Source organism: Lampetra fluviatilis, chromosome 20 (assembly GCF_964198595.1).
Source record: "Lampetra fluviatilis chromosome 20, kcLamFluv1.1, whole genome shotgun sequence".
NCBI classification, from domain to species: Eukaryota; Metazoa; Chordata; class Hyperoartia; order Petromyzontiformes; family Petromyzontidae; genus Lampetra; species Lampetra fluviatilis.
The window spans coordinates 3,778,321-3,839,268 of record NC_136294.1 but is presented as its reverse complement, the minus strand read 5'-3'; the positions used below and the strand labels follow the sequence as shown (position 1 = coordinate 3,839,268).

The 60,948-nt window shown below is 45.0% G+C and overlaps 1 protein-coding gene across 1 annotated transcript; it reads left to right on the top strand.

Moving 5' to 3' along the window:
- Window positions 1–205: 205 nt before the first annotated feature.
- Window positions 206–32,801, top strand: LOC144937858 (BMP/retinoic acid-inducible neural-specific protein 3-like). Its single transcript, XM_078865381.1, has 7 exons — window positions 206–523; window positions 4,882–5,075; window positions 6,270–6,442; window positions 9,604–9,709; window positions 18,573–18,809; window positions 22,692–22,914; window positions 28,951–32,801. The coding sequence occupies exons 1-7, from the start codon at window positions 279–281 to the stop codon at window positions 30,368–30,370; spliced, it is 2,598 nt and encodes an 865-aa protein (XP_078721507.1). The 5' UTR covers window positions 206–278; the 3' UTR covers window positions 30,371–32,801.
- The last annotated feature ends 28,147 nt before the right edge of the window (window positions 32,802–60,948 follow it).

Sequence of the window (60,948 nt, the reverse complement as noted above, 5' to 3'; positions counted from 1 at the left end):
CCCCAACCCCCGTCGCCCCCCCCCCCCCCTTTTGCCCTACCCCCTTGCAATGCTCTCATTTTTTCACCAAAATTGAATTCTCTTTGCCCCACCCCCACCCACAGGCGAGCTCAACCACACCTGGGATTGTGTCTAAATCTTGTTCTACAGGCCACTGAGACCACGACAGCTGGCCACAGGAATTGGGAGGGGGGGGGGCTCGGGGGGGGGGGGGTTGGGGGGGGGTCGGAACGATGGAGCGAGCATGATGAGAGAACGGCGGAGGGGCGCTGGGAGACATGCACTGGCCGCGGATCTTCTCTGCCCTCTGCCTGTTGGCTGCCTGGGACCATGTGACCAGCCAGATGCACGGCACGCTGGGATTGCCGCAAGGAGTGGCGGCAGGAGACGGGCGAAGCCAGGGCCGAAGCGACGCGTTTGATTGGTTGCTCACGGACCGCGGGCCATTCCACGAAGCAGAGGAGTACAAAGACTTTCTCAAGAAATATAGCGAGGGCTACACCGTCCGATACAAAATCTACAGGTACATTGCTTTATTGGTCCGTGTCGTTTTTGTACAAGTGTGTGAATTGTAACGGATCTTTTCTTTTTGGTTGAGGCATTTATTTTGTTAATGCAAATGTATTACATTTCGATTTAAAGCTTTCGTGACTGCAGGGATTCATCTTCTTGGTTCTTTCGGTAAAGTCACGTAGAAGGGAGATAATAAAATAATAAAAATAAAACATAGTAAAATATAATTCTCACGACGTTTCGGCCACAACGCAAGCAGCCGTCCTCAGGTGAAGAACCGGTCTGTCGGAAAGACAGCGTCTGAATGAACACCACCAAGCTTGGCAGCGTATATTTAAGCTGGGTTAGGGGAGGAAGAGCGCCTTGACAAATGAATTTGCATATCAACAGAGGAATTTTGCACATTTATGGAAAATGCATACATGGGATTAAATGTATTACATGATGGTAATGACATTGTTGTAGCCCCAACGCTGGTACGAATTGAACCAAACTTTTACGTGAATAATTTTTCCATTTATATCTGTTTCCATGAATTGTTGGATTTAGAGCCGATGAGATCATCATCGTCATCAATAATTTGATAACCGTCTTCGCTACACATGTGGGAAACAAAGTCAACAGTGATTTCCTACTCAAATGAACATTGAGCCAGCGGGGAAAATTCCACATTCCTATGGTGGGGTTTTGGGGGGGGGGGTCTTCATAGGGTAACTGCTGTCGACTTCCCCAATTAAGTGGTAGCAATTTTATCGACCCCAGATGTTAATGATCGGTTGACTCAACCCGCTCCATCACCAGCCCTCACCGAACCAGGATTTGAACTCGTAACCTTGCCCGCCCTGCCACCGGAGGCACCCAGGCGGCTGTAAATTAGTTGAAGTAATTTGTTTTCGGTTGGTGCCTGTGCACTCGCAATATTTGTATGCATTGCTTGTCAGTAGTGCTCGGCTTGCCGTGGCCACACACACACTGTGCGGATTCATTTCGTGCCGCATTAGTGCACTTGCCGCGGCAGAAGCTGCACTCCTGCCATACTTTTGCAGCCGAAAGCCGGGGGGATGCGATGCGCCGAATCTCAACAGAGAGGGCACTCCAATTTGTTTCGCTTTTGAGCCATTGAAAAACAATGCAAATGAATAGACATTTTACAAGGAGGCCTGATATGGGAATGCTGCCACGGTGCAGTGGTGAGCGCCACACTACTCTTGCAATCATAAGAGGTCGCCGGTTCAATGTCTTTGCTGCGGCAGTTTAAACAACGGGGAAAGATTCATAAAATGCCCCCCCCCCCCCCTCCGGCCCCCTTCTCCCTCCTTTGTATACGTGGGTAATATCAGAGTCAATCGGCAGCTCAGGTGTCGGTACTCCAACCATTTGCAAGATTTCCGTGGTGCCCGTGTGGTTTAGTTTGTTGTCATTCTTCCGCACCTCCGTTATGCACAGTTTGCTACGTACAGCGTGAACGAAGTTCAACATCGATATATACACATGCACACGTATGGAAGAGTAGGCCAAAATGTTCTGCTAGAGGGGCTCTATAGAGCTCCCTCCATTGAAGGCCTCTTCCATCAGCAGTGGCAAGAGCACGGCTCCACCTTAACCTTTTTCTTGATATTTTAAAAGTTGTTTTCACATCACCTGGACTGTGTAAAAATGGGTCACATTTCTTTGCTTCACATTTATATAAAAAAACGTGACATATTTAGTTTACTCATACAATTACATTGTGCAACTGTTCTTGATAAATTGGTATTGTCAGGCCTGGGTAAGCAAAATAAATAAATAGTAAAACCGTATTGGAAATTCATCACCTGTTTTCTTATGGAAAAAAAACATCAGACGCTTTCTTAAAACAAAAATAAATCAGGCCTAATTTAAAATGTGACACACGCGGGGATGATCGTTAAAATGAAATAAATGCTTTGTCTTTAGTATTTTGATGAGGTGTGCTAAAGCAGGCCCCAGAACAAGTGAGGCAGTGGGCAAAGCTGCCATGGAAACAACGAAAGTGCTGTCTAAAGTGATCAGCTTCGCAGGCACACAGCGTCTCATTCAGCAGTGCACACGCACAATCGCCCACGCGCAGACGCATGCACAGGCAGAGACAAATATCGTAATTTCATCTGGCTTAGACTTATAGGCCCCAGAACTGTTGTCCAGAAGTTACCGTCTGCCGTTTACAGCCTCCGGAGGCTCATGTATTTAGGCATTGTACAAACACTCGTTTTGCCTTGTATTATGTTGACGTCGCCTTTGATTTAAAGTCGCCCAGAATGCGCTTGATCTCATCGGATCTCGCAAGCTAAGCAGGCAATGGCCTGGCCGGCACTTGGACTGGCGACCGCCATGCACGATCAGTGTCGTAGGCGGCCGTGGGGCTGCAATGGCAGCAGATGGGCAGCGCCGCAAAATCTGCTGTTGCTGCCAAGTCCATGGCTCTGCACCGTCGCCAACCAGCACCAACCAGCGTGGTGAAGCGTGCCCACTAATAACCCCCACAAACCCACACGGTGCTGGTGGGCCCTCATCTAGCAGTCGATTAGCAAGAGAGCCGTACCATTTGCAAGATTTCCGTGGTGCCCGTGTGGTTTAGTTTGTTGTCATTCTCCCGCACCTCCGTTATGCACAGTTTGCTACGTACAGCGTGAACGAAGTTCAACATCGATATATACACATGCACACGTATGGAAGAGTAGGCCAAAATGTTCTGCTAGAGGGGCTCTATAGAGCTCCCTGGTGTTGAGTACCGTCGACGGCCAATGCTGTCAAAGTATGGCGTTGGAACTTGCACCGTACCAATTGCCCTGTAGCGATACGTTACTCTTTGCGCCCTCGAATTGCTGCCATGGGTGTAGCGGCTTGCATGTTGTTCGATTCGATTTCCCGGCATGGCGGTTGAACCAACTGCCAAGTTTCTTAAATCCCCTCTGCCTCTGTCCTCCCAGCATTTGTAAATGGTTGCTCCGTATTCGATCGGCAAGAATGGGTTACTCCCACCTCTTCCAAGACGACTGGCCAGCTTGGAAGAGTAGGCCAAAATAGCTCCTCCAATAGGCGCCCTCCAGAGTTCCCTCTCTAAAGTGGAGAACTGACCACCAGCAGTGGCGTGAGGAAGCAATTGCACGGCTGCACCTTTAACTTCATTCCAATTTTAGGTTTAGTTGCCTGGGGTGGCAGCACATGCTAAAGTATCAATACCAGGTTCAGTTGCTGCGAGATGCTTAGATTGGAATTTGGATAATTTTATCGGTAACACGGTGTTCTGACCGACATGCAATTCAGCTGTGTCTCCCTTTCAAGTCCCATCGCACGCAGAACTAAATTTACGCATGCTAACGTGTTTATTCATGGCTCCATCAATTATCACACGAGGAACTAGATTAATGTGCAGGAGCATCGCTTGCATTTGGATTTGGGCTGCGTGTGTGTGTGTTCACTAAGCTCAAGTAATGCACTTCCAGTGATGAATGGCTGAAAAACGTCGGTAAAGAAACGTCTATTTTTTTTACTGACCTGATAAAGCAATTGACGAGCCTTTCAAAGCAATCGTTCAGGGTACCGTTTGCATTGACTGATCAAAAACATTAAAACAGCTCATCAATCCTCGTCTTGTACTTTCCAAATGTGTCACGTTGTGTTCCAAAACAAATTAGGTCGTTAGTATAGAAAAGAATAAACAAAAATGTAAACATACGCTCGTGTTTTTTTGTGTTCATTGCTTGTTTATACACATCACGTGCAGTCTTTAGACAGCGCAGTGTATCGCTTAATCTCGTGACGCAAAATAATAAGTAGCGCCGTTGTGGAATATTTAAGCTACAAAATAAATAAGCAGACGGCGTATCTTTCCATCCGCGTAAAACAATTAAGTCATTTTTACACAGCCCTGCAGCCAACACGGCATTCTGGGAGTGTATCATTTCAGCATGATTGGTTCAATGCAAGCGAGCTCTTGACCAGTTTTGACTTGCAAAGTCTCATCAGTCGTGTCTGGCTTGCCTGAAGCAACGCTTGTGAACTGCCAGATGTTTATAGGCAAGGCACCTCCCTTTCTGTTCGCAAAGAGATCCGAGTTCGTCACGGAATATTCTCACAGGTGTGAAATATTTTAATCGAGTTCATACATCTTCTGCATTTAGTCAAAAATACGTGTCATCGTTATTTCAAAACAACTACGTTCTGTGCAAAGGTCTCATCGCGATCCAAAAACGCAGCCGCCGTCGTACATTTTATTCCCAAACGTTCCCTTCATTCCGTTCACATTATTATCTTGGAAAGATCACTCGGTGGCATGTGGCCCTGTGGCCTTGCACCCCCCCCCCAACGCAGTCAGTCTATTGGCTTTGCTTCTTTTCTTTATTGCAGGGAATTTGCTCGCTGGAAAGTGAGTAATATCGCGGTGGAGTCACGGGCGGAGTTCCCCCACGCACCTTTGCCCCTCTCCCCGGAGTTCATGCGCAGCGTGAGGCAGCTGGGGCGACGGCCAACTCAGCAGCAGCTCCTGGATAACTTCATTCGAAAATACGGCACACATTATGTCGTCTCGGGCAAGCTCGGTGGTGAGCAAACGCCGCTTAACATTTACATTGATGTTCGATATTGCGTGCCGGGATATATTTCTCAAAGGTTTTCTAATTTTTTTTGAATTTTCCTTTAACAAAAAATGTCTCGTTTTTTTTCATTCCGAGATAGCCGACTGTCAGTTTATGGCCAATATCGCTCATGCACAAAACTTTTAATAATTATATGATTGATTCAATTGAGCTGTGCCGGGCAGAGACTTTCCACGGAGCCAAAAATGACTTGTCAGTATGTGAAAGTGGAACATATTTCTTACCCCGGCATGTAATGGGTTTGAAAGAGAACATATAATTATTATACACAGCGAGGGCCTGATATCTCACTCCGCCAGAGCGAGAAGAATTTTTCAACCAGGTACATTAAACTACCTTGGGAATTTCAAAGTTATCGGCTTGGTGGGTACTAACACACGTAATGGAACATAGTGGGACACCAACGCAATTTATTTTGCCTGTGTGGTCATACCTATAATTTTATATCCTGCATACCATTCCCATGAGAAAGACCGCTGTAGTGCTTGCTAATGAGCTGACAAGACAAGGCATTAATTTATCTGGTCTTCTCTTCATTTATGATAATGTTAAATCCGCATCTAATGTCGGCTGAAAAGAAGGGTATCATTTAACATTGGTTACCATTAGTATGGATATTGCCATGGTGTCATGGATTGCACACCGGATATGCCACCCAGAGGGTGGCATATCCGATTGCACCTCCAGGCACGGTAGTGGAAACACTGGGCGAAGTTTTTTTTTAATCCCCCCCCCCACCTATGCGTGCCCAGCAGTATAAATGGTTGCACTGCAGTGAGTTGATTGGCAGGTCACGTGTGATGGGGTAAAATATGGGTTTTCCCACCTCTTCCAAGACAGAATCAGAATTTGTATTTATCCTGGAGATATCCGATGAGCTATGAAAGCTCTTTTTCACAGATGTCCAGCAGGGGCACGGGGTCATTAAGTAACAACAACCAACAATACAACAACAAAAAAGACGTCTGGCCAACGTGGAAAGAGTAGACCTAAAGATCCCTTTTGGAGAGGCCCTATCTGCCAACAGTGGCAAGAGCCAGCAGTCGCAGGGGCCGCGCCTTCCCCCCCTCCCCCCCTCTTTTCACCGTTATTAATCTCCGACGACACGCCCGTTACCTTGCGCCGCCGCGCTCCCCGCAGGCGAGGAGAAGCTGACGATACTGGTGGACCTGGCGCGGCTCGAGGGACGGCCAGACAACGGCTCTGCGCAGGGACTGGAAGCCATCCAGCAGCTTGCCGCCTCATACTTCATCAACCGCGAGAGCACGCTGCGTCGCCTGCACGAGATCCAGATCACCGGCTGGGCCGTGCAGGTAACGGCTTCCATCGTCGGCGCCTGTGCTCCGATCGCCGTTGAACAATTAAGCAGGCCGCCCAAGATTGTTGCGCCCTTTGGCCGCCTCTGGCATCGTGCGTTTTCACTGCCCCTCGCCAACGTTTAAAAGCAGGGAAATTCGACGCCGCTCTGATCGTTATACAGGAGAAACTCATCTTATCCGCGGTGATGCTGGGGGACCGTTACCACCGATCCTATTATTCATGGGGTTGTCTACGATTTGACTCCACTCAACCTTGGAAAAAAAATCGTGGCTCATAGGAAGGTCCGCAGATAATCGGAGTTTTTGTTCAACAATTGGCTACCTTCTGGCAATAGGAGTCACAGGCAATATGATTGCAGATAAGGAGGAGTTCTCCCATGAAATGGTAATAATATAGAATAATTTAAATTGAAAGCTTTTTACCAGTTCCCGTTGGGACGGAGGGCCTCCCTCCATGCTATGTCAGTCGTAGGGGTTGTGTGACCATACTTTACCAATCCTGGTCACAGTGCTGGATTAAGCTATTGCGGGGCCTGTAGCATCTGTTATGAAGGGACCCGAAATAAATTAAAAACACGTAAATATTAAAACACAAATGTTTAACTTGCATAGTAAAGTAATTTTATTTTTTCATTTGCTATACAGTCAGATAATATGATAAATCGCTAACCTTAAACACCCAGTCTTTCATAAACGTTTAAGGCAGTATAGTACGATAGTAATAGAGCAAGTGCAGAATCACTGAACCGGAATTGATAGCTTGAAAGTGGGGGGTCCGTAGCATATCCTACTTTTGCTACTAGGATAATCCAGCACTGCCTGGTCACAGTGTAGGATGGTGAAAGGGGGAGGACAAGGACTGGTTCCGACTTCGGTGTGAATCGAATTTGGGTCACCAGGTTCCGAGTGTGCTTCGCGAATCCCCTGTGCCACTTCTGAATCCTGTAAAAATGAATACGTGTGTGGATGAATACGTTATCGATCTTTGTTTTAATAGCGCCTTTGAGAAACCCATACCATTGTGTGCCATTCTTAAAGCCTCTCTCGATTCGGTGTTGTTCTCACGACATCAAAAAGAACATTCAGTTAACTTGGAAAAGAACTGCTCCCGTCTGATTAAGCCACAGCGGGAACAGACATTTTGTTTCGATGTTTTTTTTTATCAAAATGCTTCCTGCGGCCTCGTTTTATATTCTTCGTCCAATGCATTGTAATCCTTTACGTCAAATAATATTTGTGTAAAAGTGCAACATTTGAAGAAGGCAAAAAAATATAATAAATTCTCAAACACTTTTCGGTGCAAGTAAATGGCCTGTAAGTGTTTATGAGTGCTCATCAACTCATCGATTTAGCTTTTTCCAGCAAGAAGGCTTCACAGATTGCTCTCCGAAGCCCTATTACTACATCAGAAATATTGTAGATGCGCATTGCAAAAGCCTCCGTATGAATGACTGCAGTTTTAAAATATACTCCCAAGTCAACGAATTGTAATTTGCAAACCTGAAAAGTCCACCGAGGTGGCCCAGACTTTAGCCCAATTTTAAAAGCACAGAGCCCTGCTCGCCTTATTGGAGAGTGGGTTGTGCAATAATCGTCGAGCAAACTCTGGAGGCCTTTTCGTAAGATGTAAAATATTAGCAAATGTAGCCTCGTGCAAGAATACGGCATCGATTATTGCATTCGCAATGGCGATACGGAATTTCTCATGCTCTTTACCGCTGTCCGAATTCTAATGTTGCCAACACAAAGAGCGTGGCGTTTTGTCTCAACGAATTCGCAGATAGTGTTGAATTACAACACGAATCTATTTGCAAGTGTAAATACTACAATACAGGTGAAATTTTAATTAGCTGTGCTCAAATGAGTAAACATGTAAATTATTCATTCACTTCTTTTCCCTGGATTTAAGTGGTTCATAAACGTACTTTTCATTGGCCAGTGAAATGCCTTCTGTGTTCTTTGCGATTGCCTTGTTAATGGGATATAATGAGTATGAACTGCCGTAAGCCTGTTTAAAAACAAGTTTAGAGAGGCTTGAGAGAATTTCACAACACTCTTATGTGGCCTATCTCCAATTTTATTGCTTAGATTTTTCAAGCACTCTTTGACCAACATCAATTCTTCCAGAACTTGCTGTGTGTGTGTGTGCGTGTGTGCTTTGCTGGCTGGAGAGGGAAATGGAAAACATGCCCCACTGTTTTGACGGTTCGGCATTTTAATAAAGGAGAACTTCCCAAGTGTTTTGTTGAGATGCTCCTTACCGTCGTTTGTGGCATTTCAAAGCCAGATAGATGCACGTGCACACACACACACATCTGAACCCTCATCATTGGAGGATTTACTTCTTGTAGATCCTCATGGAATTGCCCAGAATGTGGTGTAGGTGTACGTGCTCACAATGTGTATCGTCTCACCTCAAATTTCAAGTGGAATTATTAAAGGAAATATTGAGACTGACCTTTAACATCACTGTTTATTATCTGCCATTGCATGGTTTGCAATTTTCTGAAACGCCACATTTTTTTTTTTTTAGCTGAGCACGAGAAAGTTGTTACGTTTAAAGAAGTTGTGGGCAATTCTCGAGCATGCAGCTTTCAAATGATTAGTTATTTCATTTATCTCTCTCTTTTTCTCTCTCTCCATTGCTTCCAATTCCCACATTAACTCATTATCTCAATTTTTTTGCAGCTACGCAATTCATACACAGCGCACCTCCCCGCATTTATCTAGAATTCCCGGAGCGCGGCCCGGGAGCAGTTTAAAGGTGGGGTGCTACATCAACCGGAGGGGCGGGCACCTGGGAATGTTGTCTAAATTTAACGATTAATTATTCGTGCAACGAAATGATCTGCACTTAATAGGCAAGAAGTGCAATGGTCACGGATACGCGTTCTCACTAATAAGCTGTGCCGGATACGGCAGAACACCTCATTTACGAACGCCTTTCATGCAACCACGAGCAGCCCCAAATTAGAGTGGCCTTTCCTGAGAACCCATTTCCCATGATAAGAAAACAAACTGTGTAGGTTATCAAATTTATCACTATTGGGAGTTAGGGGTTATTGTCGGGCAAAACAAAAAAAAACCCGCCTTCTCCTTTTGGTGGCGAGAACAATTAAAACTGAGCAATTAATTCCTGTGCCGTTACGCCATAGGTAACAGAGACGCGCAAGGGGCCCCTTGGGTGCAGCAGCTACGAGAACCTGGACTTGGTCAGCTCCGTCCTCATCCACAGCACGGAGAACAAGATCCAGCTGCAAGGTACTGACGGCCCCCGCCACCTGCGCTCACGCATCGCCATGTGCATCGTCGCTGCCATGTCGGTTCTCGATATTTCACTGAATGCATCGGAAGTGCGCTCGTACGCCACACGCTTGTCGATGGGAGAAAAAAATAACACTGGTCAACACACTTTTTCTGGCATAAGGTATTCCAACGGTTTTAAGGTACTTTTGGGGTGCTGATTCCAAATCTGGCATCAGTTTTTGTCTATCACATCAGGTTTTTGAGATGTCAAATATTGCATTTTCAATAAAAACTGCAGAAGAAAAATATTAAATAAATGTGGATATCTACATAAAATGATATTATAAACACACTATCCTAAAAAGACAGCACCATATTTTAACACTAAAGCAGTCACTGACTCGCAACAACTTGCAATCATAAGTGACAGAGTTAATTTCGGGTAAAATCAATGAAAATGGGGTATGCCGATAGCATAAAATGAGATGTGATAGAGCAAATCTGAGATCAGATTTGCAATCAGCACCCTGAAATTAGTCTAAAACAGCTGCAAAAGTCAAGGCCAGAAAAAAAACTTTTTTTGTTGACCAGTGTAATACGCCACTCCAAATGTGCGTTCGAAATGTAAAGAACGTGCACATGCCTATACTATGTAAAGACACAGATCTCCCATACAGCCTCGAATAGACTATTGGGGAAAGTGCTGTTGGTGAGTAACTATTCAGGCTGGCAAGGCACACTCGATGGTGGTGTGGCCACCACTTTTGTCTGCCCAGTGCTGGTATAATTACACACCATCTCGTGTACTCATTTAATGGCTGAATCAGCCCAGGGGAGACCAGTGGCGAGTGTTGATATCAATTGCCAATGATGTTAGCCCATGGCCCGGGATTCTAAATCAGATTGCTGGGTTCATTGCGCATCCTACATATACATAATAATCGTGTTTATATATACTGTACACACACATGCACACGTCTATTATGTTCCAGTACTCTTCGCAGTAATGAGGACAATTAATTTGCAATCTAACGCAAAACACCTTTTATAAAAAAAATATTGGTAGTGAAAGCCTCCATGTTAAAATGAGGACAAAGTAAGTTTAATGTTTTCCCGTTCTTTTTTTTCCTGAAACGTGTTCACAAGTAATAAAACGTAAGCGTCGTGAAGCAATTTATAAAAGCATTCTGTGTTCAGTGATTTTGGCTATTAACTTTTTGTTGTCATGCTCATTATATATAAAAGTCAATTAATCTCAATGCTGGTCGTGGAGAACATTTGTTATTTTAAATCTATAGCCACACAGCTGGGATGTGGGAACGGCATGGATAGATGTGGAATGTTCTTTGACCCAAAATCAAAATAAGCCACATAATATATTTGACGTCTCGTCATTTGCACATTAGCGTTCATGTGTTTCCTGGTTTTCTGATGTATGACGTTAAAATGGGTAATTAGCTGAAGGGATCCAATTAACGCTGCAGTCAATGAATTGCTAATGGGTAAAAAAAAAGGTCTGCAACTAGTTTATTTTCCCCAACTGTAGCCACGAAGCAATTTGCTTTTCTAATCTTGCATTTGAACATACGCGTGTTTTAAGAGCAAAAAAATACGTAATAAAAATCTAAGGGTTCTGATTGTGCTTAAACATACAGAATGCATTTTCTCTACGTGTAATTTTTTGAACCAAATATTCTGGGAAATTGATCTAATGGGGTGAAGCTGTGGAGCATTTTCAATTAAATTCAATTTGCATGGTAAATTATAATGTTCTTTCGATGAAAGTACATCATAATGACAATTATGGCGCTGGGTTTTTAACATTTTAAATTATGTTGTGTATTACATAATAATTAAGCTAGGTTTTCCATTTGTATTTGTGACATGCAATAAAGTTTAATTTATTTTCAGATTTTTTTTTACTTTTAATAAAATGTAACTGAATATAAATGCAAATGAAATTGCGCTTATCTGTGTTGAAGTGAAGGGTACTATAGGCATACGTAACTATGCACGTGTGTTCATGACAATAACTTGTTTTATATGTGAACATAACGCTGGGTGAATTATCCACATGACGCCTTTTATCCAGGGATTTCGTTGTTGTGTGAATTTGACTTTCGGCAGATTAATGGGGGCTTGAGAATAATGAAAAATAGGGGATAATCGGTGTTACAAATAAGTGGAGTTGTACGTGTAGGTGCACTGTTTATATTGTCCGGCAAGCTCGTATAAGGCGTAGAAAGCTTCAAATCTAGAAGGCGTAGAAGAGTTTGCTCTCATATCTAGGTCACTAGTAATCTATGCTTGTCAAATTTAAGTTGTATTTTAACTTTAAACATCTTATAAACACTCTTTGGTTCTGTCGGTAAAGTCACGTAGAAATAAAATAAAATAAATAATACAATTCGACTTTTCAGTTGCAACACAAGCAACCGTCATCAGGTAAGAATGAATGAGAAAACAAACCTAGTAAATTTCGATTTAAAGCTTTCGTGACTGCAGGTTTTCATATTCTTGGTTCTTTCGGTAAAGTCACGTAGAAGGGAAGTAATAAAATAATACAAATAAAACATAATAAAATAATTCTCACGACGTTATTATGTTTTATTTTTATTATTTTATTACTTCCCTTCTACGTGACTTTACCGAAAGAACCGAGAAAACCTAGTAAACTTAGAAATGTAATGCAATACAACACAGAGAGTAGGCTAACACAACAGTCAACACCCTACCTGGTTGATTACGTTCTTCCAAAGATTGCTAAATTTGAGAGAGAGACAAAACACAGACACGGAAACACATAGACAAACACATATTCAGAGAAAGAGACACAGAGAGAGATAGAGACACACACAGACACACAGATAAACAACGCCTCTGTGTCGAAGCCTTAAATAGAGAGGGGGGGAGGGGGTTGGTGCCTCTGCAGCAATATTTCGTCCCCGACTGGGTAAAGGCCCCTCCTCGTTGCTACCGCTCAGGTAGTCCCACAGTGCCCCGACCGATCTCGCTTACACCCATGAGTTGATATCATTGCTCCATCTCTCTGGAGGATGCCCTCTGGAGCGTGATCCCACTGGTGGCTGCCACACTGTCAGTAGTCTCGCCGATGGGCCATCATCCTTTCTAGCCGTGATGTGTCCTGTCCAAGCTCGCTTGTTTATCTCAACAGTCATGATGATATCTGTGATTCTCATTGTTGTTCCCTCATCCATGTGCTCCTGATTTTTACCTCTCAATATAATTTCCAGCACGTGCTTTTTTTTTATGTGTTATCATTTCCTGATGCATACGTATTAGCAAATAAAACATTCCTTTTTCAATGTTAAATCACATCTCCGACCTGCTTTCGCTTCACTTCCAAAGTAGAAGCTAAAGATGCAGCCATTCATTCGAGGGATTTCTGGAGGACCCGTCTAGATAGTCTTGGCCTACTCTTCCATACTGCTTAGACATCTTTTGAAGAGGAGGGAGCGCACACGCGCTGTTGCGGCTGTTGCAGCGTTTAGCGTGCGAACCGTTGCAACCTCAGCAACATCCCTCTACCGTGCATCCAACTTGTTTGCTGAAAATTTAATTTCATAAGCAAACACTCGAAAGCACCTTGACTGAAGGTTTATTGATAGCCACCTCAGTTATTATCGACACCTCATGCTAAGGTCAGCCACAGCTTGCTTCTACGCCGGCCCCAATTATCACATTACCAAACCGTCACATTTCACACTTGTCCGCTGTCACGAGTTTGTCGTGGGGCGCTATTGATAGTTGTTGTTATGTTATTGGCAGTCGCTAAGGTCAGGGGGTCTTCCTTATTGGTTTTTTGCTGGCAACAACAAACATCCGTGCACTACAGCTGTCAGGCGGCATGTTAACTGCACGCAGTCTCTGCAGGTCGGCACGCTGAGACTTAGGGCACCACGGTAGCGATTTGTTATCTCGCTTGCATGGTACGCAGGAGGTCGTGGGTTCTATCTCCACCCTGACGCCTATATGTAGTTGGAGTTTGTGTGTGCTCTCCGTGGTGGCTGTGTGCCATTTTCCTCCAGGTCCTCGAATTTTTCCCTCCACATGTAGAATGGTGTGCTTATCTTATTATTTGGCGACTATCACATTCCAAATATGATGCAAGCCACTTCGATGAGCTGAACACCATCACTTTCACCTTCATCAAACGGTAAATAAAGACCATACAAGCCTAGCCCTGCATAAGTGCGTGCGTACACGTGGTACATTTTATACATCGGCATGCAATCGTTTCATCGACTTGAAACTGGTGCATTGTTTTTTGTTGTTGTTATTTACCGTGTCTCTGAACCGTACGTCGTAGCAGGTAGTACGCAATTCGAAAAAAAACATTTCGTGCACATCTGCACGTTACAATTTATTACCAAGTTCAGCTTCTGCAAAAAAAAAAAACTCTCATATCAACATATTTAAACAGTTTAATTGGAAGCGAGTGAAACGTGTCCAACCCAGCATTACACCAGCTCTAAGATTGCCTTCCATGGGAGGCAGTCGGGCTCAAAGGCTCGAACACCGAGTTGACTGTGGGTGGCTACCTGTGAAGCGAGTATGATGGTATCAGTCCGTTCACCAGTGACTGCTTAAAGAAAATAAACATTATCTTAACTTTGGTTCTGCGCTTAATTTCACTAAATTCCAGAACTGAGAATGAAAAGATCACTCTTTTACTGCTGTCTTGTGTAAAAAATAAATACTCTTGGTGGCAAGAGCCGGTGCACAGGTGTTGCTGCTCCCTACTTTGTTGAGCAGCAGTCACCTGAAGGGATGTAGCCCAGAGGTCGCAACCGGGTACCCGATACCCGTACCCTACCCGATACCCGGCTACCCGTACCCCGCCGGGTACGGGTACCCGTTTGCGACCCTGGTGCGGCCGGGTACGGGTACGGGTAAGGAAACAAAACCCGTTTGCGACCTCTGATGTAGCCGCTTCTGTGTTCTCCAACTCGAAAGGTCGCACTGCTCTGCAAGAGATCTCAACGAATATTATTTGTCACTTGACTGCGAGGCAATTGGCACAAGTGGGTTGAAATTGAGAGCCAGATTTTGTTGTTGTTGAAGTAATGTCTGGCCGCATCAGAACTTACCGTAAACAACAATTCAAAAAAGTTTTTTTTTATTGGTGTGTGTGTGTGTGCAAAATTGTCATCATTGACTAAAGCACAGCCATGAAATCCACTGACCATGGAAATTCTTTCAGACGTAGAAGACAAAGTTTTGTGTTTTTGTTGTCCCACCCCGGGGCTTCAGCTCTGGATCGCACAAGTTGCACATTCACTATGCTGACACCGTGACCTAATTCACTAAGCCGCCCAGATATTCCACATTTCGTTTTTAGTTTGTATGGTTTTGTTGGAATTGTTTCTAACCAAACTATGTACTGTGTTGTTGTTTTTTGGTGGAACGCTGTTGTGGTGTAATGGTAAAAAGCACACTGGAGTTTCAATCCAGAGGTCTCCGATTTAATTTGATTTCCAGGCACAGCAGTTGATATGATGGCGCGAGTTTTTTGAATCTCCACACCTCTGTCCACCCAGCAATAAAACCGGATACAACACAGGCAGGTGATTGGCAGGTCGTGTCCAGTGGCGAAAAGTTTACGTACTCCCACCTCTTCCCAGATATCTAACCAGCACCGAAAAGCAGCGCTCTTGAGCAAGCGCTTGCAGTGCTGCACCTTTACCTTCCAAATACAATTAGTTAGATGAAAAACCTTACGCGATATCAAAATTAATTACTGTCGCGTTTAGCATGCAGCTTTGTCAACGTGGGCAGGCATTGGGCCCTGAGTTCACGTTAAAATAATCACTCTCTTATGGACTGCAAGTTGATTTTCTGCTGTGCTTTCCTGCAAAGTTTCCACACACACGCTACAGTTTTTTTGGATGTGTTTGTGCCCTTGGGCTCAATGTTCACGAGCGATGGGGTTTGGACCTTAAAATTTGGAGCACGTGGAATCCAATAACTAGCAGCCTGACTGCTCGCCAGAAACTCTGCAGTCGCCGGCCATGTTTTAATCCCAAAACGTGGCGTGCCAGCATTTTTCCTTAGTTCCCTTCCGACTTCTCTCGTAGACAAAGAGGGCCAAAATGATAAACTCTCCACCTCTATCCACCTCGCCCTGGGACTTTTTGACAGCTTCATTTACTGCTCACCCCTTTTTGGTTCAAGATCACTCTTCGCCGTTGTCAAATCGGTGCATCTTTTGTCTCTCTCCGTTTCTTGTTCCGTGATGGGTGACGTTGTTGTTGTTCTTGTAAAGCGTGCCACTGTGAGGTCGCACTCATTACACACAAAGGGACAATACCTTGCTGATCCCATCACGGAGCGTAAACCATCACGCTAGCTCCAGTCATCCTTGCAGTGGCTTTTGGCTGGCCATCAAACAAAAACGGACAACCTCATCGCACGATTTCAGATGCGCTTCAGCGGTAGTCTGGAATACTCTTTCTTCCAATATTAGGAAGCCACTGGAGCTGTGCACTTTCAAACCTAGATTGAAAACGAATTTCTCTAGAAGTGATTTTTGTGTTTAGTTTGGTCTTCCCCAGCACCTCCAATTGGCACGGTTGGGCTACGTACGGTGCTAACGAAGTTTAACATACATGCCTACACTGTCGGCGAACTGAATATATCTCTGGACAGAACCACGGCTGCAGGTGTGTTGCGGTCTCGTGGAATTGGGAGGTAGGGAAAAAAAAAACGTCTTGTTTCGGCGATGTAATTCGGTATTTAAAATTGCGGCGCTCAGGGAATTGTGGTGGGAAGGGGTTAATAACCTCATCATGGATCACTCTCGTAATTTCTCGGCAGCCTTTGTCCCTACTCAGTTTCCCTGCCAGGCATCTGCCATTTATCTGTGTTTCACAATTTTCTTTCCTAATTAACTGGCAACTGATTGTGATGATATGCTATGCTCGGCTAACTTTTAATTACGAATTTATTGAGTAGCCATGCTTAATGAATCTTGGCCATTTACTTAGTGTTTGTTTACTTTTTTATGTTATCTTCCAATGTTTTTGCATATTTTTAAAATTAGCTCTCATTGCAATATGGGCAACATTAACACTCATGATATATTCCTGCCCTTTGTAAGTCCCAGGACCGGTTCAGACATCTCTCATTGCTGATAGCCATAGCTGGGAATCAAACTCGGGTTACCGGGTTCATAGCACCATAGCGCGCTTATACTGCAAAGCCAAAAACAAAGATCCCCCAAATAGCCTTGATAGATTGTTGGGGCAAGTGCTGTTAGAAAGCACCTATAAAGGCCGGCACGGCATACGAGCAAGTGGGTGGTAAGCACCACGCCCGGCCGCCTTTGTCTCCCCAGTGGCAATATTTACACATCGCACCAGGTACTCATATGAGGCTGAGTCGACCTAGGGGAGGCCCAGAACCACTGCACCACCACTCACACCCACACCAAATATCAGAATGCCTCTGAAACGGCATATAGGCTTGTTCGTAGATGATGATATATTCCCCACAGTCAATTTACCCAGATCACGTTGTAATGATTGTGGACATTTACTAAGATTGTTGTCTCCTCTCGTGTGTCTTCATTGGAGGTCTTAAATAGACAAATGCATTTGAATTGTCCGTATACATTCGTGTTCTGATTTTATATATATGAGGCCAAAAGCTCACGTTTGAAAACTGCCCAAAAGTAATAAAAAAACGTTGAGAGAGCGGTGTGCAGTTTCCTGGCCAATCCTACATGCAAAAAATCGTCCGTCGCCTGTTCAAAACACAAAACATGTAATTGTATAATCAATGCGAACACGCATCCCTGTATGCAGATGCCAATATACACAAAATGCATTCTTAAATCAAATGCACTTCGAATTAAAATAGAAATTAACACGCGATATTATTGTAACAAAACACATTGTATATACATACACACACACAATCTTGATTTGAAGCTTCCGTGACTGCAGGAATCCATACTCTTTTGTTCTTTCGGTAATGTGACGTAGGTAGAAAAATTATAGATCACGACGTTTCTATCGCAACACAAGCAATCGTCATCAGGTGGGACAACCACAGTAAGAAAAAACTGCTGAAAAAACTGCTGAAGTACTTCACCGCTGCACCACCACTCACACCCACACCAAATATCACAATGCCTCTGATACGGCATATAGGCTCGTCCATAGATGATTATATATTCCCCACAGTCAATTTGAAGTACTTCAGCAGTTTTTTTCTTGCTGTGGTTGTCCCACCTGATGACGATTGCTTGTGTTGCGATCGAAACGTCGTGATCTATTGTTTTTTCTACCTACGTGACTTTACCGAAAGAACCAGAGTACATACACACACACGCATTTTTTTTTTCCTTCATACGGTCATGCTTAACGTTCGTAAACAATAAAGGCAATCACCTTGGCAATCGTCAGTTTAAGGTCAGTCCATTACACACGTACGGCGAGGTGAGAAAAAAAAATCGTGAGCATTCTCCTCTCCCCAACAGCAGCGGACCTCCCGGGCGACGTGTTTATATTAAGGCTAAATCCTACCTGGGAGCCCGATGACAATCGTGTATGGGAGCCAATTAGGAGCCAATTGAGGAGGCTCCTCACTCGTTTTGTCGAGGGACGCCGAGAGCTTGACGAAAGCTCCCAGGAAATTGCAGCTTCACTTCAGGAATGCGCGAGCGTTCCCAGCGTTAGATGCATGCCGCTTTCGTAAAAAAAAAAAGAATCACGTACGTGCATTTTTAATTGTCCGTACGCATTCGTCGAGTGCACACGCGAAGACTGTACATACGATTATTACCTTTCCAAAACGCCGTCTAAACCCCTCCCCCCCCACCACGCACACACCACTGCCCTTTCATCCATCGCAGGCCTGCAGACGATCCTGCCCGACTACATTCGCGAGCGCTTTGTGCGCGCGGCACTCGGCTACCTGCTGTGCAATGCCGAGGGGGATTACAGATGCCACGGTGGCGAATGCGCCTGCCTCTGCCTGCCCAAGTTCCCCAACTGTAATTGCCCGGAATCTGACATCGCCACGCTGGAGAGCTCCATTCGCAAGCTTGGGCAAGACCTGGAGCAGACCCAAGAGGACTTTACGCAATCCGGTGAGGTCGCGTGTAAAAAAAGAACAGATCACTCCACAATGCGTGTAATTAGCTCGCCCACCATTCCCCACCCCCCACTGTCAGTTTTTGAGTGGAGGGTTATTTATTTAGTTCCTTACCTTTTTCCATCATACAGGTTGCCTGTTATTGACGTAGCACAGGCTATCCGGCCGTGTTCTCGGGTTGTGCCGTGTCTTGCTCGGCGCGATTTGGTGTGACGTGTTTATACCACGTGCTGGGAGCTCTGTCGAAAACACATCCGAAAACAACAATGGGCACGTTCATATATTTCACGGGTGATTTTAATGGTTATGCACAGTGACTGCAAGTTAATATACACAGCCTTTTGTCGATGGACTGCTTGATGAAGGCCTTTCCACACCATGTTGGGCATGTGGTTGTTTGACCATACTTCACCACGCTGGTCAATATGTAGGTTTGTGAGATTGTGGGGGGGGCAGGCACCCATAACTGGTGCAGATATCACTCGATGTTGATCGATGGTGAGCTTGGCCATTGGCTGGGAATCGAACTCGGTCAACTGATTCATGGTGCAGTGCACGTAACCTAGTTCAGGTATAACTCGATGGTGATGTTAGCCGTTGGCTGCGAATCGAACATTCTCAGTCGACGGGTTCACGGTGCAGTGCACTACCCCGCCCCTCCCATTCCGACTATATCAAATGACACATTCGTTGCTGAATGATGTGTGGCGTGCTTGTGTCCACGCCACGTGGGGTGTGAGAGTCAGTGCCACAGCACTGGGCCAGGGAAGACTCGGCCATCAGCCATTGCTTTGGGCCCCAAGCAGCTCAAGGGACCTGCCCAATTCATGCATAGCTTTAATTTATTATTATAATAATAATTTGTTGTCGGCTCAGGATCGTTTGTCTTCGTTGGTAAGTACCAGCATCAATCATTATTTATTGAGACAACTGTTGTACGGTGATATAATTGATGACTTAGAATCAGAAGTGCCGGAGACCGTGCGTTAACGATGGCAAGGTAGCACTTACGTCTCTAATTACTGTCATTATTTTGTGTGATTTACCCGCAAAGTGTTGTTCGCCTCGAACGCGGGCTTTTTAACAAGTGCATCACTAAATTTCGATTTGAAGCTTTCGTGACTGCAGGGATTCATATTCTTGGTTCTTTCGGTAAAGTCACGTAGAATGGAAATAATAAAATAATACAAATAATACAAATAAAACATAATAAAATAATTCTCACGACGTTTCGGCCACAACGCAAGCAGCCGTCCTCAGGTGGAGAACAGGTCTGTCGAGGAGACAGAGTCTGAAACGTCGTGATTTAATTTAGTTGTTTTCATTTTAATTTATTTTATTTTTTACTGACGTGACTTTACCGAAAAAAACTAAAAGTATGGATCCTTGCAGTCACGAAAACTTCAAATCTAGAAGTAGTATATATATATATATGTTTAGGGGGTGTATGTGGTGTGAGGCGAGATGTTAACTACTTCGCCTGGCATACAGGGGTCGCCTGTATGTATGGAGTTTTCATGTCTCTCTCCCCGTGCTCACGTGGATTTTTGTCTGGGTTCTCCAATTTTTCCCTCCGCGTTTAAAATCAACGTGTGCGTTTCGAACACTTGGCTTGCTACGAATTCCCACGTGATCAGCCGCTTCATTGAACTATCATTCGTGGCCAGATGGCTTCTGAAAAAGAGCTCTGTGGCTCAGTGGGCCTTATCTGGTAACACAAACAAACTATTTCGTTTAATAAGTTGGGGGGGGGGGGGGAAGTCCAAAAGTATTCCATCAGAGCCCTCGCACACTGCAATAGGCTCGTCCCACTCCGAGTGAATGTTCTCCTTGGGGCAGCAGATCGCATTTGCACCACTAAACCGCTGTGGCCTGTGTTCCCTTCAACGGAGGAGGAATAGCAAAACTACACCAACTCTTTCCTAAAGCCCCACTCATTGTGGCCAGCAGACCTCAACATCGGCGTTTAGCTCCTGCACCATATTGCCATTATACGCCAGTATAGAATTTACACGTTGATGATGATGATGACACAGTTTAACGCAATTTCCAAACTTACAGCGTAAAGCCACGTAGATAGAAAAAATAATCAAAATAATAAGAATATCACGAAGTTTCTATTGCAAGCGTAATGTTCATTTGAGGGGTTTTTATAGGCTATGGAGTGAACGTTTTAATATTGAAATGCATACACGGTAAGGAGAGGTTGCGGTATGCTCCAGGTGTTTTGACATCATTATTAAAACTGTCCGCACGTCGAGGTATAACGGCCCCTTTCTCCCCGCACACTTATTCCCGAATGAAACATTTATGGGCCAACTTTGAGAGGGATCCCGTTTCGAAAGGCAAACGATGGCGCTTGCATCACGGCTACAGCAGCCACAGCTGCGGGACGCAATCTGTGGGGATGAAACTGCGGTAATACATCACAAAAACACTGCTCTCGCCCGCTCCCTGGGAGCTCATTAATTAATAAATAAAACAATAGTAATTAAAACTGGATGTGCTCCAGTGCTTTATGCTGATGATAAGGTTATCCTACTGATACGTGAAACTTGCGTTGCAACGCGATCACTAAATGATGGAGGTTTACGTTAATTACAGCAGTCCAGCTGTTGAAAAAACGATCATCATTTTGCCTTGATGTGCGTCTGTTCCACAGTGCACTATTTCACGCAATCCTACGAGAGTGCAACCGTCGATATGGGCCCCGATTTTTTCTGGACAATATGCACATCCTCCTGACTTTGCCGTTGATGAAATTGTATTATCGCACGTGCGAGTGTAGTGCACGGCAGCCGGGAACAATTACGCTTTACAATTTTGTTTTGGTAACAATTCGTGAGTTGCTGCCATGGTGCAGTGGTTTGGTCTGATAGCAGTCATGTGATCAGGTAATTGCAAAGCTGCACCGTTACCTTTATTAAACAAAGATGCGTAGGTTGATTTTGGTGGCACGGTGGTAGAGGGTAGAGCTCACAGCTGTAACTTTGTGAATGCCTTCCACGTTGGAGGCAAACTCTGACCATCATACCTCCATCATCAATAAAATTAGTAACACTTTGTGGGTAGCTTACCACTGAATATGCGTGATAATTAATGACTTGCCCATTGCTTTGAAAAAGTGCTCATTATTTACCCAGGAAAGCTTTCACCCGGGTCTTAGACAATGTTTCATTGTGTCCTGAATTGAAATGTTTAGCAAATTCCAGTACTGGATGTTTGACTTGTGAGAGGAAACCGGAAACCCTAGAGTAAAGCCCACGCAGATGTGAAAATGTAATGCTGAATACCGTTATCTCCAGGTCACCTCATAGTCCCATCCCTAAAATAAAATAACAATCAAGTCCTGGTGGTCACCCATCCAAGAATTTTCCAGGCTTAAGCCTAGTTTCCAAGAGGAGATTAAATCAAGTATATACTCCATCGCATTCACCACTGGCTCAGGACTATCAACACGAGATGAGAACAATAAACAACTTTTACTTACAAACATAATGAATGCAGTTTCATAATAGCCAATTTGTTTGTCCTGTGGGAAACTCAATGAGTCTGGCAAATTCCCACTTTTGAGCAATTTTTACCAACCCCCATGGAATTGTTCTTCTTGCATTGCAGTGCCACTTTATCTGAACTCACAATGTACCCGAACCACAATTGCCTCTTAAGTGCATCCTAAGTTGTAAAATTCATTTCTAAGAATCCAGAGGAAATTTTGATTCGCAAACTTACCACCGAGCAGTGGCTTTTTTGTTTACATGTTTTCTTTCTATTTGTAAACGCTGATCAACCGCGGACTTTGTAACTCCGCCACATTAATTTTCTCTTGTGCCTCTGCAAAACAAACAAACGAACAAATCCCCTCACCCATTCACAGAGGAGTTCAAGGCGTTTGTGCGGCGACTGCCTCCGGAGCGCCTCTTGAACTCGTCGGTGGTGTTCCGCTTTTGGACACGGGACGACGCGCTGCAGGCCCGCCTCGGGGTCGTGAGGGGTCGCCTGCAAGCCGTGAAGGCCAAGATCAGCCGAGCCGTCCACCGCCTCTACAGCCTTAGCCGCCGCTGCCCCATCAACCCGGCCATCCGCCTGCCAGCAGAGCGGTATGTGGGGGGACGCGGGCTAGTATACTACCCTCATCACCCCGTAATAGCAATCGCAGAGCCATCAATGGGGCCCACCGATTAAAATGTTCCTCCCAGGTATCAGGGTCCGTTGCCCCTAGCCAGGCCTCCTGTGATAGGCTTCAAGTCTGCATCATTGACGGTGATGATCGGTGAGCGCGCCCGGGTTTCAGAGCGAGCATCCCTTTTGGCGAGACCATGTGCAGACGGGTTTTTGTTCCTGATCTATTTTTGACACTCGCCCCCTGACACCCGTTTTCCACTGGCACATCCGAGCCAAGCGGGCGCGGGGCCCTTACCGTGTGGGTGGTTTTACCACCGGTTATTTGTGATACCGATCTGGAATCAAACCATGATACGCTGGCCTCGCACTATCTGAATCTGGACCTGGAAGCCAAACAGGGCCAGGGACAGGGCTCATGGTAATTTGAATGGGTGTGATATCAGTCAGTCATATGCATTCGGGCATCTCAGCTCATTCAGGCATCTTGCCTGGTATGCAAGAGGTCGTGAGTTCGATCCCGACCCTGACGCCTGCTGTATATTTGGAGAGTACGTGCTCTCCTCGTGGTCGTGGGGAATTTTCTCCGGGTCCTCCGGCTTTTCCCTAAACAGTTAGAATCAACATGTTAAGAGTATTTGGCTGCTATAAATTTCCACACGATAAGCCACTTCATTGAGCTAACATTTTTGGCCAGGTCGATTCTGAAAAAGAGCTATATTGCTCAGTGGGCCTTACCTGGTAAAGTAAAAATTGTTTAGTTTTAGTATCATTCTTTACATGTGATGTCAGTGGCACATGAGAATTCCGTGATGTTGGTTTTTCCCTCAGCCACCCACAACTTTATTTTCCTTTGGTATTAAAATTACTTTGGGCAATGTCTTGATATTTGTTAGCGGTTAAATTTAGAATAGATAAAAGTCGCTTATATACATATATACATAGTCTATAGCAACTTAGAGCCAATTTTACGAGCCCTTCAAAATACTGGATTTAACTATTCGAATGCTTTTCACTCCTTTATTTCAAGGTGATATTTAAGTATTCGGTGTCATACTTCATTCGTGAAGGAAAACTCATTTCTTCAAGAGAAGCATATCCGTGATGCAGTGTGTGAATTGCCGTGTGCTCACGTGTAAGATTGCAATAGAACACGAAAACAAACGGGATCATTGGCATGCGGGACCCCAAGCCTTGCGCTCAAATAAACAGCGGTCCAGGGTGCACATGTACGTAGATGAGGAAACGTTCTTCATTTCGGCGTCTGTGAATCATTTGTTGGCAAAGCCATGAAACAACCACGGGGGGGGGAGCCGGGAATATTTTTTTGTTCGGTTCGCTCGAACGTATTGTTTCAGGCATCGTCTTACTCATAACATTAATCAAAACATATGGACGTATAAACAAGAGGGTTTTTTCGTGGTATCATGGGATAATCTTTAATATTCTTGTCATAAAAATTGACTTATTTTTTCCCCAATATGCCATGAGCATGTGTATAGAAAATAAGTAAATAAATATATGAACGTGGATTTGCGCTGCATGCCGTGCTGGCCTTGGGCTGGGGTTGGTGTTCAAGCGCTCGAACCGTACATCATCTGCGCGTTTGACGTCTCCTGCTGCAAGCAACACGCCCGTGCAAGTCTTTACCTTCCTCGCAATGCCGCACAGAAAGACGATCACTGAAAGCTACTGATCTCACGCAGATTGGGATGTCTTCGTGAGTCTACTCTTCGTTTTATTCGCTAAAAGAGTTCCATCATCACGTGGCGTCAGCTGAACGGAACTTCGTTCCCCCACGTGCTTGGACTCCGTACCTCCTTCTCTCGTTCACATCCACCACCCCTATATGCAGACCCAATTGTTTGCATTGAAAGCCTAAACTTACACTCATGTGACCCATAGGCCTACAAAGAGGACTCAGTCGCGGTAGCCCCCTTTTTCTTTTGTCTTCCCACTGGAATGATGCCCCTTTTATCTTCACCCTCCACCCCATCTCCAGCTATGACCAGGCCTATCCCAACCCCTCCTTATCAATCCCCCCCCTCATGTTCTACCATTATCAAAACTACACCACCTACTTACAATAACCCACTTTTTCAATAGATATCATCATGCTTTGTACAATTTAACAGTTGCTGTAAAGTGCCTTGGTAAAGGTGCACTTTATAAATCTATAAAAATAAGAAATGGAGACTTGCATAGAGACTCACACTTCCACAGACTTCCATACAGAACCGTAGACTCACTCGCATGAGCCAATGATCCGAAGACTCGCATCATCTTCTCAACCAGAAGTTTCATTATCGCATAGGGTCAGCTGCTCAGATTTCTTGTGCTTCTATGCTGTGCCTCTTCTCGTCTCAATGACGATCCTCATGTCTCATTCCACCCGGAAAGACGTAGCAGATCTTTTATTAAAAGTAATACAAAATAATTTTCAGCCCTTTTGCCAATCAACATACTTCACCATCAGTGGCGGCTCCTGCAAAATCTCTCAGGGGGGGCAAATGTCTGGATGATTGATAAGGATAAGGTCCACCCATGCAATGGATAAATTAACAGCTTAAGCATGTAAAGGCAACTTCACTTCTTTAATATTAATGAAAAATAAAGTGACTCTTACAATACATCTTGTTTGTTTCTATACTCACTATTAAAACAAACCACTCAAGTTTATTTTATTAAAGATTCCACTAGGTGGCGACAAATATTGTTGGATGAAACGTGCTTACGTGTGATGACGTAAGCACGTATGATGACGTAAGCACGTTAGGGCGAGCCCTCCCGGAAGCCATAGAGAATGCATTACAGCGCCCCCGTTCGAAAAAAAACATCTTTGAATGTAAGTCTATGGGACCACTAGGGCGATTCTCAGCTGGAGGGAAATCGCCCAAAAAGAGGCGGTACTCCACAGAACGTAGCATGACGCTGATTGGACTATATCCAGAGGCACAGTGACGGCTAGCGTGACTCTGTGGTTGAATGACATTGGTGGTGCGTCGCCCAATCGCCCTAATGAAGAAACCGCCCCTGTTCACCATGATTTATCATTGCAGGTTGGTGAAAGGCTTGGTCAAAACCGGTTCCAAATACTGTTTGCCATTGATATTAGCCACAGCCAGAAATTTAACTCGGCTCCTCAGTTTCATAGCACGGTGTGTGCTAACCATTGCCAAACTGCTCCAACCCTCCATGTATTTACACATCTCGTATCTACGCATTGGAGATGCTGTCATTTTTGTGGGATACATCAGAATACAATAACAAGCTTATAATATCAAAATGTTTCACCACTGCACAGCCTCTTAAGTGAACAATGTACAACGATCTTACATTTCAGACCCCTGTCCATCAGAACAACGAAAAGGAAATGTTGAAGATTGCATTCGTAGTTTGAAATGACATCTTACAAAGGTGGCGCATCGGTGAAAATGAAATTTAAAAAAATACTGGTGTGGAAATAGTTTTCCATGGGGAGATGTGTCCAAATAATCTTTAAGTGTTAGCTGGAGCTGGGAATCGTCAGCTGAGTTCAACGCCACTGCTCCCCTATCTCTTGCCACACGTGCTTTATATGAAATCAAATAGATGATGTTCAAATTAACAATTGCCGTAAGTTGTTGGCAAGAGGGCCCAATCGCAATGATCTGTATCACTCTATCTGTGATGCCTGTGCGTTTTTCACATCCATTGTCACCACTCGTTTTCCCCTGTAGTTCGAAAGCCAAAGTGATTTTGCTGCTCATCGCCTATTTACAGCCCTGAGCCAGTGGTGGAAATTCCACGTTCCTATGGCGGGATTTGAACTCGCCACCTTCTGACTGCAAGGCGCTCGCTCTGCAGTGGAGCCACCCCGTTGATTTGCTTAAATTACTTCCCAAAAACTTTTATTTCTTGTTCATTGGCATCTCCACAAAATGGTTAGTCAAAGTCTGGCTCCCTGCCAAAATGTGTCCAATGCTCTACGAAGGATCCAATAACATGGCCTTCAAGCAAAGTTGAGTGTAGCTGTCCGTACACTACAACGAATACCACATTGGTGGAGGGTGTTCTTTGAATCAGCAGACGAGACATTCATATATTTGTTAATGGAACAGTGTAAAGTTTCGATAGCGACAGACAGTTTTCATCTGTGCCCTCCTGTTTGCTTGATGTCATGGCTGCAGTTATAGTTTTTGATCATTTTATTCCACATACACAAGTGCCCAATTAAATAAAAGCATTCACACTGTTAAATGTCCCATTCTGGCACTTACTCTTTGAGTCTGAAGTAAAATTACCACCCGCTTGCCCTTAGGATCTGGCAGTATCACTGTTTGGGAAAGGTTTAAAGTAATTATCCTTTTAAAACATATACAGGGCCAGAAAAGGAACACATTCTGTGACCGTTAACTCATAACACGCTCACTTCGCATTCCGTGTCAGTGTCCACTTTGCATAGCTCGCACACGGGAAGTTGTTAACTAAATCTACTGCTTGAGCTGAATTGTGATTGACCTACATAAGCACATATATAAGATCTAGCCGAGTAAAGGAATAGATGAACCATAATTTTGCAAAAGAGGAGCAACATGATGTATGTTTTATAAGCGGAAAGTTTGCAGAGCTCTGGAGGTTTTAATTTCTTCTTGTCTTTTTACATATATATATAAAGAACAGCTGCAGGAAAAAGAAGCTAATTGATTTGCATACTTACCTATCGTATAGTGCTCTAATTAAAATAATGAGGATTAGAGATGAGTGGGGATTCATGGCTCATTGGGATAAAAGACATCGTACTCTTCAGATGACAGTTTGATGTTTTCATAATGAAAACACATGCAGTGGAAACACTGGCTTCACTTGAAGCCGTGATGGATATGTGCCTCAGAATAACTATTTGTTTAAATAATACCACGGACAAGATAGAGCACCTGACCCAGAAAATAAGCCTAGGTCAAATAATTGGATTTGTGAACACAAATTATTTCCCTACCATGCCGAAACAATTTTAGGCAAATGATGAATGGATTAGTAAAATAACTTTGATTGCACCCAATCAAACAAACCATTGTACATCCATATTTGAGTTAAATTATGAGTACAATCACCCCAATTGTGCATACTAATTTAAAAGAACACATGTAAGCAACATTGGGGAATGTTTTATTTATTGTAATCACCTTTACTGAGCACAGGCCCAAAGGTTTTAAAGGCCACGCAGTCAACAACAAAGATTACTCTTGGAGCAGTAATAGTTAACAGTTACATATCATCATTAGCCATGATCAATACAGTCCTGGATGAAAGCCTTCCCAAGCCACGCTCCCTACCTATCCTCATCTTCCGATGTAATAATACACATAGCATGCGCACACGAACTGATTTAATTGCTCCATCTTCTCCATGACATGGACTGTCACACATGTTCTCTTGCTTGGCTGCCACTCGCGTCATATTCTTGACCATTGGCCATCATCCCTTACAGCAGTGGTTCTTGACCTGGGGTGCACACACGGAATGGGGGTAAGAGATGCCCTTTCGGGGGTGTGAGACATGCCACACTTTTTTTAGAAGGTAAATCGCAAAAACAAATTAAGCACAGGCACGAAAGTACAACTACTTTGTTGAATAGATATAATTAATTATTCATTAACATTGCACTTTTTTACGATTGAGAACCAAAGGGGGGGGGGTGCAGGCTGCAGTAAAGGTTAAGAGCCACTGCCTTAATGAAACATTCCTGCCCAAGTCGCCTTGTGTTTCTTGACCATTTGAATGATTGCATTCACCTGTCAATGCTCTCTTATCCATGAGTCCCTCTTACTGTCTCTCGGTGTCATTCCAAGCATGCATTTCTTAAAGCTTCTTTGTGCATTTCATAAATAAAGCCAGCTTGTGTGAACTCTAGAAAAAATAGACGCTAGGGGGAAGAACAGAAGTCTAGCGTGGTTAAACGCAAATTGGTGGTGGGTTGAATGCATTGCATCTGTATGCGCTGCAATAATTAACCCCGAAACTTTGAATCCCAGGCCGCTGAGCTACTGGATGAACCGCGTGCTGTCTGCCCTCTACTGCTCCGAGAACGGCCATCTGGGCTCGTTCCACGAGGCCACGGGAACCTGCGCGTGCCCCAAGTCCTCGCTGGGCTCCGTGCTCACCGGTGCACCGGCGGCGGCGACCTGCCAGCGGCCCCTCGGCTGCACCGTGGGGGCCGCCGGCGCCTGCGCCGTGTGCCCGACCAGGGACCAGCAGAGGCCGCAGCAGACGCAGAGGTGCGTGGCCTGCAACCCGGGCTACGCGCTCACGTCGCAGGGCCGCTGCGAGCTGACGATGGCCGACCCCGACCTCCTGGAGCGCCTCGTGAGCTTCGAGGCGCCCGAGTTGGACCTTCACGACGACGAGCTCCACGGCCTGCTGGCGCGGCGCGACCACCGGCTCGTGGTGCCCGCCAACTTCGTCAGCAACGACATGCGCCTGGGCAGCTGGTTCGACCCGGCGTTCCGAAAGCGCATGCTGGTCACCCTCAAGAGCAACAAGCTGAAGCCCAACGCGGTGCACATGCTGCTGGGAATCGCCCTGCAGCTCTGCCAGACCAAGAACAGCACCCTCGAGCCGCTCATGGCGATATACGTCAACCCCTTCGGCGGCAGCCACACGGAGAGCTGGCACATGCCGGTGGGCGAGGAGTCCTCCACGCTGGCGGTCCCCGCGAGCGTGGAGGACGAGACGGAAGACGCGGCGGCGGAGGAGGACGAGGAGGAAGAAATCGGCGCCAGGAACGCCGCGTACAGCGACGCGGCCGCGCCGGGCTCGCGCTACCCGAGCTGGGAGATCGTGAGGCTGGACAGCCCCGGCGCGCAGTGCTACAACTACAGCATCATGCTGGGCGCCGAGCGGAGGACCCTCTTCGAGACGGTGCACGTGTACCTGCGCAGCCAGCCGCGCAACGACACCGAGCAGCAGCAGCAGCAGCAGCAGCCTCCCGCCGAGCCGCCGGCCGATGCTCGCGGCCACGGCCACATGAAGGTGAACAGCGTGCAGGCGTTCGGCTACAGCACGCACTTCGACGCCGACGCCATGCGCGACATGGTGCGGCGGGTGGACCGGCAGGCCGCGGTGGCTGCGGCCGCCGCCGCCGCCGCGGCTTCGTCGCCGGGGTCGGGCGCGAGATCGGCGCCGTCGCTGCTCCTGCAGCAGGTGGGGTCGTCGGCGGAGCGCGAACGGACCAGGGAGGCCCTGCAGCTGTTGCTGGAGGCGCGCGACCGCGTGAACCGCTACGCGCCCCTGAGTCAAGAGGCCGACCGACCCCGCCTCGACCTCTTCTCCTGCCTCCTACGCCACAGGCTGCGCCTCAGCCTGGGCGAGGTGGGGCGCGTGGGGGCGGCCCTGCAGGCGTACAGCGCGGGGCTGCCCAGCTACGCGGGCTACAAGACGTCGCCTCTGTGCTGAGGCGAAGCGCCGAAGCCGTTCGTTACAGCCTACTGTTGCGGTGAATTTCATCGTGCACCCAACGAGAATGACTGCAAAACAAAAAAGAAAGGACTTCAGCTGTTGTTTCCTTTTTTTATTCGGAAATGTCAGCGGCCTCTGGTTTAGTTTTTTTTGCTTTTGCAAACGGAGATAAACGTATGAATTTGGGAAGTGATTGGTACAAGTCTGTAGCCATACATTGTAGTGCTTGTAACATGACTGGTTGATTTAAGAAATTTGGGTGGGGAGGATGGGGATTGGGGAAATGATTATAATAATTTGGTTGTCAGGGATTGGTTCCTACAAGTTAATAATCTTTCGAGTAGCACACAGAAAGCAAGTGCTTTGTTTTTATTGGGTTTGTTTAGTCATGTGTTGTGTGCAATCATGTACAGATCTTAAGAATGTTTACAGGGGGCTTATAAATGCTTCAGTTTTTATTGTGTAAGTGTGCGACCAGCCTAATAGAGGAGGCTACCCTAATTTTACTCAAGCATACACCACATTAAACAGACTGTGCATATTTATGATACACTCAGATCTACAGACTACTTTTAAATACATTTAGTCCATCGGAAACAATAACTTATTCATACAAAGATACATTTGAGGGTTATTTTGCAGATGCTATTCACTTATTCTTATTCATCGAATGTTTTTGTTTCTCTTTGCTAATATCCAAATTGGCATTTTGACGCAGAAATAAACATACTCCAAACATACATCAACACGTTTAGACTGTACGATATTTTGAGCTTAAGATGCGTTGTTTTTTTGGCAGTATTGGCGTGAATTTGTACGTGCGCATTTGAGGAAAAGAAACACTTTAGAAAACGCAATAGTTAGAACGAACTTCTATGGCGCATCATCTCGCATTTAGTGAGGACCCAGTGTGCTTGGTGCTTCTAGCTGTGTGCAATCAGTTGAGCTTTTTTGGGGTCAAATCAAGACCGTTTTTTGGCATTTGTGTAATGAATGTTGTAACAGCATATTCTGCTCGATAAATTGTCTGACAAAGCTGGATACTCTTCTGTGGCGGGATATCAAACAGGACCAAGTCCGCTCCTGTCAAAAAATATCTAAATGCATAATTGAGCAATGCGCCAAGTTTAAATGATTAATGACAACAATCACATTTTTTGTTCTTTTCAGTCATATACCGAAGCCGTAAGGGATCGTTTGTGTAAGTGGGTCACCCCCAGGCGTCCATTACACATTTAAAGTTGCGAGGAGAAAAAGAGATGAGAAAAAAAATCGGACAAATTATTAATAATTGCAATTAAATGTCAAAGCTGAGCACAGAACTGAAAATGAAAATTGATTTCTCATTTGATACATTTTTTTCCCGGCTCTCTTTGAGATGCGCCTTAGAGTCGTTACCGCATGTTGTTCGGCATGATATTCGACATTGTGCTGCACGTGCTGGGTGCTTCTTCAGGAACTGATATCCGATTTTTATTCCAATGTACTAAGAGCTTATTCGGGAACCTAGTCAGGAAATGAATATTCGGTTCAGGTGCGCGTCTCTGCTGTAATGCAACAACGTCAATGTCTGTTTTCCTCAGGTTTCTGGCCAGGAAGTCATATTTAGGGCTTGATTGTCATTGGATGTTGAGTTGGTTCACTAAAAGACTTCATCAAATCGGTCCCTGGCTCGTGAAAGGGCCTCTTTTCGGCATTCAGCTCTCCTGGCCATATCTGCATTTTAATTTGGAACGGCTATTTCGCCTAGTGACGGTATTTGTTGAATTAGTTGTCTTTAATGTAACACGAAACACGACACAGGGTGTTGGGCTCTGATAAAAGGCTGCCATCTCCCTTCACCGGAGGAATCGCAAAAGCGTCACAAAACCCTTTCCTCCATTCCCATTCGTGGCTAGCAGAGCTTCACATTGGCATTTAGCTCCCGAACGAACGTATTGCCGTCCTGCGCAATAATCGAATAGATTTCAGTCCGCGAAGAACTCCCAGTACGGGGAAATGTCGGACTTGGTGCCGAACAAACACGTGGTGTGACTGGGAAACTCACCCGAGAGCCGTGCAGCACAACTGCTAAAACGTACGCCGTGAGTTGATTTTCTTTTGTGACGAACATTTCACGACGATGAATGCATTGTAACAGAGAGCTGAATGTCAGTCGTGTTCTTGGAATGTACACAAATATCTGGATGTCCAAATAGTGACCTTCTGCTTCAACAACTTACACACTCTTGGCTTGAGGATTCAACGATGCCAACCTTCGATGAGACAGCATAGGACGTGTAATGTACGGTACTTATTAATTTATAGAATGTTTGTATTATATTAAAAAAAAATTATTAATGAAAAAAAGAAGCATGGCGTTTCATGTTCAACAAACACTGTTGTCGGATGATGGATAAATGGCTTCTAATAAAATATTTAAACAAAACATGGCATTCACATGGTTCTCAATTCACACGGTACACACAAGACAGACGACATCTAGGCCACTAGCATGCAACTCGATTGATTTAATCCAGTCATCGCCATATTATTATCGTCATCGGCTATGGTCAATCCACTGTTGGATAAAGGCCTCCCCAAGACGTCTTCGTGTCTCATCATCCTGCGTAGTAATAATCCACATACCCTCCAACACACCGGTGGGCTGAAGTAGTCACCAATTGTAACGTTTTGTTGACATGATAAGCCTCACTAATTGGCTGTGTCGGGTCGTGGTTAACAGCACATTTGTATTTACGCGATCTAACCCCCCCCAAAAAAAATGTATTACGAACATTGGTCACGAAAGCCTACGTGTCGAATCCACGTAGGACCTACAAGAGGAGCCGATTTAATCGCTCCATCTCCCTGGTTTACGGGCTAACCGACATGCGTTTTTCGCCCTATGGCTGCGACTGCATCATTATTCCTCACCACCAAGCGTCATCCCTTCGAGCGACGTGTGAATGATGTAATTAACCGTGCATATGTTCTCAAAACAACACGTTCCTACAAGCAGGCATCTCTCTTTGCTTTTTAAAAATCGGAATTATTAAAAAAACCTCGCACAAATGTTTAACGGCAACGTACAGTATACCGTTCCTTTTAATAATACAATTTAAAAGTGACAATTAGTGAGGAGGCACGTGAGGTTTCTCTGTTGTGCCATGTGCCTGCCATATGGACGGTCCCACACGTCCTACTGTGTTGGATACGAAGGCCGTGACGAGTACGCGTTCTTTCTTTTCTTTCTGGCCGCTAACTTTCTTCGCGGCTAATTGGCTTTTTCTAATGAAAGCTCTCATACATTCTAAATCTCGGAATGAATTTGCCTGGGTTCAAAGTGTTTGTGGCACACAATGGGGAGTGGGTGAGCGGCGGCGGCGGGGGGGGGGGGCCCAAAACGCATTAGCGTGAGCTAGTCGAGAGCATTTTCAAAGCCGTCTTGAGACCGTGGTGCCTGCATAAGGGGTCAGATTAATAAAAAAAAATAACTGCGAAAAGGCAAGCACTCTATTTCCCCCCGTAAAATTAACTGCATCTTTAGCTATTATTTAAAATAATAAGGACCTTGGAACAATAACAGCTTTCTACGATGGTAGAACACCAGCCACAATGGAATTACCTTCCTGCTGCATAAACCAAAATGTGCGTTGCTCTGGGGGAATTGGGATGGTGTAAAAGGGAGTCCTGTTAAGCGGATCAAATGCACACCTAAGCGTAAACGCCGTTCTTCCTCGAGTCAGCAACATGTTACGAAGATTAATAATACTACAAAACAAATTTACAATAACAAAGTTGTTTCAGTGACTTACTGCTATTGACTGGAAGCAACAATTAATTAAGATTTTTTTTTCCCCCGCTCAAAATTACCATCGGAAAATTACAGTTTGCTTTACGTCATTTGATTCGGTTTTTTTTGTTATTCAATGTGTACAAAAAATAACGACGACTTACAAGTGCTAATTAGGACTTTCATTTGATTTAGGATTTCACTACAACAGAAAAAAAACCGGCCGCATATTAACACACAAACCATATGCAAAATGCACATTTCATTAACAATATTTCCGGAGGTAAAGTATGTATATTTTATTTCAACAGCGGCAACACCATTACGCAGTAGTGCCCGTGACGGCAGGCAGTGTCCAGCAGCAGCGCATCTTCACAGTGTTGTGCTTTGGTGGCCTAGCTCACAATATCGAGAGACTAGCGATAGTCCATTGTCAACCTTGAGGGCTGGGCATTCACCCGTAGAGGTTCAGATGCCAGTGCAAGCCAGGACGCACTGCTCGGTACAACGCCTTCTTCTTCTTGGTCGTCCATCAAAGTTGATGATGACCATGGCACGTTTGTCATTTTGTTGGGTTTTGATGAGTGCGCAGATGGCTGAAGAGGCCAATCCGAGCCCGGAATTCTCTCTGGCACACTGGACAGGTCAGGGAGGATGTAGAGCTCTGAGGTGCAGCCACACGTCCTTCCTTCGTAGATTTGCGCTGCTGCCTCTTCAAGATAGCACAGGATCTTCTCCTGCTCTCACAGAGGACTGCACGGTCCTGTACTTTTCTTCTCCAGGCAGGTCGGTCCTGTGCTAGGGGTTCCCAGCTTTTCAGGTCGAATCCAAAGCTCTTCGCCTTACACTCTCGCACTCACGCCTGCTTCGTCAGGATGCGGATAATGAGCTGACTAGGGGCCCCGCTACATGTGATGATCAACGGCATGTATGTGTATACACCTTGCAGGGGACAAGGATTATTCTGTAGGGGCGGAACTCGTCTCGGTGGAGGTAACTGGCTGTGAATGTGACGCGGCGTGCCTACATTTAATCCAAACCTGCACAATATTGGACTGAAATGCAGCATGGCATTCATCTTATTCTCTCTCTCCGCAGAGTAAGAAGAATTAGGGATATGTAAAATGGCGAAGCGTTGTTGTGATCGCACGAATTTGCTATTTTCGTAGCTGCAATTGTAAACAATGATAACAGTGCGCATACTTTTTTATTTTATTTTAGATAGAACGCTGCACGTGAAGAAATGTATAATGCCTAAACGAACTGATACATTACGAAAAAAAAGTGTAATGTTCCCAGCGTGGTGGAACACTCCAGCCCATGGGCCGATAATGATCGCAACGGAGCTGCATTACAACAAAATTAAAACCCACGTATTATGTATGCATTTTTATGACGTAATAACACAAACAGGCAATTACACGGGAATAGTTTACGGCGCTGGCGTGCCGAGCGCAAATCCTTTCCTCGCCGTGCGCTGCGACGTTTTGCTTCGTCGCTAGCGCGACTACTTCTTGTGCATCGGGTTTTTTTTTCGTTCCGCGGCTTTTGAAAAGAAAGAACATTAATCACCGCGACATCCCGAACCCCCGCCCACCAACATTCAATAGCCATCTTTTTCCGCTTTTATTCAGTGACTTTTTTTGGAGCATTCGTCCGTTGATATGTAACAACAGCAAACGAACAAAAGCACGTGCGGTGTTTCTACGAAATCTATAGGTGCAGATAATGATATTTTTTGTCCAATGATACAAACAGTATGCACAGACAGCGTTAGCGTGCACGAAACTATAATAATAGAAATGTACAGTTATGTTGTGCAGCTTTCGGATACAAAACAAAGCATGAATGCAGCTCACACGAGGTGTGGGGTAAAGGCGCAGCTCTGCATCTATTCACTCGAGCTATGTGCTGGCAGAAGGGCCTCGCACCGAGAGGGAGCTCTAGAGGCCCACGTTAGAGCCTGTTTGGTCGACTCCACACGGCATGAGCTGTCCTGGCTATTCACCACTACAGAGGATAATTTAAAATACACGCCTGTATTCATATGCCACGAGCCACACGTGTTCTAATTCATTGTGGTAATTTAAACCAATTCACGAAACCTCCACCGGTAGTTTAACTCATTTTTTGCCATCTTGTTTGTTCTGATTGTTGTTTTAAAATGTTTGTATCATTTGCACATTTGTGTTGATGATATTGGCCCAAACATATCGAGAGCATATAATTTGTATATAATTTGCATAAATCACAAGTAATGTCATGGGACCTCCCTTGCCAGTATCACAATATAACAATAGGTTTTACCCTTTCTGGCAATAAAACAGGTGTGTTAAGATGTTAAAACACCAAACAGAAACCTTTTGAAAGGAATCATGTCCGCATTGACCACATATACTTGTGTTGAACATGTAAACATGTAAACATGTAACATGTTCACCACAAGTGTATGTGAACATGCAAACAGAACGGGTAACACCTATTGCTATACTTACACAAGTAATGTATTCTCACATACATGTTTAATGAATGCTTTCTGAGTGTAAGAATCAATATGAATCGATCAATCAAGCATCATCACATGCCTTGCAATTCAACAACTCGGAGGCTGGGTTAGTAGATCATGCAAAGTTGGATTTGCGAGTGAGAAATCATCCTGCAGGGCAGCAAGGTAACTGCAGAAGGCAGTGCAACAAGTAGGTTTATCACCTATCTTATTGGCAGTGACATACGTGGGTTTTCGTCAGGAGCACGAGTTCCCTCATGTATTTGTACAGCCCATGTGTCAATCCAAAGCTGAATGGGGGACTCCCCACTCCCCTTGAGAGATATTTGACCATACTTCACCACCCTAGTCAGTGCACGTTGGAGGAGCGCAAAACAACAAAGGCTTTTGCTGCACTGCCCTCTATTATCCACAATGCCTATCGCATCTGTCTCTGACACATTCATGTTGGTCACCCATCCAAGCCCTATCCAGGCTCCGCCCAGCTTAGCTTCCGAGGTCTTACGAGATCAAGGGAATTATGGGTGATTTGGTCGTTCTGTTTCGATTTAAAGCTTTTGTGACTGCAGGGATTCATCTTCTTGGTTCTTTCGGTAAAGTCACGTAAAAGGGAAATAATAAAATAATAAAAATAAAACATAATAAAATAATTATCACGACGTTTCGGCCACAACGCAAGCAGCCGTCCTCAGGTGAAGAACAGGTCTGTCGGAAAGACAGCGTCTGAATGAAACACCACCATAAGCAGAACAGTGGTGATTGTCAACAATTATTTTATTATGTTTTATTTGTATTATTTTATTATTTCCTTTCTACGTGACTTTACCGAAAGAACCAAGAAGATTGGTCGTTCTGCCCAAATAATAATAACTCTGAAAATCAATTGGCCAAACAATACCAAATAAGAAATCATTGGTGGGAGGGATGGGGTTAAATCTCGGTTCTACTTTGTGTTGTGTTGGGAGAAAGGGAGTTTAAATGAACATTTGTCAGACAATAAGCAGAACAGTGGTGATTGTCAACACATTAATCAGGCCCTTGTGTCGCAAAGAGGCTTTCTTGGAGTAAGCAATAAAAACTGGTTTGAGAAGGCAAAAAACTGTTTTGAGAACACAATTGTGATAAATGTAACAGTTCAGTTTATTTTTTAATGCAGTGTTTATCTGTATGCTTTTGAAGTACGAAATACCCCGAAAGGATTTGAAACTATCTTTCTCTCTTGATTCGCCACACCGAGGGATCATGAATTGCAAATGAGGGCTGATGTGCTGATGAGCGGAGGTTGTTGTCGCTACGGGAGAGCTGTGACCCTCATCAGTGTTCCCGAATCACGATGAAATCGGAGAAACAGAGCAATCAGTCTAATGAGGCCTTCTCAAGGCCCCATTCCTCGGCAAATTATCACCCCGAGAGCGAACTGCAGAGAAATTAATAAGTGGCAATTTCTAACAACACGACACGTGGATGCAGGCTGTGGGCGTAGACTGCCAAATCCACGGTTACATTGAGGAGGGAGATAGCATGTGACGTGAATTGCTGTATCTTGGCGGACAGCTCAGTCTTATTCTGCCAAATTCGCCTCGTCTGTCACTCACTCCCTGCCCAGCTGTCTATATCTGTACAATTGCTCAATCACACGTTAGGCGATTATTTGACGAGACAGAAAACAAAAATCAAGCTGCCGAAACACTTTTTCTGTGATTAATACAGCGCTGTGTAAAGGTCACGGTGGAATCGTGGCTTTGTTAATGTTATATTCATTGTTTTTTTTAATAGATAAATACAGTCATAGGTAACGATGCCTCAGGTGCAAATCTTTTGTTCGCTCGGCTATCAAGAAATGAGCATGCATTATGATGACTATTGGTTAATAATAATAATAATGGAACAAGCATTGGTATTTATAGCATTCAAATGTTACTGCACTAACCGCCATGCATGTTTAAAGTTTCTGGATGAAGTATCAGCCGGAGTAACTGCCAAGTGTGAGACGGGTAATAACTGCAGTAAGGACTGCAGTAAGGACTTCTAACAACAGCTCAGATGGTCACCTGAGATCTCCCATTTAATAGGATGAATCTGTCTTCTCTATTCCAGCTTTATAGAACACGTGCACTTTTGCAGAATTAGCCTAGGGTTTTCTCTCACTTACATGACATGCTTGTGTTACACATACTTTGCTCCATTCTTTGCCAAGTTTGATTTGCAAGCACTTTCTCAAGATATTACATAGAAGAGTGGAGCGGTGGCACAGCGACGATATCCGATGTTTCGCTCCTCGTGGGAGCAACTCCGTCAATTTCAAGAGCTATATTTCTGCAAGAGCTTTGTGGAACAACTGAGAAAACCCATGCTGTTATCTGGTCAAACAATCCCAACAACCGACCCGAAACCATTCAGCAGTGGATTGACCAAGGGCCAGTTGGTCGAAATGGTGATTCAGAAATGTCGGTACGAAACCTATTCATCCTGCTGCCCGTGTTCACTGCCGTTTTACATTTGCGGAAAAAATTGTAGTCGAGGAACAGGAACCGTTATGAAAGTGCCTGTTCACGCCTTCCAGTATTCTGAGATGTGTCGTTGTATAATGGCGCATTTGGACCACTGCATAGGGTTGTTCTACGTATGTGACAGTGGAAACAGTGCACACTTCTATGGACAAAACAGGTCATCCCGTGTTTGTAATGCAGTTACCCTGAACACAAAGGTACCCTGGATCCTCCACCAACCTTGTTTCCGCTCAAGTGTAAGAGGAAGCATCATCGATATGTACGCCCGGTGCACATTGAATTGCACTCTGCATCCATATTCACTTGAATGGCTCCCATATCAATTTCCACAGGAGGTGACAATTACGCGCTGTTGTCATGGCAAGATTGAACCAGAAATGTCCTCTTTTGCACAAGTGGCAGCACTGCTACAAAAGTGCTTGTGTACTAATGGGCCGCGCATTGTCGGTCTCTATGTACTGCAGCACGGTGATTCAAAATATGATAGGTGATGATAAAAATAATAGTAATTAGTGCTAAACGCTCATTAATGGAATTGGCCTAGCACTGCAAAGCAGCCGACATCATCATCAGCCTCCCTTTGTCGTTGCTATCCAACGTGGTTCTGCGATACCAACAATCTATCTCACTCCTGGACATGAACTGATGTCATCGCTCCATCTCTGAATACTTGCCGAGACACAGTGATGCTTTCCTGTATACATAAATGGTATTATTGTCATCTGTATACGAATTGTCTTTTCCGGAAATATATTTCACTGTGGTGGCCACTTTCCCGGCGCGTGTCATTTTAGAAATGGTGCTGATTCATTAATTATTGAAATATTTTTCGTAACATCAGCGAACAATACCGATGTAAGGATTTACATTTATAGAGAGCGTAAATACTTCAGCAACACAATACACCTTTGCATTACATCTCATCTCCACCATGCCAATACCCGTGCTGCATTATAGCCAAGGGAACCCCTAGTGGCAGCTATCCTTGTGTGGCAAAGTGTACACAGCACCAGCCTGTAAGTGGGTATTAGTTTGGCAGTTAGGGAGCAATTTTGCAACATGAGTTCCCCCCCCCACCCCATTTAAATAATTTGCAAGTAACCTAACAAACGTTTCAAATGTATACCACGATCCCGGTAAACGTGGCTCACCCTTACACGAACAACGTCACGTGATCTTTAATGAACCGCGGGCATCTGCCACAAGCGGCAAACGCGCTTCCGCTTCAAATGACCGAATGATGTGAACAGCATCATGGGATCTGTGCATTCACGCACACATCGGCAGACGTCGGTGTTTGACGATACGGTGGCACAGTGCAATGTCATGGGCGTACGATTGGACCTGAAGATGAAAATGACGGGCAAGCACACCGAGCAGGCGAGTTGCTGCCTGTAATACATAGCACGTTTTTTTTTTATCTCTCAAAGCAGACTACGTGAGCAGTCGCTGATATTTTATTCTCAATGCATCTCAGCTTCCTGGCCTGGCCAGGTTACCTCCGATTTGCACTTTTTGCTACGTACGGCGCAGAAGAAGTTCAACGTCCATAGTTACAACATACATTGTGTATCTAGTATGTTCATTTGTGATAGCATCACGTGATCGATGGGTTTCTAACTAACTTGACAACCGCTCATTATTTTCCCATTATTGTTGTCATCGTGAAGAGTGACGATCGATCAACTGCAGGATGTAGAGGCCTCCTCACGTCGTCTTGAAACTACCCAAATACCGACGCTCCATTTCCGTGGTGGTTGGCCTCTGGGAGTGTTTTCCTCTTTGGAATGTCACGCCATCATCAGGCTCTTCCACCAGCCATCATCCCTTCTAGTTATGCAGTATACCCATGTCCATGTACTTTAGACAGTCCATACGATGTATAATTTGCATCTGTATTCTGATCTATGCATTTGTATTTCTGTTTCTCAACATAATTTCCAATGTTTTGTTTATCAATGCTTCGTCATACACTTTTCAGTTTTTGTTCCATTTTTTTTAGTCAGAGTCCATATTTCCCAATCGCATTTCAAAGCAAGACATGTGTGCTGAGTGGAAACTTTACGATTTAGGACATTCTTATGCTGCTTTTCATAACCAAATAAATCATTGGAACCTCATTTGCCAGTAAAAAATATGATAATTGGTTTTTTACCCTTTTATTTGGCAACAAAACTGACACTTTTTTTACAAGGAGTTATGTTTGCATAGACCACAATACCGGCAGTCATAATGCAAAAAAAAACATAACTCTGATAATGTATGCACTGTCCTTGAAGTTGATTGGTCCACACCCGAGACAGCTTTCCTTAGAGCCTAGTCTCATATGGTATAAATAAATGTTCCCATCGTTACACGTTTTCACCTCCAAAATATGTTGACAGGGCGGCGGTGGATTCAAGAAATACGTTAATGTGAATTAGTAACATTGCAGGATCTTGGGAGGTGGGGTCAGCTTGAATTGACCACGGCTTATCATGACGATAACGAAGTTGGGAGCTTGAAGAATGCGACCCAGTGGAGCGCGTATCAACGTTTCAACCCACGAGGTTGCTCTATTTTGGGCTGCAAAATATTCAGATGACGTTCTGAAATGTTTTTTTCCCCGCAGTCTTTTTGCAACATTTATTTCGGGAAGTGAGGAGGGAGGCTATGCGAGTGGAAATGCAACATTATCCACGTACAATTACAATGTTTACATTTCTTAAACAAACATTTTCTGCTGTTAAAATTCTCCATTCAAACTGTCATTTTGGTCGGGCACAATCCGAGGCATCCCTATAAAAAAAAATGAGTTGCACAGCCATCGCAATACGGGAGCTGTGGCCGAGCAGCCTCTTGCGTGTGGTCATCGAGACACAGTGACTGATCAATTCAGGGCCACAGTCGCAATCCGTGGTGGTTGGTCTCTGGGAATATTTCCTCTTTGGAATGCCACAACGCCACCGGTCTCTTGCACCATGGCAGTGTTCTTTATTTGATGTGTGAGCAGCACAAATAACAGACGTGTGTGTATGCACGCACACGCACCACCGTATTGCCAATAGGCCGACAGCTTTTCCTAGAATAATAGAGTGATTGACTTCTCAGCCGACACTTCAGCTTTGATCACAAACGTTTGGATCCTTTGTTCCAAGAACGGATTATTCCTCCCTCAATGGGCCGGTAGGATTGTGTAAAACACAGCCACTGATGCACAAATGCAGTTTCCCATGGATGGAACTTTGTTTGAACAGTTTCAAGTGTTTTCTCATCCAATCTCAAACGCGAGTAAAACATGATGCACAGCTACACTTGATAGTGGATAGTTTTGCTGGTCGAAAAGTAAGAAAAAAAGCCCTCTGTTGATTCGGATAATCGACACACTATGTATGTCGATTGTCCTATGAATAACGCAACCGGTAATGTATACCCATTGTGATTTACATGCATACATTAACACTACCACGCTGATTGACTCACAAGTGGCATCACGTTTATGCCTCGATTTTAGACCGAAGCAGGATGATTTTCCCACAACTCTGGCTGTCGCCTGATGATGCTGGTTATAATTACCAACGAAACGTCGTACCCAGATTGTAAATGTTGTGGGTTTACTCATCAACACGGCGGTGTGCTGAACTAGTAACGAATTGGCATGTTTTGTTCACGTGATAAACTTTACTAATCGGCTGTCTCGGGTGGTGGCGGGTTTAACGACACGTTTATATCTCACCAAAAAAAAAAACCTCTCATGGATAATTCTAGATTTCAAGCTTTCGTGACTGCAAGGATTCAGTTTTTTTCGGTAAAGTCACGTAGGTAAAATATAAAAAAATTAATAAAAGTAAAATAAAAATGAAATAACATTGGTCGCGAAAGCCCACGTGTTCGACCAAAAAGCCCTCTTTTTTTTTCATTTGGTCAAGGACCCATGTTGGTAATGTACTATCCAGTGGTAGCATCCTGCAGGAACATCCATTCTGGCTTCGTTGTGTTTTTAATGGACTTTTAAGAGCGGGCTATTGTGGAAATGGAGGTAGCGCCGGTGACAGGCAAATGAATGTGTGTATCGAGCTGGGCTCTGGCCAACAAAGCCGTCGGGGTTGTCGCTTGCAATGAACACGTTGGAGACTCGGTGAGTAGTTACTGGTTAACCTGCTGCACAGCCTACGCGGCTTCGATTTTGGCTGTGCAAGACTCCGCAAGCCTATCGCGGCACACAATCCGGAGGGGCTGGTTCTTGAGTGGGTATTCGGTGCATAACGTAGTCATCTCCGGATTATAAAACGCTCCGGAAAGTAGAACGCACCGCGGAACCTGTGCTCCCGGTATCAATGTAGTTAAAATCAAACGTTAATGTGCAATGCAATGGAGGGACTGTGTGTTGTGTCGGTGTGGTCTGGGACTGTTGTTGTTGTTGTCTCGCTGCCTCTGCCCAAGTTTGCATTTGGTGTGGACAAATCGGCAGCAATGTTTGTACTTCGATACTTAATTAATGCGCATTTATTTATTTAGCGACTTGCCTACCTTTGCTCTGTCTTGCTCTTGTCGGTTTTTTTTGTACTGTTTTGTTGACGTAACTCGCTGACCCCGTGCCCCCTACTGGGCATCTGGGTAGAAGAGCTTTATAGCTCATCGGATTCTTTCCGCGGTCGAAATAAAGATTCTAGATTTGAAGCTTTCGTGACTGCAAGGATTCATATTCTTAGGTTTTTTCGGTAAAGTCACGTAGGTAAAAAATTTAAATTAATAAAAGTAAAATAAAAATAAAATAAAAATCACGACGTTTTGGAGGCAACACAAGTTTCCGTCTTCACCTGAAGACGGAACCTGAAGACGGAAGCTTGTGTTGCCTCCAAAACGTCGTGATTTTTATTTAATTTTTATTTTACTTTTATTAATTTTAATGTTTTACCTACGTGACTTTACCGAAAAAACCTAAGAATACGAAATAAAGATCCCGGATTCGGTCGCGCACACGTATACTGCATTGTAAGACCCCTCCCCCGTGAAGAGTACAAGGGAGTAAAAGCGCGCCTTAAAATCCCGAAGATCACGGTAGCATGTGCGGACGGACCTTTTTGTAAATCCACTGCTGGATGAGGGAAGCTTCCATACGCGGCTTTCGGTTCTGGGGGGGGGGGCGGGGTGGGTTGGGATGTGACCATACTTCACCACGCTGGTCAATGCGGGTTGACGTTGAAAGTAGCCACCTCCGATGACACCGAGGCATGCATAGTGGTTACCCATCCAAGCCCTGTCCAGGCCCAGCCCCGCTTAGCTTGCCAAATCAGATGATAGTGAACGCATTCCTAATTATTTTGTCATAAGCAATGTTCAGTATGCCGTTTAAAAAAAAAAGGCTGTGATACTACACTAAAGTATTTAGTAATACAGCATTACATAAATCAAAACGTAATGACCTTTCATTCAACGTGTAATTACATATTCTATGCATTATACTTTACAGTCAACGCGTGCAATCATTGTAGAATCTTTCCAAAGCAATAATTCGTCTTCGGTTCGGCAAATCTGGCCGGGGTACATATTACGCATTGCACAGTCCGCATGCGCAACTTGTAAAGTCGAGTTCCCGGGTTAGTGCATAAAACACTCTCTGTGCAGGAGGGATTTTTTTTTATTTTGTTTCCCCTGCATCCCTGCTGCGTGGAGACATGACATCCAGACCCCCTCCCTGTCCGTGTTCTCGGCCTCAATATCGCCGGCCACGACCATCCCCCACCCCCGCCCCCACCCCTCCAACGCTCTACCCTCACACACCATGCATGCCTACCTCCCTCCGATCATTTGCAAACCCGCTTCCCCATCTCCATCCACATCCACCCACCCACCATCCATCCATCCACTCATCTTTTGGCCAAAGGCTTTTGTCCTGAATAACCTAGCTGATCAAATCCCGGCCTTGGCTTTTATGCACATACATGCCAAATTGTGATTTATGCATTGTTGTCTGTAATCATATTTGCTCTCAGGAATGCTGATGGCAAAACTGTTTAAAATGTATATACAGTGTATGCAAAATGATAATAAAAAAAAACGTCAAGGTGCTGTTGCTTGGCGGTTGCTTACACCATTGGCAGGTTGAACATCCCTGCACTGTAGCCCCCTGGACAGGGTAACTTGGCTTTTACTTCCACGTTGGGCAAGATGCCTGAAAAGAGGTTGCAGTTGACCACATTCCAGTGGAAGGTGGCAGCCCGTCACGTGGCCCCGCGCTCGTGAGGTGGGAAATCGCGGCGAACGCACGTCGCTCGTCATTCTCCCGGTCTCCAGAGAGAAAAAAAAAACATTTTCGTTTTTTTAAATTCTGCACTGCACACGACCTGCCGAAACATTGTGCTATTATGCTAACATCGGTGCTTATACAAGTACTTAGCCTGGAGTGCTTTTGGAGAGATGAAGTTGATAATGAAATGTCATTTATCAATGTTCCCGAAGAATAACATTTTAATGGGTGAAAACTACTCGCGATGACACGTGATTCAAGAAACATGGTCATCGACAAATGTGAACAAAGCTCAAATGTGAGCAAAGCATGGTGAGATGTGGAAAACGCACCGAGAGCCAACAAGAAGAACACCATGGATGAGAGAACGCACGCAGGCGAAGGACATCATCATTCTAAAGTGTTAATACAAAATTAAGCGGGCTTGTGCAGGCCACGTCGCTACGGGCGATGACGGCCGATGGTCATGAATTTTAACAACGGAGCGGCAGCCAAGATAAGGGGGGCGTGCCCGAGTGTAGTAGTACGTCCTTCGCTGAGATGGAGCCATCAATTCGGGCTCGGGTTGTGCGCGCTCGCCGAATTGTTCATTTGTAGGATGGCAAAGTAAGGTGGCGGCTTAGGGAGACATTTATCCAACAGTGAAGAGACCACGTCCGAAGGTGATGATGACGACGATGTAAAATGAATGCAATCCCTCTAAATCCCCGCCAATGCACAGAGCGTGAGATTTCTAAATCCGCCAACATCTTAAGGTGTGCAATTATTTCCTACCCAAAATAATTCGTCTAATTAAACGAGCAGCCGCAATAACGGCGCTCTAATTGGTGCGGTGGCTTCATGCGTGAATTATTTTCTTTGTTGGTTTAAATGCAAGGAAGCTGCGATGGCAACGGTGTGAAAATCATTGGCCGAGAATGCAGATCACAATGTGATTAGTTATATAATTTTAATTAGGACAATACTTGCTTCTTCCAAATGTTACCACGCTCGTGCCACATTGTCACTTGTTTATATTCCAAGAGTGGAATTGTTTCGGGGGGGGGGGGGGGGAAAGTCGCAATTGTATATATTTTTGTTACACCTTCCAAACTAAGTTGAAAATGTGAATGCATTAGCTCTGTCCCTCTGTTTGTGGAAGGGAGGTCATGATAACTCTCCAGAAAGTGAACCATTTGAAAAAAAAATTGAGTGAAAATGTGCGTTGCTATTAGGTGCTAATTGAGAATACATTGAAAAAGGTTTAGCCTCTTTCACATGGTGAAGATGTCACGGGTCATGCATACGCACACGATGACGTCATCACCCAATGACGTCATCTCGGAATATCATATGCCGTATGATGTCCACTCCCTTCTCCAGCTCGAATGTTCATGTTATTTGTTATCATCATCTAGCATGGTCATTCCACTGCTGGATGAATGCTTCCCCAAACTGCCACCACCATATCTCTCCCACATCTGACACTCACACACGATACTGATTTCATCGCTCTGTGTCGAGGGTGGACGTTCCCTTGGGCACGTTGCATCCCTCGGATGCCTCTCCGGATTATTCCCACCCAACGTCCTTCATCTCCTCTTGTGACGCGTCCTGCCCATCTACACTTCATTTTCTTCACGTTCCATGTGATTTCTCCAACTTGTGTACGTTCTCTGATGATTGCGTTTCTATTTCTGTGTCTCTAAGCATGCAACTCTCCATTTTTCTTTGCACACTATTAATCTTTCATGAAAAAAAAAACTAGCTCAATTACCATGTTTCCGATCCTTACGTCATCGTGGGTAGTATGTGCGATTTACAAGAACATATTTGCTCAAATTATGCCCTCCACATATCGCTTGAAATATCATTGCCCAGGTGGTGGTAATCCATGACTGTAAGGTGAGGTTTGGTGGAATACACAAATGCCCAGAAATTCCCTTCCTGTTGGTATCGAGTTGGCATACTATAGCTTTCCAGGAGAAGGCGATACATCAATGTGAACTACCCTTAGATTTCCTCCCGGATCTCCAGTTTGCTCCCACGTGTAAACACTCATTAATTGGCAAAAAAAAAGTTCATATATAGGGGACCGCAGAGCTTGGGCCAATTGTTTGCGCCTCCTCAATGCCTGGCTGATGCCTTCCCGCTTGTCTGTGGTTCCTCACGCCTCCGAGTGGCTCTCGCTGGTCGAAAGTGAGACAATTCTGTGTGGCTTGTTACCAGTTGGCATTTTTTGTATGTGTTGTTTGCTGTTAACTTTTTGGTGTAATTCCAAAAATACACCTTTCTACACGTCTTTGTGCGCCTTCCAGTTTTTCTTCCATTCTCTGTCTTGATATCCATCATTCTGATCTCTATCCATTGCAGATAATAAACATTGTTACATATATTTTGTATACCTCCCAGGATTTAAAGCATTGCAGAATCCGTGCGTATGCATTATTTTTTGTGTCTGAGTTTTATTTAATTTTTTATACAAAAGGCTATGCAGCAGTAGCAGCAGCACCACTGCCATTCTGCACCATCAGTAAAATGTACTGTTCTACACAGCAGCACAGCTTATCCAGTGCTGTCCTAACCGAGTGCCCATAAAAGAGATGGAGTGTGCAGTGTAAAACTTGTCAACGCCTGATATTTTAAAGCTTTTGTATTTTTAATGCTTTTGTGAAGATTTAGCACTCGCACATTAAATATACCAGTAACGCAGTAATATTGTTTGGACAACAGCTGCACAGGAGTACGCATGCGGGCACTATTTTAAACATCCATTGAAAATATAATCCACGGAAACACATCTGCAAATACAATTTCAGTATGACATCTTACCATGAGTTACGATTTTTTTTTCAGTCTATATATCTTTCTCAATTGTATTCTTTACTGTATGCCGAAGCAATTCGAAATAATGAAAAATACCATTGTTTCATGCAGTATCTATGTTTCACTTGCTGATGAACGCTTTTGGAAAATGAAGCACGTGACTACATTTTGAGCTATTTTACATAGTTTTATTGTAAATTATATGCTTCTATTAAAATAAAAACCTGAATTTATTTTCGACATCAAAAAAGGGTAAAATGTAGAATAGTTCCATCTTCTTTAATGCCCTTCAAAATAACCATTCCCCTTTGAGTGTACCCTTTATAAAATCGCCCATTGAATAACCTGTTCACTCTCATTTAATCAACGACGCAAATGACAATTTTAAAATGCTGAAATTACGTGGCACAATAAATCGCGGAGCAAAGTTACGAACCAAATGTCTAAATAAATAATATATCAAACAGATTGGGGAAGCAGTGGCCCAGTGTGGTTTCTCAGACCGCACCGCGAGCCTGAGCACAATATCGGTGAGTGGTGACATCCGAATCAATGCTGGGCCCTCCGTTTGTCAACCCTCACCGACCACACGACACGTGGTCAAAACAACCGACGTGGAAATGGAGGAGGCCTTCATCCGGGCAGTAGGTTGACAAATGGCTCTCCGCTGGTGTTTCTCATCGTGTGAATGTTAGAGCTGGGACGATTAAGTAAAGTTAACAAGGACATTTGAATCGACTACCCGTACCCCCACATTGCGCATCCCAAAGGTGGAAATCCCCCCACCCGCGGATGATTATGCCGATGACGTTTATCAAGCTACGTCCATCACCTCCCGTCCAGCGGCACACGTGGGAAGAGAGGTGATTATTGTATTTTTCCAAAAAAATTGTGTGATCCAATTAGTCGAGTAATGGGAAATATACCGTGACGTTCTACGTTCATCATTCGTATACTATATAAAAAAACAACAACTTCATCCTGAAATTAATTACATTTCTGGTGATAATGGGGATTTAATGACAGTCTGGATTTGCATGTGGCAGCTTGCTTGTGGAAAATTCAAAAGGAAAGTTGTACAAAACACTGTTGCTCAGCAACAGCAGCACAACAGCAAACACAGAAGCCGAATTGTGCCTCGAGATGCAGACAACCCCACGCCGCGTTGAGAATGTTTTTTTTATCATCATTCTTCACCATCCTGGTCAGTGTGGGTTAGTGAATGGGGTGCCCATTGCTAGTTGAGAGATAACTCGCCACCGATGTACGGTAGCAGTGGCCAGGAATACAATTCGGGTTGCTGGGTCCATAGCGCACTGCGCTTAAGCACTGCGCCACTGATTCCTCCTCCACCTGTCTATACAACGCTACGCATCTTCTGCTTGCCTTTTACGTTGCACTGGTATCCCATGGGCAGCCTGGCCAATGAAATGGTTAAATCAACAAACTTCCCATCTCTGGAGGCAGTAAACAATATGTAATGAACTGCTGTCTTCGTTTATTCCCAATTGGAGCCAGATGTCAGATGGCTTGATGTGAGTGACTTATAATATATATGTATTATAAAATGACAAAAATAATAATGCGCTGTTAGCATATAATATGTATGAGCAGAATGAGAAGACGTTGTGATGTGCAAAGGTAGATATTACCCTTCAAGACTGTATGACGATTTGCATAACGAATTAAGTGGTAACACAAATACGTTGGGCGTTTTTTAATTGGTGAATATTTAATGTCTCTAATTAGCACAATTTCTCATTGGATTTTAATATCACCGTAGGGTTCTTCCATTATTCCAGCTTGTACCACTCTAAATTCCCACTTCAAAAAACATGGCTAGGGCATTCCCCCAGTTCTTTTTATCCTGGAGGCCGCTACGGAGAACCGACGTTTGTAGGAATGACTTTTGAGATACATTGTAATGAAAGTCAAGTGGGTTGATCATTTGGCTTCATTATAGGAGCCACAGCGATGGCTAGTTACAGCCTTGTCCACTAATCTATAACCAGAATGCAATTGACCCACACGTAACCTTTATACACCACACCTGCAGAGAGCAGCAATGCAATTCTCATGACCAAGGCTCGATAGAGTAAATTAAAATGTTGTTCGTTGGTGCGTTGTCTCTGTGCACCGAACACTTGTGCGCTGTTAGGGTTATCTAAAACAAAGCTGTCGGGCATCCTCATTCCACCAGTGGATAAGTGCCCTCACAACGCTTTATCGGTCATGTGCTCTATATTAACTATACTTCGCCACTCTGGTCATTGCAGGTTGTTGGGAGGTTTGCAAGGCAGGCACGGTTCAGATATTACTCACCACTGATGTCAACCGGGGTTGAGAATGCAAACTCGGGTTGCTGTGTCCACAGCCCAGCGCACAAGCAACTGTACCACCGCTCCAATCCTTTAAGGTGAAAGCACTTCTGCTATAAGTGCAAGGAAATCATCGTAAAAAGCGACGTTCGACGTGGCGTGCACGCGCACAGAAAGCTTGGTCAATGTTTACGTAGCGCCGTAATGAAAGCGAAAATAAGTGAGTTTATGCGTTGCAAGTGAAAATCATGACAAACAAAAAACACAATTCAACGTCGCTAATTAGGAAATTATATTTTAACCAATGAAATAAGAACATATTTTACCAACGTAAAAAAAAACCTCTTCCGAGTGCTGCTCCTGCTGACTGAGTAAAAGGTTGCGTGCTTTGATATAATGAAAAGAGGGTTTCAGCGAAAGAAGGTCACCATTTGTTTTTCATTTGGCTCATTCCCCCCCCACCCCCCCCCTTTATGTGAGCCGCACCGCACGCAGAACATCAAGTTGCCTTCTTTGCAGTCGCTCCGTGGTGGAGGGCTAAACGGCTAATGCAAAGGCTATAAAACCATGATTAGAGTGGCTCTTGTTTTCAGGTGGCGGCTAATGTTTATGAAGGGTTTGCAGCCCGTTGTCCATCTGCTAACGTCACTGCCACTTAATTTGGGGTTTTAAAAACGTGCTCTTTTTTCATTCGTCTTATTATTTCTTAAAACACAACAACTAAAAATGATGTCATTCATTAATAGTGGTAAACACGTGCTTTTAAATAACCCCGGAGGTTGTCAAAGTGCAAGGAGCCTTTAATGTCCGGCTTTGTGCCTGCAATAATTGCTTATTGACGAAAATGTGTCCTAACAGCCTTGGGAAGCTTGTAGGTTCCCACTCCAGGGCCAGCAAATCTTTGCTGGTCAATAACCTATTTACTCATATTATCAACAGGCAATGTTAATTTTGTTTTCGTCGTCTTTTTACTTATATATATACCTTAATGTAACATTTAAAAGTGTCTTAAATGTACACATTAAACACCGAATCAGAAATTGCACTCGCTAAGCGCAATTCCAAAGAGATTTCTTTGAACCCAAGGAAAAAAAGGGGACGGGATTCGATCCACTTGTTTTAATTAGTTGTCCTTATTGGAGGTGAGAATGAATCCTTTACAAAGGTAACCACAGCAGAGCTGCTACTGTGGTTGGGAGAAGAAAGCTGTTTTTTTTTCCTCTGGAAGCGATAACGCTCCAGATAAACAATGATAGTTCTTGAAAGAGACGTTGATAATGGCTATGGAAGGCTGGGCAATGATGGGTGAATATTTTTGAACGAGTTAAGTAAATAAAAAGTCGTCGAATCCCACAACCGAACTGCACCACCCTGAGCTATCTTTCTAAAAATTCGCAATATAAATGTTACGCGCATCGCAAACGGGAGAAGATAATTATTTTCGAATTGCCGAATCTTTCAAATCGAATTGTGAAAATTCGCGCTGGCAGCCCTTGCAAGAGCGTAGCAGAGCACACCTGCGGAACTCACCGGCGCAGAACACATTTCTTTTCAGCCGCAAGGCACACGCGTGAAACGTGTGTTGTCATTGTGGATCGGTGATTAGGCCCCGTGAGGACAGAAAGGAGGTGAGCCGAGCGAATTTGCATGCGAGCTACTCCTGCCGGGCGCACGATGATGGAGGGGGAGCCACTGAAGTGGTCTTATTGGTGGGCCAGCTCCGAAGAAGCGCAATTCCTAGGGAGAAACCGCTCATTTTAGTCTCATACCTCGCCTCACTCGTCAGCATGAACCTGCCCTGCATCCCCCCCTCCTACCCTCACAGAATCCCCGCCGCTATGGAAGCCCCCCCCACCCCCCCCGAGCGATGCACCGGGACAGATTAACTCGGAGGCACTCGCTTCGCCAATTTGTATCTTGTGTATAGTGGCTCAAGGAGCAGATAATTGGTGGCGGCCAGGGGCCCCATCAGCGGTGTCCGCCAAGGGTCCCGAGCACTCTCAGATTGCCCTTCGGTGCAGCCTTTACGTCTGTGTTGGATGGTTAGAGCGTGGTTTTGCGGGCGCGCGCGTGCGGGCACATTCTCACTTCTCATTTCTGCACGCGTCCAATGCTTGATAGGGTTTCTTCGGCTCGTGAAATGCAGAATGCAAAGAAGTAAAATACTGCGGATCGCTCCCGCCCCGTGCTCTGCACCTTCCTCGGCTTACGAGTTTCCACCGCACAGGAACGCGGCGATGGATAGAACGGGGCGAGCGAATGGACTGGGGGGGAGGTTGAGGGTGGTGGTGGTCGTGGTGCAGATTTGAACGACGCGGCGAGCGAGACTGGCGGACGACCGAGAGATGCAGGGACGGTGCCCCGCAGCGCGGCGTCAGCCCAACTTGAAAAATAAAAAAAAGAGGCTGGTGCTGGACGACGATGAGTGAATAATGCGTGCGCGAGCGCGCGCCAGTTCTCGCCGTCCTCGCTCATTGCGCAGAGCTATCGTGAACTTTGGCCCAGATCGCGATAACGCGGCAAAGGGGCGCCTCCAACGTGGCATTTGGGGAGGTTGTGAGAGCGCCACGCGGAGGGCTGCCTTTCAGTGACGGCTTGCGCGGTGGACGACGACACGAGCACCCGAGCTGCCGAGATGCCAACTTCATGGTCGCGCACGCGTAATTTGACAGCAGCGTTCATATTACGTTGGAATAGGCCAAGGGCATTGCCAGGATTCATCTTCTTGGTTCTTTCGGTAAAGTCACGTAGAAGGGAAGCAATAAAATAATACAAATAAAACATAATAAAATAATTCTCACGACGTTTCGGCCACAACGCAAGCTGCTTGCGTTGTGACCAAGAAGATGGATCCCTGCAGTCACGAAAGCTTTAAATCGAAACATTGCCAGGATGTTTCATTTATACTCATCCCAGGATTGGTGTTCTCTCTCCGCTGGCCGTTTCCCCACCGTACCACGATCGCGACGAGTCACACCCTGCGACCGTGTTGCTCCCGTCTGCACAGCGGAACACGGGCGGCGTTTGTTTCGCAATTTGTGGTCGTACTTAAATGTGTTTTGTTTGCTTTCACGCCGCATCCAGGGCGATATGTCCAGTGGCTCGTGCGTGCTTTTTTTGTAATGGTGATGCCCGCAAACATGGACTTTTCACATTCTCTTTGGCTCTTTCGGTAAAGTCACGTAGGTAGAAAAAATAAGAATAGATCACGCCGTTTCGAGCAGTGGAAAAAAATACAGCAGTGGAACTGCTGGATTATTTTCCCGCCTGAGGACGACCGCTTGTGTTGCGATCGAAACGTCGTGATATATTATTATTTCTACCTACGTGACTTTACCGAAAGAACCACAGAGTATGGATTCCTGCAGTCACGAAAGCTTCAAATCAAGACATTTCACATTGATTACACGTCCGGATACATCAACAACCTATAAGTGCGGCTCCGTAGTTGCGTGCTCAGGACGCTGCTGGCGTAAGGGCCCACACGTGAGCACACTCTCGAGGGTATTTGGTCTACTCTTCCACATCGATCAGGCGTGTTGAAAAAGTTCGGGCGGTACCCCTACGCTTTATCCCACCGCACGTGACCTGCCCGATCACTCCCGTCGTGCCCATTTAAACTGCTGGGCGAGCGGACGCGAGGAGGGACTTCGATGCAACGCACGCGATCGTATCCGAGTGACGAATCAGGGGATGGGAGTCGAACCGTCGACCTCTGTGGCTCGCGCTTTTTATAATTGCCGCTCGCTCCGTGGACGTGTGAAAAATTATGAAATAATCCACATTTCAGTTTTGTGACTGCAATAGATACGAACGACCTTCAACTAATTTCGTGATGTGCACATTTCATAATTCCAGCAAGATCGAGAACTTTTCACATTTTAATTTTCCTTCATTTATCGTTTAGATTAGGCGACTTGTCATTTATCGTAGTCGGAAGGAGACCTTGCAGTAATTTGAGGGTATTATATATATATAACCCTGCTTTCCATTTTGTTTCCAATTTCTACTCTTCCTGCATCCAGGGAAAGAGAAGCCAGATGGTTAGTCGAGGGGCTTCAAACAAGATAATTGGCTGGGGATATGAATTCAACCAAAAGCATTTTTTACTTAGCTACCACTGATGTTATCATGGCCTCTCCTCTCCCTCCACCTGTGCTGAAATTGCCATAGCAATAGCCCAATTTCATGTTGCTGTCATGTTTAGAGCTTATTATCTCCTATCAGAAGATCACTATCAGTTGAGAATGTTGAATTAAATTCTAAACTACGTTCTTCCTCCCCTTACCCCCCACCACTGCTGAACTCCATAAGGAAGATCAACTCTCGTCTCATTATCCCTCTTGCTGCGCGACACGAGGCAAGGTGGGGCTCAGTGAGCAGCCCTCGGAGGGCGACGTGGAAAAAAGGAGGCCGTCGCGATGTGACAGCCACTGCTGCCCTATAATAACAGCGGTGAAGCTACTAACTTTTAAAAACAGTTTTTTTTTTGCTTTTTTCTTTCTCATGTTTTACCAGGTGAAGGCCCACTGCACTAATATAGCTCTTTTTCAGATGTAGCCTGGCCGCAAATTATAGCTCAACGAAGTGGCGTGGGCATTTACAGCAGCCAAACACTCCAAACGCGTGACGTTGATTCTAAATGTGGAGGGAAAAACCGGAGGACCCAGAGAAAAATCCACGCGACCAAAGGGAGAGAGAGAGACAGGCAAACTCCAAATGTACAGCAGGCGTCAGGGTCGGCATCGAACCCACGAGCTCCTGCATACCAGGCGAGGTAGTTAACTTCTCCTAGCCACCGTACCGCCCCTGGTGATACTATTCCACCCTCCTGAACCCTTGGTAACCGTTGCTCCTGGGAGATAACAATATTAATAAACTTGGACACTGTACGTTATTTTACGTTGGGTTCTGTTTGGTAAATGTGTTCCCCCCCCCCCTCCGCTTTGTCCCATTTTCTCCCCCCCCCCCTTTACATAAACCGCTCCCAAACGTCACCCGGTAGGGCAGCGAGCACTGACGCACTCGTTCGATCCCTCATTCTGAGGGTGTGTTCCGTATCTGTTGCCCCCCCCCCCCCTCCTTCTTTTTAAATTCCCACTGTATTCTGGCTTCTTTAATGACGCAAAAAACTACTTACAAAAAAAACCAGCGGTGAAAGGTGTGTCTTGGCCAGGCCACGGAAGGCCCCGGCAGAATCCCACACCCACGCAAGGAGTGTAATGCGTGCAATGATCTCCTACTTTTATTTCCACTCTAAAGCAGGCGCTGTTGGGAAATACCCTTTCTAGCTGTGATCAGGTGTCGTCAGATCGAGTCATTAAATCCCTCTCGTGTTAATTCGACTTCCCATTTTGTCAGCGCCACATCAAAGCCTGCGTCTGTTGTCTCGGTAAAAAAATGAAAATTTGTTCACAATTTGCTCACAATGTATTTATCTATATGGATATTATGCAGTATTTGACATCCTTTTTTGCATTAGCATATATACAGTTATTAAAGAACGCTCTACATTATTAATTTATTTTTAGAATTGCCTTAAACATGTTTTAATAAATCAAAAGATAAAACCATACCGACATTAAACTGACGCAAACCATTGTCTGACAAATTAATGAAATAGAAGCCATATATTATACATCAAACTAGAGTATTGTTGCGATCCCCTCAATATCATCCCTGAATCTCTGACTTAATATGTCTCTATGCCTTCCCGTCTTGTCCCTTGTCTCGCTATGTCTCCATGTTTATCCCCGTGCGTCTGTCTCCCTGTCTGCACCTGACTTTGCTTCGTCTTTCTCCGTATCCCCTTGGCGTTGTCCGTCTCTTTGAAGCCTTGTGTCTCTCTTCAGGTGTCTTCTGTCTTCACATCTCCACTTGTCTGACTTTATATTCCACTTTCTCACTGTCTTCCTGTATCTGCGCGTGTCTCCGTATATCTCCACATGCCTTGCCTGTACCTGACAGTGCTTCCCTGTGACAGGATAGAGGAACTGCGTCCATCTAATAAGGTACATTAGGATGTGGTCACTTGCCTCCAAGAGTCTGTATGGCTACGTGGGGGAATCTGTGTCTCTGTGTGTGCGTACGTATAAGGCTGGCAGTGGTTGTCTGTGTACCCTGGCAGGTGCAACGTAAACATTCAGGCCACCCATCACCATGGCTAGCGGGGGCTCTGGTTCAGTGCGAGTGGCCAGTAACCCTTCCACACTGTCAATTACCTGAGGACCATTGAAAATAATTACCAAAGGAGAGTAATTAGAGTGCCTTAGTGTCCACATGTACATGATGTCTCTTGAGTAAATCCCATTTGCCAGAATTAGGGGAATGAAATATTTTCTCGGTGACTTTATAGGAACAACAGGCATATCTGATACAGCTAGCCGCATGAAATGTGCTGGGGAGGAGAGATTGCCATTCCTCTGTGGAGCTAGATCTGAAACCAACCGGGCCCTCTGTGGAGTACACTGTTCCTAGTTCCTGTTAATACGCGGAGTGGACACTCCACTACTGGGAACAGGATAATATCAAACAAATGAAAGAGCGAAGGATGCTGTGGGTGTGGCGGTGAAGTCTGGAAGCTTGTGAGAGTTCAAGGTCATTGTGGCTGGCTTCCTAATACTGTTGCTTCCCACCAAAGATGTCTGTGGAGAGATGCAGGCAAGCAAGACTGATGAGTCAGATGCCTTCTGCGACCTTTTGTCCCAGGTGATGGCTAGGATTGCCCAGCATGATAGTCACTTTATTAGGTGAATGTAATGCCTGAGTGGGTTGTGATGGCAATGCTTGCTGCCAGATCAGCTCCAGAACAATGGTAAGAGGATGCTCGTTTTCTGTGCAGCCTATGGGCTTGTAATTAACAACACGCTGTTCCATCACTGGTGCATCCACACAGCAACTTGGGTGCATACTGGGCCCAAGTAATAACATCTGTTGGACTATGTAATGGCTGAGCAGCAATTGCAAGCCTATGCTATTGACACCAGGACCTTGCATGGAGCTGATTTGTCCACTGACCATTGGCTAGCCATCTGCAAGGTGCGCCTGCTGTTTTGCCTTTGTGGGAATGAGCCTACACCTATGACCCCATTCAAACCCACAATAGCCCGATCTTGGCTCACCTTTGGAGAATATGTGCGAGAATTTGATAGCCACTTGCAGCAGGGGTTGCCAATCCACCACCTCCTCTCAATGCCAAAGGGAAATTTGGCTCATGCAGTTGCTAAGGCAGTGCCGGGTATCTGTCCCACGCCTCCCCAGAAATCATGGCTGGATAGAGGAGTTGGCGCACGCTAACTGCACCGCAAGACTGCGACGCGATGGTGGCAGTTTGGGAATGTCTTCATCAAGCAGCGGAGATCATGATTGATTCTTATTGCGTTTGTTGTCAAAGGCCAAGTTCTAAGGTGCCCAACCGCTTGATCGTCACTTCATCTGCTTCACTCATCCCTCTCGGTCCGCCTACGTTCCGTTGTAAGAAACATTCCTCGGCAATGTGGACGGCTCGTTGATTTATTTTTTGGGGCAGCCCCACAATCCACGTGCAGAGATGGCATTCAAGCCAAGGTGGTGGCAGGTATGTGCGCCATCAAAACGCCCGTAGCCACACACCAGTCTATTAAAGCCGATCCAAGACAATCATCATGGTCGATGGTGATGATGATGATGATGATTTGCAAAGCGATATTTAATAGACGAGTCTCTGGCAAGTTGCATCAGCTAAGAAGTCTCGGCCAGCTAACGTCAGCTCCCAATGGACTCTTCTGAGCAGGTGTACCACACACCTGCTCAACCGCCTCATTAACACGGCATATGCTTGTACAGCCCACTGTGAGTCATTGCATTGAACATTAACAATTTATCTATAGCGTAGGCTATCAAATGGAATAGCCCCGCCCCCCCCCTCCCCTACACTGTGCCTGGTAGTGAGGTTTTATCGCACTTGTTTTGCTCTCAGAGTATACCTCCACGAAGATGTGTTAAATCTGGTGGGCCTGTCCCGTCGTACCGGTGACATATATCTCTGCTCAGTTATTGGAAGACATATGTGGACACTGAAGGAGGCACGTGGAGACGCATGGACATGTACAGACGCAAGATAAGACTCGTGAAAGATACATGGAGAGGAAACACGTCTCGAGACAAAGGAAGCTAATGAACGATACGCGGAGACACGTGTTGGCAGGTGGCGGCACGCGGAGACAATGGGATATGTGCGGAGACTTGGGCAATAAAGGAGACACGTGATAACACGTGGAGTTATGGAGTCATGGTGAAACAAGGGAAGGCATGAAAGGACATGTAGACGGAGACATGCGGAGGATGCAAGGCGACGTGCTGTGTTGTTTAGACACGGGGAGACACGGAGAGACATACAGAGACATGGGGAGATACGTAGAGATGCCAATTTAACATCTCCCCACATGACAGCCACGAGCGAGTGGCCGAGGACAACGTGTCGTCTAAGTCTCTCACCGTATATCCCTCCTCCATCCATTCCACCACAAACCACGTGACATCGAGTGTCTGTGCCCCAAATTCCAGAGTGAACCTAACACACAGCACTCTCTGCCAGAGTAAAGTAATAAAAGAAACCCACTTTGATCTCTCGCATTGTAGATCCAACGAGGGGACCGTTGGAGCCACGCCACTCTTCAACCCAAAAACCCAATTTGTGGCCAAGATCCGAGCGGGCAGGAGCAGAATGTCAGTCTCTTTCTTTCTTCCTTCCTCTCCACTGCTCGCCTCGACAGACGCGACGGCGAGAAAGCTGGGTGCTCGGTTTGAGCGCCCAAGTGAATGCCCCAGCGCTAGCCTGCCAACGTTGGCCCAAAACACGGCCCCCCCCCCGATATCTGTTGGGGTGAGAGGGGGTGGTGACAATGTGTGGAGAGAGGTCACCTGATGAAAGTGCATCGCAGACGAGGCTTGCCGTTGACCGGCTTTTTTTGAAGTTGAGCGGAGATGCGAAATGAAAATGATAATCGAGGAGTTCGGATGTTAGTGCAATGCAGCGGTGGATCTTGTCACATCGAGAACATTTTTCAACATCCCACTTTCAATAGGTATCATGTGGGATTTTTTTTGCTTTCTTGAACGCAATCCTTTGATTAGGATCATGCTTTGTTTTTTTGTTGTTTGTTAAGATAGCCACCGCAATTGTGTAAGGTTACTTTTCATTTTGACATCTTATTATTAAACGAGAAATACGGCAAATAACGGAGCAAGGTATAACTTTAAAACCATGAAAGCTGGTTGCTTCAAAGCGCATATTAAAATAATTTATTCGGTATATGTAAAATACGAATTGAAGCTCTACGTTTTAATTATCATTTCTATTGTATATGGATGCATGTATGCATAGCTTTACATAATTGCACATCGCTTGAAAAAAAACACGTGGTTGTTGCGCACGCTCTATAAACGGTTGTAAAAAATAATTAACATTCAAATTGTTTCCCCACTGAGTGTTTCATGGGCTCCTTTCAGTCATCTGTGGCACGTGTTCAGGGAGATATCCTGCAATGAGCTGGGGAACTACTAGTCAGATCAAAATAATTTGTAAGAAGTGTTGAGGGAGAGCTGTCAATGTATGAAGCTGACATTGGATGTTTGTTTAAATATGTGTATACTCTATATATGGAATATATTAAATCAATGAGGGAATATTATTATATCTTGTCATCATTGATTAGCAAGTTTCTTCACGCAAAAAAATGTTCAGCCCTTTGTCAATCCACTGGTGCATGAAAGCCTCCCCACACAGTGTCAAGCATGGAAGTTTTGCTTAACCACACTTCACTGTGCTGGCGAGAGTGAGTTAGAGCATGTCATGGGCTGCTCGGGACTGATTCAGGTGTCACTCGCCCCTGATGGAAGCTGTGACCAGGAATCGAACTTGGGCCCTGGAGTCCGTAACAAATGTGATTAACCTCTGCACCACCACTCCATTTAAATGTCTACAAAAGTGTTTCGAAAGGGCCTCTGCAATGTATTAGTCGAGGACCAGGTATTGGTTGGCAGCCAAAGTGCTCTCGTCTCGGTATGTATTGCATGCGCAGCGGCATTCAACCCACTCGATCGCCCCCAAGAGTAAATCTTGGAACTGTGACACGCGAACATCAGGAATGCAGTAATTGAATTTTTTTGAACTGGCATGGAAACAATCGCTCTGCATGAGGTCGTGAATTAATTCGAGTGGCTGCACCTGAGATTGGCACCCTCTGTTCCGCCGCTCGTAAGCAAAGAACCTTTGCCTAAAGACATTTTTAAAAATTCCACGCCTCGTGGAGTCTGCTAAGGCTGCAATGACATATCTTATTTTTTTAAATCGTGTGTAGGCAATTGTAGCTTTTTTAGGTCAACTTATTGGAAAGAGGATATTGTTCTCTGATGTGTTTTTTGGGGAGCTTGTACCGTGTGGTGTTTGGCA

Bases quoted from the DNA above. Each gene is read 5' to 3' on its own strand.
- LOC144937858 (XM_078865381.1), top strand. From the start codon at position 279: ATGCACTGGCCGCGGATCTTCTCTGCCCTCTGCCTGTTGGCTGCCTGG. The intron at 5,076-6,269 runs GTGAGCAAACGC...CGCTCCCCGCAG, and splicing joins CGTCTCGGGCAAGCTCGGTG to GCGAGGAGAAGCTGACGATA. The intron at 9,710-18,572 runs GTACTGACGGCC...CATCCATCGCAG, and splicing joins GAACAAGATCCAGCTGCAAG to GCCTGCAGACGATCCTGCCC.